The 65,517-nt window shown below is 39.5% G+C and overlaps 2 protein-coding genes across 5 annotated transcripts; one reads left to right on the top strand and one right to left on the bottom strand.

Moving 5' to 3' along the window:
- Positions 1 to 518: 518 nt before the first annotated feature.
- BRD9 (bromodomain containing 9) lies at positions 519 to 24,766 on the bottom strand. 4 transcript variants are annotated; one of them, XM_058832559.1, is made up of 17 exons: positions 24,647 to 24,766; positions 23,525 to 23,745; positions 21,798 to 21,930; positions 20,094 to 20,154; positions 19,023 to 19,167; positions 17,035 to 17,145; positions 16,090 to 16,202; positions 12,983 to 13,115; positions 10,855 to 10,930; positions 9,457 to 9,552; positions 8,570 to 8,702; positions 7,669 to 7,780; positions 6,040 to 6,078; positions 5,522 to 5,593; positions 4,161 to 4,263; positions 2,257 to 2,424; positions 519 to 1,509 (listed from the first exon to the last, which is right to left on the bottom strand). In XM_058832559.1, the coding sequence occupies exons 1-17, from the start codon at positions 24,717 to 24,719 to the stop codon at positions 1,409 to 1,411; spliced, it is 1,890 nt and encodes a 629-aa protein (XP_058688542.1). In that variant the 5' UTR covers positions 24,720 to 24,766; the 3' UTR covers positions 519 to 1,408. The 4 variants fall into 4 exon arrangements, with proteins under 4 accessions (XP_058688542.1, XP_058688541.1, XP_058688540.1 ...); XM_058832558.1 differs by having other exon boundaries at positions 16,090 to 16,205; XM_058832557.1 differs by having other exon boundaries at positions 16,090 to 16,265.
- Positions 24,767 to 24,804: 38 nt separating this feature from the next.
- On the top strand, positions 24,805 to 37,163 carry TRIP13 (thyroid hormone receptor interactor 13). Its single transcript, XM_058833637.1, has 14 exons — positions 24,805 to 24,921; positions 25,185 to 25,287; positions 26,829 to 26,994; positions 27,320 to 27,449; positions 28,653 to 28,708; positions 30,405 to 30,495; positions 31,757 to 31,829; positions 32,806 to 32,869; positions 33,124 to 33,210; positions 33,984 to 34,090; positions 34,738 to 34,891; positions 35,074 to 35,186; positions 36,333 to 36,402; positions 36,968 to 37,163. Exons 2-14 carry the CDS (start codon positions 25,196 to 25,198, stop codon positions 37,061 to 37,063), a joined length of 1,299 nt encoding a protein of 432 aa, XP_058689620.1. The 5' UTR covers positions 24,805 to 24,921; positions 25,185 to 25,195; the 3' UTR covers positions 37,064 to 37,163.
- The last annotated feature ends 28,354 nt before the right edge of the window (positions 37,164 to 65,517 follow it).

A 65,517-nucleotide genomic window follows, 5' to 3' on the forward strand; every position in this document is an offset into this window, starting at 1 on the left:
TTATATTTACTGTATGAGAAATCATACTTTACTAGAGATCAAAAGCACATTAAAGACACTTTTCAAATGAAATTGTTTTGGGAAGCTGCAGGCTGACACAAGGCTGTGGGTCCATGCCAACAACTCTGTCACAGTGCAGCAAATCATCCATGTCACTTCCAAGAAGTCAGAGTCATCATGAGTCAGAATGCAGGAGCAGCAGTGGAGCCCAAACACACTGCTACACACATTTCTAACAACACCCAGACAGAAAAACCTCACCATGTGCTTTCTTCAGCACTCCTGCTTGGAATGAAACAATCTTCCTATTTAGACTTTATCGAGACTTTACTAGCAGTTATCTGACTTCCTTGATGGTTCCTAAAAACGGACAGATGTTTTTGTTTATAGCTTCATGTGGCATGATGAAATTCATCTTTTGAAGCAGCACATGAATTCAACCCAAAAGTATTTCAGACTTAGCATAAGGAAGCAAACTTTTTTCTGGCAAGAACAACAGATTTTCTATACATCAAAACTGCTTTTCTACTTTTATTAATATTTACAAAATAACGTAAATTCATAACAATTGTCTGCTTGCACATAGCAATAGTACAAAACCCCTCAGTTTCGGTACTGATGTATTATAAAAGTTTTATTTTGGAATTATTGAAAAGCACACCTTATCCAGGTTTTCCATCCTATGAGATATACACATCATATTAAAAAATACAAGTATTATCTTTGCTTTGTGTTTCAAGATACAAGGGATCACAAAAACATTCATCTTTTTCAAATCCAGGGTAGAAGTTTTGTAAATGAGCATTTTACTGGAACCACCAAGCACTGTTACTCTCAAATTAGGTGCTCTCTACAGTGATTAAAAAAAGATTTAAGAATATGGGGAAATGTTTAAAAACGATTTCTATAGATTATTAGCATTAGGAGATGGAAAATACAATAATGATTCAAATTCATGCAGTTATTTTTTCCTCTTTGGAGATGTTCTTGTCTTAACCTGAACAGTATATAACAGAACAATTATCTACACAACTAGTTGATAATTGTACTGCAAGCATTTAATGAGTGCTGCCATGATTCTGGGAACATTAACACTTTTCAGTGTCTATAAAACACAGACTTTTCGAACACATTTGCAGTTTTTCAGTCAAGATTCACATACCAGTTGATAACACTCTCCCTTAACAAACAAAACGAAAGCAGCTCTTGATACATTGCTAATGACATTACGCACTAATTAGTTTGGGGTTCGAGTTTTTTTATATGTTTGCTTGTTTAATCCTGTATACATAATATTATACAGCAATCCTCATAGAAAAGAGGACAAAAATGCAGTTTCTGTCATAGACAAAAACTTTATAAAAACATAATACAATTAAAATACAAAATAAATATAGTACATGTCAGATTAGTTACTAGTAGCATTTGACGTTTCTGGAGACTGAAGAAATTCATAGGGATCATGAACCATGTCTTGCTGTTCTCCAACACTCAGATGAGAGGGGCTTCCTGTTGAACATTGGAAAAAAAATCAAAACTTTAGTAGAAGTACGGAATAAAAATTAACAATATTTATACATATAAACAGCACGGTTATTTCACATGTTCCTTTTAGACTTTTAAAGTAAGATATACAAATGATATTTAAACAGGAGATTATGAAAAAGACATCACAAGACTCTTAGTAATTTAGATAATTTTTGGAAAAGTATTATGCTATTACTGTGAGTTGAATAATTATACAAAATGCAACTAAGTATCATCCATCCAACATCTTCTACCTTCTCAGAAATGGCATTAAGTTCTTAAGCAGTATGTTATACCATCATCCCATCTTACCACTGAATTTTACAGTTGACAATGAAAAGGTCTAGTAGAATCCCACTTGTTACTTGCTGCACACAACTATGCTGAAGTAAAATAATCATTATATACTCCTTAATGTAACTAAGGGCATCAAATGCAAGTGCTTATGGGAATTTTACAGTGAGTTATCAATTTACTCCGCCAATACTTCAATCACATCTAATCAAAACACAGGAAATTACAACTAGTGGTCTTAGTTCTGGAGGTCAAAAGTATGTCTTGTTAGTTACCTCTGCCAGGAGGCACATTTAAAAATTAAAACATTATTAGTCAGCACACTGCTTTATCAGAGTAGTTTTCCACAAAGATTTATGTAAATTACAATGTAAGTTTTAACCAATTTCAAATAGAGCACAAGCACTGCAACTTCTGTGACACAGCTAACTTTACCAAGATGATGTTGGTCTCTTTCAGAGGTATTGGAAAGGGAGCTCAAATTGGATGATGGCCGGGATCCCACTCTGTCAGCCTGAGCTTCATGAAGGTCCTGAAGCAGTTTGGTTGTTTCATCCAGATGTAGATGGTTATCATCATGATCAAGCTCCTTCTTCACTTTTCCTAAGAGACAACCAAAACCCATAATTAGCACATGTACATTGACCCATGAATTACCAAGTCACTATAAAAAAAGTTCTAAACTTAGTTAACACAAGCATTGTCTATACACAAATTACCTCAATCTTGCATTCTCCCTTGCACTTCTGAAAAGCAACAGCTGCAGACCTGGGCAGTATTGGAAGATGAAGGAAATCCCACATGGAAATGGCTGAAACTGAACTGATTCCCAGTATTTGAACAGCTGCAAGAGCTTAATTTGTCTCCCCTAGCTGTTAAACGCCAGACATGGACAGACTGGCCTGGGTTGGAAGGGACCTTAAAGGCCATCTCGTTCCAACTCCCCTGCCATGGGCAGAGATACCTTTCACAAGTCCAGGTTGTTCAAAGCCCAATCCAACCTGATCTTGAGCACTTCCAGGGATGGGGAACCCACAACTTCCCTAGGCAACCTGTGCCAGTGCCTCACCACCCTCCCAGTAAATAACACATTTAGTTTGTGGTAAAAGAGAGCCAGCAAGATCACTTAGATATCTAACTCAAAATACAATTAAAACAGAACATTAAATCTATGGAGGCAAAGATATCCTCATCACAGAAAGTTCCAAGAACAGGATCTTCTCCAGCTACACTGATTTTGCAGTAAGCCAAATTAAACTGTGAAACTGGAAAGAACTGGACATATGTGCCGTTGGACACCTATGCCAATATATGGTATTCTTTCATACAAAGAACTAAAAAAAATTCCCTCAACTTTAAACAAGAAGATAAACCCCTTCTCTTTCTGAGATGTTAATTTTGCAAGAATTATGGAAAGAAGTAATGTCATAAGCTCTCTCTGGAAGCCAACTAATCTAGCAGTATGATTATTTACAGAAAGGCCAAAGAAGAAAATGTAAGTAGCTTTCAGTGGTGCATGAAATTCAAAGTAAGACTGATATGTCTAAGCATTATCTATAAAATGGATATTTATTCAGTTTTTATTGAATTGCAATAAAATTAGAGTGAGACAACATAAAATGCACCCATGTGAGAAATTTGTAGAAATCTTTTTTTCCTTTAAGCCTTTGATTAGTTTGGTTGTGTTTTATAATTGATAGCTTGACGTCTTTCACATTCAGAATTAGAAGTACTTTAAAACATAAGCAGGCCGTTTGCTTGGATAACATTTCTGAAGACATTTGTCCAGCTCAGCTGCCTGCAGAAATGGCAGCAGTAATTCTTGTGGTATTAAAAGGATAACTATCAAAGGCATGTATTTGAAACAGCATCCAAATTCTTTTACACAACTGAGGATACCAGCACCAAAAGTTTCTTCCAATTTCTGCTCTGGGATATTTCGAGTGGCACAATCATCAGGATTCACATACTTACCTAATTCCCAAGTTATTTTACAAGACATCATATGAAGCAACATAATTTCTGAGTGAAAGCTTCACACTGATTCTTAAAATCTATGTTACTGTGAACACAATAAATACAAGCAAAGCTATCAAAATAGTGAGGTGCAAATACTGTTTTCTTCAGTTGTACAGGAAAAGTTAGCTTGGATAACACATGCATATCTCGAAGGAAAACCAGCAAGGTTTCATTTATAAGCCCTAGACTTTTACCTCTGTGAGATGTACACTTACTACTAGTTTTCAAACACTTATTTTATTCTTAGAAAATCCAGCTGTTGCTTAGTCTAAATGGTACAACTAAGCCATAACTGATGTCTTGTGTATTTAGTTACTTACCTAACGAACTTAACATAGAAATATCGAGAGATACATCTGAATATGGCTTCATGGAGAGGAAGTCCAAGTCAGAAGTGTTACTGTCTCCAGCAGATTCTCCAACCTATTAAAATACAACAAACAGAAAGATTAGCAAGAGTAACAAGTTGTCATGTTAACTTTACAATGTTTAAGGTACAGATCCATTCTCTCAGATGTCTTAATTTAACACCTGAAACTGGAGCATCCCTGACCATCTTGGCTAACCTAAATTTCAGAGACAGCTCAAAATGGTTCCTGGACAGACAAGTCACATGAATGGCCAAGACTTTTATCTCACAATCCAGGACTGCTGAAACTCAATTACACATTCAACTCATCCGTGTCTCATGGCAGAACCCTAGCAGCTGGAAGTATTACCAGCATTCTCCATATGTGAACACTGGATTTACTGAAATTTTTTGTACAGTTGGCTGCCTTCTTCACAGTATCAGCTAGAACTGGCCTTTCTAGTATTTTTCCTATACATTTGGAAAATGAAATACAGCCTGCAGTCTACAATTCTCTTTCTTTCCACACCCATTGCAATATTGCTAGTGTAATGGCAGAAAGAAAGAAATCAGAGTCACTAAGCTTCAAAACCCATTCTAAGGGAAACCTCTGAGAATGCCTGATCCAGTAGGAGAAATGAGACACTCAGGTAAACACACAACCAGATATTATCTTTTAGAAATATGAAAATGAAACCTAGCACTTGTATGAAATAACTTAACCAGTCACATTCTGTAGAAATCCACACCTTTCCACAAAACATAAGGAATATTTTTAAAACTATGATTTATTTTTTTTCAGTTGCTATAATGTGATCCATATAATTCTTATGTGAATTGCCATGGAATGCAGTGTATATCTTCTGTTGTCACAAATAATTTGCAAGATAAAACCAGTATCACTTAAAAGAAAGATTTAATTTGTAGCTGTAAAAGCATAAGATATGCATTATTTACCCATACTTTGTAATAGACATTTTCAATGGATGTGGTAAAACTGATTCATATTAATGAGGCTTTTCCAATCTTACAGCAGGCCAAACCTCAAATATCAATCTTCAGATCAAGTAGCTTTTTCAGATTCCTATGGGATCTTTCTGCCACTGAGATTTAGCTATGTATGCTGAAATAAGCTGAAGAACAATAAAGCCACAAACAAAAACATACTGAATATCAGAGTATTCATCTTCAGTACTGCAACCTTATTCTAGAAAATGTAATTTTCATATTCTACCTCATATTGTGGACTGAAACAAAGTAATGCCTCAATACTATGTTTTTGTTCATGTTATTTTTCCTGTTGTTTTCCTCCCCTATCCCAAACCATCTTACCATAATCTGTTTGGAAGAATCCAGACAGGTATTACGCAACTTGTGTTCTTCTTTTATAAGAACTGGCAGAACCTAAAGAACAAAGAAATACTTTAGATCTTAGTATTTCATAGATTATACTTAGTAAGAATGTTCCCTGAGAATGTTTGTGCAATTTACTGGTTTTCCACAGTGAGGTCCTGGGCCATCACAGAAACCTGCCACATTCTGTGATGTTTGAGTAGAACCTTCACAAAAAAATGCTCTTCTCAAGGGCAATCATGTACAGTCATGCCAGCAATTTGGAACTAACAAGGACAGCCTCTCTAGGAATAACCTAAAGCCTCTCCTTTCTCATATATTCCACTTTTCAATCTTTTCTGTGTTACCATACAGAACAGAGGCACATTAAATAAAATAAAAAAATATTGAATGTTGCAAGCTCAGAGAACCTAACTTTCTCTACTTTAAATGCCAAAACACTTAAATGTATAGTAAAAAAACCCCAAACAAACAGACTGAATATTAGCATAACTTACTTTAACTTCATCCAGTGGTTTTACTGAGATGTTTCGCCTCTGGAAAGAAAGAATACCAATAACTGCTGACATTCAACACATGAGAAAGATGTCTTTCTTACACCATTTCAAGTATATTCAAACCACACACAAAAGGAGGCAAAAGACAGCTAACTTTTTCACATATCTGTAATGCAAATAAAATGCAACAGTTGTTGTTAAATATTTTAGTATTATGCATTTTAACTAATCTTTATTTCCTCTGCTCACAAACTTTATATTCAAATGCAGTATCTTTGTCATTACTTCAGTAACTTCTGCTCACAAATCATTCAAGGTTGTACTTTCAGAGATACTAAGTCTCACTCAAATGCAGCAGTACAAAATGCTCAAGCATAGAACACCATGTATATAACCACTGAAACACACTTAATTGTGTAAAATCAATGTATATCCATGTATGTCACAACTGAATAGCATTTTCAAGTGTAAATAGCCTTTGACCATTTGAGAGGTCTTCAGAAATTCTCACCTGGAACGACATTCATAGAAAAACGTGGTAAAAGGCAAAGCCACATTTTATTTTAAAGCTGACTATGTTACATACACACATTCATATATGTAGAAGAGTATTCAAAATATTCAGTTTTTCTTGAACTAATCCTTTACATTTCTTCCTGTTATATGCACCATCTTTTCCCATAGGGAAAAAACACCCAGAAAATTCTAAAGGACCATCGGTGTTTTCCATTCTATTGGTCTTATATCCAACCACCACCCACCCTTATTTCACAAACACCACCGTACGCTTCTAAGTCTGCAAAGATGCAGCATAATCTCATTTCCACCACATCAGGAAGCATCTTCCCACCCTGCCTCCCTTTCTTTATTCTTCATTTTTTCAGAGTGTCAGCATTTTAAACAGCAGACAATTATTGCAAACTAAGAGTGGTTTTCAAAGTGAAGATAACATGAAATTTATGTTCAGAGATTTTGCGATTTTTTTAGCTTATTTTGTCTTGGGAATGCAAGCTTTCTCACTAGAATCATACTAATTTCTGAGAAAACTCTCTTCTCCAATCTTAGAATGAATCTCATCAGGAAAGTACTTTTGTAAATAAGTTAAAACCTTTCCCTGTAGATGCACTACATGAATGTAGAAGGTAGCACTGGGGGCTAACAGACATGTGGTACAGTGATAATTAATCTGTTTTTTAACTTTACTTCCATGTTCCAAATAATTAATCCTTCCATGAGAAATACATTTTGTTTTTCAATTAAGAAAAAACTCAAAACCTGAACAAAAGCATTGCAATGAACTCAGAAGTCTGTATGTAAATCATGACATTGAGTGATGAGGCTGCCCAAACCCCATCCAGTTGGTTGGTTCCTGCTATGCTGCATCTCCTGCCTCCTCCTTTCTTGCAGTCACATAGTGAGCCACACTGGAGAACTGACCTAGTCAGAGAAAAGGATTCCTCCTTCATTGATTAATTCAGTCTCTAATTTGGTTTATAGTTGCTTGAACAGCTAAGCTTGCACTGCTTAAACTGACAGTGGAAAACAAAGCATCTCACACAGTATAAAAAAGCCAGTATGTTCATTCTTATTCTGATGAATTTATGGCACTTCAGTGCACCCAGGACACACCTGCTTTAGCTGATAAATGGTTTTGGAATGGTCGCCACTAGTGATCTGGTCCAGAAGATCATCAACTATTTTCTTGCTGTAACTTCCAGCATCCTTCACAAATTCTTGTAAGCTAGCAGGAATGGAGATAAGCATTACAGAACACATTTACTTTTGTAAAAACTACTTCAACTTAAATATGTTTTCCCAAATACACTGCACTACACCTACATTTTCTTTTTTAACTCTTTTATGCTTCTTCAGAAAAGCAATTAAGGCAGTCAGGACATAGAGCTTTTTCTTTTATTTTTAATAGTAAAGTAGATTTGCAACTTGTCTTTCGCAGGCTTGAACTATCATTGATGGCATGTTAGTGGGGCAAAAAAACAAAACGCAAGCAATAAAAAGCTTGAGATTATTTCTTTCCCTCCAAGATCAACAATTTAATGATAAGTGGTATTTTTCTTTTCAAGTAGCTTTAACTCTTTTGAAACCTCTTGAAAACATCGTTTTAAAGCCACTGAAATATATTACTTGCCTTTTAAAATTATTTACTGCTGGGTTTAAAGCGAAACACCAAATCCGTGGCAACCTATAATATTCTGTGGTTGAAGACCCTAATAACAAGATCTATAACAACCTTGCAATAAAATAGAATAGCTTAAAAGGACAAATGGAAAAGCCCCCCCAAAACTTTCACCACTGCCAAAAATCCAAAGCAAACAAACAAAAACTAAACAAACAAAACAGAAACAAAAACTAAGAAGGATGAAAGTTAACTTCAAATTTTATAGTGATGTTTTAAAAAAATAAGTCCTAGAAAAAAAATCAGGATTTGGAGGTTCTTAGTTGAGCTCTAGTTTAAAATGCTTTGCAAAAAATTGTTATGAGAAGTTAGCCTTCCTAATAAGGAAGCCCTTACCTTAAGGCACACTGGATCCCAGTTTCATCACCATATGCTGAGTATAGGAGCTCCATCTCATCTGGTTTCAAATCATGAAATATAGAGTTGTTTTGCAAGGAAGGTGCTGTATTGGCACTGGTAAGAAAGGTTACTGCACAGGTAAAAGACACAACAAATGATTAGCACAAGTGTCAAAGATCACTTTGGGGAAAAAGAGAGTGATTGTATTTTCTGAAACAGACACAGGAAGTGCCATGTATTTTCTCCTCCAGCTGGAAGCAAGACCAGTATCTCAAGGACACTTCCCAATTCTAGAATCAGGACAACTGTTTTAACATATAAACAAACATATTTATACTACTGAAAAATCAAGAACTAAGTTATCCACCCCACGCCAAGAAGAAAAAGGTTCATGGCCACATTCCCTTTTATATTTCTACATTTTGTGTCCATCTATTTTACAGTTGGTTGCCAGTCAGTTTCTGGACAGCAGATTAGAAACTATTAAAAACTGTCAATAATACCAGGAAAAAAAATTCAGTCTGCAAAATCTTGGTCATATGTTGCAAAAATGCAAATGACTGGAAGCTGTTTTTCAACTAAGTGCAATTACTGTGGCAAAACTATTTCCCCCAGAGGAAATGGGCTACCATTATTGGAAATCTTCTAGTGTGGCTATAACACTAAGGTAAAATATTAATCCATAAAGTGCTAATTAAATTATGTTTAATAAGAAAAAAATTCAATTTAATAAAAACTGCATTCTTCTATTAATCATTGTATGTTATAAACATAACCAAGCAAACTTTCATATAGAGACAGGTATAAACTGATATTATTTAATATCAAGTAATTGCCTGAACATTTAATAAACACAAAGTTAAAAGATGGTCTTTTGTATTTACCTTTATTTCTTCGCTCATCTTTGAAGCCCAGTGTAGTAAAGCCAGGTAGTAACTTGCTGGACAGTGAACTCAGATCCACTGGGTGAGTTTCTTCCTCTAATAATTTGATTTAAAAGAAGGATTAGAAAAGCATTTCATGCTTACAATTTGTGACAAATAATTAGAATTTGCTATTTTAGAGCTGCAATTAACATAGAGACTAAATGTCTTTTAAAATACACAATAATGGTAGGTACTGTAATTCAGGTGCTCCATTTAAATTTCAAACACAAGCTATAAATATGTTTCCATGTCATATTCACAAGATCTATGGCTTATTTAAGTTACTTCACTTTTAAAGTATACTGCAGCATATGTAATTATTTTAGCAGCTGATTCACAAACTTTCAAGATCCAGGTATCACTGAAGTGATAAAAGCAGTCTCTTGTGTTGACTAAATGTTTGCTTGTTTATAGAAATCCATTACCATCACTCTCTAAATTTTCAGTGGCATAGTTTTAGAGGCATTAAATCACTTTTTTTTTTTTTTCTCAGAAATAGGTAATAGGCATAGTAGCAGCCAAAATGCTCCATTTCATTCCAGAAAAATTTACTTCCAAATGACAAATAATTTAGCAGGCTTGCATCTCTCAATGTGATTAGTCAAAAGCATTCAAATATTCATCAGTGAAACAAGAGGAAAGCTGTGAAAAAATTCTAATCTCAAAATGTGCTAGAGAAGGAAGTGCTAAATCAACATGACACTCAGCACCAAATCATTATGGCATTACATTCATTAAAAATTTTCAATACATCTGCATCTTGATCTTGAAATTCAAGCAAAGGAAAAACATAAAATAGTATAAATAGCATAACAGTAACAGAAAAAAAAAACCACTAGAAGATTAAGAAACTAAAAAAAATGAGTAAAACCTCATAAATTTAAAACTGAAATTTAGTTAATGATTTAAATTAGGTAAAAAAGAGGTAAAAGATTATTCTCAATTTGCATCCATGCACTGCACATTTACATAGGATTGCAGGATTTTCATTCACCTTTTTTCATTAGGTATTAACACTACAGTGTACATGCAGTAAAAGCTTGTCTTCCAAGCTCATTATAAAGTTGTAGCAATGTTTAAGTGCTTATAAGAACATATTTTATCTTCTCACTGTTAGCATCAGCAAAATAAAGCATCTGAAGAGTGAAAAAAAGGAAGGCAAACAGAAACACCTCTGTGGTGTCTGGGGAAATGGTTTGGGAAATAATTAATGAAAATAATAAAAAATATTTAAAAATTAAAAACAATTTAAAAACTCATCTATACTACACAGGATCTGTATCCACAGTTAAGACTTCAAAATCTGTTAGAACATGCAAGACTAGAAATGTTTGCTTGAAAGAATATGGCTTTTACCTTCTGCTTCTGGATCAGATGAATTTACTACACTAAATAATAAAGTTCCATCTCCATTTTTTTTCAGATAACCAATCTGTGAATAGAACCAGAAAGATACAGGAGGAATCATTCAAAACTGTTCACACTCAAAGAAGGAGTTGCCCATTTACAGGAACCTTTAAAAAGCATTTTTAGCTGTATTGAGATACTGCAGTTTGGTATTCCCTTTTTCATACAGAGAACCCTGGGTCACAACTATTTAACACCACTTAGCAAGTGTTTCAGAACAGAAGACTTAGGAGCAGAAGTTCATAAATCATATATACAACGCCTTATTCATCTTTCTAAATCAGATCTGAAGTTTTCACCCAAGACAAACACAATTCCATTATCATTAGCATGGAGCCAGCCTTTCTGACTGCAAAGTCTAGAACACATGCTCCTTTTAAAAGCAGAACTTTAAGTCCTATTCACAAAGTCACTGTTTATTTTCAAATGTAGATTGAACTGCTTGTTCTCATGTCACACCCACAACTTTCTCTACTTAGCAGTACTTTTATGAACACACTGCTGATTTCTTCAAGAGGAAGTGCTGTGACAGACCTATGGAGGCAGACAAGCACAATGCTAAAGGCAGATGTGAAAGACAACAAAGCACACCAGGGTCTGTAGAGTCAGAGCCAGATCTGATGCAACAAGCAAAGCTAACGTCAGACAGAAACCGATTCTGAGGTGCCCCCCACTCAGGGAGGCAAAGCCCATCTTGTTGGAGTCCCATGTCCCACAGGTAACTATAGCTTCCCTGGACAAGACCCTGTAGCCCCAGAAAGCAACAACTGACTATATATCAACTGAGAAAAAAACCCCATTGTAACCTCTCAGTATAAAGAGAAAATAAAAACTGTTCTCTTCCTACAAAAATATTAGTAAATACTTCCAAGGAAATCAACAACAAATCTGTTATTTTGGCTTTTATCCTTCTCCATCTGAAAAAGTTTAAAACTCTCTCCATACAGGAGGCCAAATCTAATATTGGCATACAGTAAAAACAGAGGTCAGAGATGCTTGAAAGAAATACATTGCAGCTTCACTATTCTTCAAAGTTTTACTTAATAATTCAGTTGAGCCTAAACTGACACCATGATCAGCACCACTGCCCAAGAAATGGACATTTAGCTTGAAAACATAACACCACGTCTGCTTCTAAGTAAAGTCTCTTTTGCAATCGTTTTTAAAGAGCTGGAAAATTCAGGATGTGGACACATCCTGATTCTTTTCTCAACTGCAGTGGCCACTAGAGAGACAGATGAGAAATAGGAGCAAAAACGGGAATAATTCTCCATAAAAGGCAAGGGAAAGAAAGTAAATGTGTCTCAGTACAGGTGTGGAGAGAATGCCTGGTGCATTCACTCCAATCCTAGCATAAGGAAATGAAAGAATTCATCACCATCATCACAGAGCTAAAAAACCCAGTCAAAAAACTGATCTTTAAGAGAAGACTGCACCAACAGCACCACCAAGCTCGTCCTTCTAACCCTTGGAAGAGCACAAAACCCAAATACATGGAACATCAGAATCACATTCAGGACTGTCAAACTTACTATCTAAACCTAATCAATAAAAGATCCTTGTATTTGGTATTCATGCTACAGCTGACAGCTACTACTTGTAAATACAAAACTACAACAGTTTACAGACTCTCCTTATTAAACAGTAATTAACACTACAAATATGTTAATTCCTGGGGGGGGGGGGGGGGGGGGGGGGCAGAGGGGGAAATTCTAATAGCTCTTAAACCTATGCCAACTTTTTCTGAGGTTGCAACATTTGTGTGTAATGTTATTTTAATCACTTTCAATGCTAAGGGCTGAAATTCAAGATTGAGTAACATTTAACTGTTTCCTTCAAGTGAATTTCCAAAGATGTTCAATAGAAGCTGAGATCCACGTAGGATCCCCCTACAGTGGCTTTCAGTAGAAACTAAATGATAGACAACAGCAGTATCTGTTCTGTGGTATTCCACAAACATACATCCCACATGTTCCAGTCTCAGAAAGCCTAACAGTAAAGCCTGTTTCCTCAGGTGAAACAAAGCATTCAGCAGACAGGCACAAACTGGAACTGCAAACTGCCATGTGCAGTAGACCTTGCTGTTGGGTAGATATCGATTGATCCTATCCCGAGCTTCATCTGCTGCATGTTCCACTAGTGCCAGGACATGTTCTTCAGCAGTGCTGTCCGTCAGGCTGCACGCATTCCCCTCAGGCTCAAAAATGCAGCTAAAAAAGAGAAGAAGAGGAGCTGTAGAAATTAAAAGCTAAAACTAAACAAAGGGCTGAATTCTGGCTTTGCTTAATAGAACAACCAGTCCCACTGTTCTCCCAGTGTCAGTCTACTTCAGCATTTAAGTGGAATTATCATCACATTAAGAGGTTTTGCAGCAGAAGCTGCAAACTACCAAACTACTTAACTTTGAAAATTTAATTGTTTCTGTACCTTGATGAAGATAAAGTACAAAACAGAGATTGGGAGTAAAACTGGCATTAATACAAGGTGAATGCTGTATGCATCCTTAGTCTCCCACATGCATGAATATGCTATTTTCAAAAATTCCCAAAAGGAAGATGCAGGAAAAGAATTATGTAATGAGGGATAGAAACTGTTGCTTATCAGAGAAAAAAACCCAACAGGCTGCATTTATGATGATTAAATCATACAGCTGCTTACAGAAGTAGGATACAAGTCCCAGTCTAACACGGAGTCCTTTAATTCCTATGTTTTTTAGTATTGGCAATTAGCATTCCTAATCTGAATCACATAATTGCTTGTAATTGAAATTACAGAATTCAACATTTATCTTTCAGTAGATCCCTTTTCATTAATGTTCCAAACCAATAAAATCATAGAAAATAAGCATACCCAAGGATGGAACAGGAACACAGCTATCACATAAAATCAGAAAAAGGTAGTATCATAACGAGAAGTGTGAAGATATCATAGAATATGGCAGTCTTCATTATATTTTATATATAAAATAAATGTTGTACATCAAAGTATTTCAGGGCATTATATGGACATTAGACACTAGGGCCAAACACCTTAGGTACTGGGTAGAGCATCTCCTCACACCAAATCCATTTCTCTCTCCTGGGTTATCTTCTTCCATTTGCTTAGCTAAGAATTTCTCTCTGTATAGAGTTTCAGATCCGATACACAAGTAAGTCTTGCTATTAAAGACAATAAAAAGATCACAGGATCATACTATTACGAGACAAATGTGTTATACTACTTTGTGTCATTGAAACTTTCAGAAAGGGTGTACACAGCAGGAAACTCCTCAACAACTGGCACTTTTTCTATCACACACGACAGAATAATTAAAGGACAAGAATTTTGAGAGAATGTTCAGAAGATTGCAACATCCTAAACAAAGTTTTCAAAAACTATTTAAACATTAGGATGTTCAAGTGATCAAGTCACTTCTTCCTCCATATAGAGGTCTAAGCTGCTTTAACACTTTGCAAACATTCAACTTCTTCTCTGTCTGCAACCATGAAATATGAAGGCAAAAATATCTGCTACTAGGTTTTATTTTCCCCCTAGAGGTCTTACTGTTCACCAAAAAATACAGTATCAATCCTACAAATGCAAAAATACAAGTATTTAAAATTTCACATTAATTAGGAAAAAAAAATTCATTCCAACTACTAAAGTTATATAAATATTGGGAAGAGCAGAAAAGTAGATTTGTACTACAACTGATTGCTGAGAAACTGGTACTAGGATAAAATTAAAGGTAATTTTTAACTATCTGAACTGTATGATAAGGTAAATATTAAAGACAGAGCCACACTGTATGGTTTGGCAGTCTCAATTTCTTGCTCTGTGACAAAGAATGAAGTTACTCCTGTGGTAGAGTTTATGCAAGAATTAATGCTGGACACCACCTAAACCAAATTATTGTGTCTTCTGAAAAAATACAATCAAAAACCAAAGTACCCTCTCCTGAAGACTTCTTTACAAAGAGGTGCTTTCAGTTGATTTCTATCCACAATCCATCAAACAAAGAACAAATTATACTTTCTTAATTCTCTGATACAGCAACAGGTTAGTTTCTACATGTTATCATTAGAATAGCTTCCACCACAGATAATTACTGTTTAAACATTATTTTTAAATATACATGTTGCAGTCTTCTATTTCAAAAAACCCCTAAGTTAGAACACTACTTCTTCAGTCAGCATTAAGGATTACAAAAATGCTGAAAGTGCAAAAAATGAAAAGTGGCTGATCAGAATTCTAAAGTTCACTTTTTAAAAACATGAAACAAGGTATATTTCACTTTTCTTACTTTGAAGATTTAAAAAAACCAAACAAACTGCAGAAAATATCTACATGATCAGATTATTTACAATATGACTAGTGATGCTCTGTTGCAGTATTTTTCCAGAAAATTCCAGCTGATACAGTGCTCTATAATTTAAATTCACAGTCTATCTTTGGATGCCTATCCAAGAACACTGAACAACCTAAGCTGCTTGTGTGTCATAGTTTCTGCTAAAATCTCATAAAATAAATTGACTAAATTCAGACTAAAAAAAAAAAAAATTACTAGCATTAGATTTTAGCTATAAAAAAATTAATTTCGGACATGGGGGTACCTATTAGCTAGAGGATTACAACTGCACTAGCAGTGTAATACCCATGTATTTTACCAAGGAGCTTAATAAGATTTCACTGGAGAGATGCTGTCATATGCTCCAGAAATAATGTCCTGTACCTTCATAACCTGCCAGACACAGTTTAAGTTAAATAAAATCACTCACTGATCTGGGGCCACTTTGCCCTCTTGGAAAGAACCTCTTACATTTAGATGAGACTACTTTAGGAAAGGAAAAAAAGGGACAAAATGCAAAAGCTATTTGTAGCTATATCCAATATAAAATAACATTCTAAACCATTATGAGAAGAAACCACTCATTATTTAATACAGACATAAAGAAGAATGAAAATATCTCTATAGATATTAATTTTAAGTGTTTGAAAGAATATGCAGTGAACTTTTGAATGGTTTGCTTCAAGTTAGGAATCACTAGGTTATTAAACAAGTTCTGTAAGTAAAATACAATAAAATTGTCCATTTATCCTATGGACCTCAAAGAAAATGCTGAGTTTTTTTCCTCAGCTTTTTGCTGCTATGTAATACTACAAAAGCTGCAACAAGCCAGTAAGCATGCCCGTTAAGACCTTTACCTAATAACTTCTTTATTTTGCTTTTTGGATTTCTTGGTAGTTTCTGCTTGTACAGGAACAACTTCAGGAACAGGTTCTTCAACTGCTGTATCTTCATCACCCAAAAGTGCTGCCTGCTGAGAAAAATCCATGTCCTGCATAAACGACATGCTGCGCTTCAAAGCTAACAGCCGTTCCTAGAATCAGAAAGGACAGAGCGGCAGGGACTTAACCTTTCCCTCATAGCCAAGATGCTATGATAATGGGATGGGATGGGATGGGATGGGATGGGAATGGCCATGGCCTTATTTTGTTCTTAATGTCTCGTTCCAATGGCGATGCAACATGATTTGGTCATGGTAGCATGGCATCAGAATTTCTGCAGCCCAACTATCAAGAGAGAAACAAACAAACAAACAAACTGCATATGCAAAAACAACTTTTTTACACAAAACTTACCATCATGGTAACACACGCACACACACACACACACACACACACATATACACAGAGCAGCTCACAAATAAACCTTCATTTGACAAGCCAACAACTGTATTTGAGTAAAAATATTTGTGACACCTCTGCAAACTCCTCTACATCAAGCACCTTGAAAAAAGTAGTGCTTTCTGGTTTATGCAGAAATAAAAATTAAATGATGTCTTGTTTTCGAAGTGTCAGCCAGAAGCAAGATTTTACAGTAGAGTTTGGTATATGTAGATCTTAACTGCTTCCACTAAAAGAAGCTCTTACAGACTTCAGTGGTACAAATAAGGTTAAGAAATAAGTAAAAATTGCTGGTTTATAACAAGAATGCTATCAAACCCTGAAACATAGCAGCACTAACTGGCACTGCTATAATTCATCACAGATGGATGAAACATTTACCATTGTTACTTTGTTCCTTTTAAGTATGGTAACATAAAAACCCCCAAAGTTTCCACTTTTTGTTTTTAATAGGTCTCTTACTTTGCTCATCATCTTAAAGCCTGTGTGCAGTATCTTCTTGGCTAGCTTGTAGTAAACAGTATCTGGTCTGTTGTAAGTCATTGCATTATCACACATCAGTTTAAAATCTGCCTGTAAAATATAAAACAAAAGAACTGTAAACATTTCAAGTCCTTTGTTAAATAACTGGAAGATACCACTCCATCTTGGCAGCTCTTTGAAGAACACACTAATGTTCCAGCAGCAGCCTCATGAATGCAAGCCGAAAGGAGAATTGCAAAGGTTTGAGCCTTTTCTCCTCACCTTCTACCTTCTGCTCAATTTCTTTTGGAACTGACTTTTGGTTATAAAAAACACACTCTTTCCTAAATGCCAGAAATAACATCATCTCCTTAACCAAATGGACCAAAAAAAAATTGGACCAAGCCACAAAGGTAACTTTTTACAGCATTTAAGCCCTCTGCCTCCAATTATCAAGACCTTCACAAAGACAGAAATTAAGAAGGTGACATGGAGGAGCAAACTGGGCAGACAAAGAAGTGCATGTAAGCTACACTTCTAGTGATAGCCTTTTAAGCACTGCAGAAAAAGCCAGTCTTTTGCTTGCCTACTTTGAAGTAGACCCTTTTCTTCTGAAGTGAAATGAATGAGTTTGCTGCAGCAATTGCCCCTCTCCTAAATGCAGGAGAGAGTTCTTGCGGACTCTACTCTTAGACAGATTATTTATTGTCTTGTGACTAGCCTCAGCTAGTTATATCAGACAGGTACCTTTTGAGCAGACCTTGTTTCAGAGGTTAAAAACCTGCAAACTTCATTTCTGTATTAAGTTTATGGCTTTGTAGTTCTGTGTAACCTCATGTATCTAGAAAGGGAGTCCAATTCCTTTTTCACTCTAACATGGGCACACTTTTGGCAAACTTTTATTACTCCTCCGACTACCAGTAGAAACTAAGTCCTTGGAAACAAAAAAAGTCAGTCTAAAAAATACTGTGATTTTCATTTTTTTTTAGGTTTCTATCCACCAGTTTCAATACTGCAACCTTGCCTGTAACTTAACAGTCACAGAGCTCCCACCCAAAATTCCCTTTTAAGCTGTTGAATAACACAATCCAGCATAACAGAATTTGGAGACCTGAAGGCACTCCTGATGGCAATGCTATCATGAATCCTTTTCCACTATTTCCTATAAATCTCTATAGCATATTTAACAAAACAGAAAAATAATCTTTGTCAAAGCATCTGTAAGAAATGTAAACCATTCTTTGCTCACCTTGTTGGACCTTTCAAAAAGAGAGATTAACCCTGAGAAACAAGCCAATGTTGTCTTGCCATGGCTACCGTCTTATAAACATCAGTCTAGGAAAAAGCAATTCCAAAGGCTGCTAATAATTCATGACCTTCATGAATCATTTAAGGAAAACTCCTCTCCTTCAGGAGCTAGTAATACCATGAAAACTTTTTTTACTGTACTGTCTGTAAAACCATGATGGCGCTAATAAATTATTACAGCAATAACAATACACTTAATATCAAAGTTAAGTTGCAAATAAACTTGCCATTTAAGTTTCTGACAGAAGACAATTTCTAATGAAGTTCTATGAAAAACAGGATAACTAAAGATAAAAAATAAGTAGTTGTTATTGACTCATACACAAAATGCTTCAGTATATCCACAGGTTTCTTGCAGACAGGTCCAAATTACGTTTAAATCAATCTAACAAAGTCTAGAATAAAAAAAGAAAAAGAGCTCAATGGCTTAAGTCTTTGTGATAGTCTTACTCCTGTTGAAGTTTAGCAGCATAAATTCCACAGAACTCTAGATGTTCTTGGTTTCCTTAGTAATTTATAGAAGACTGTAGTAGAATCTGACAGATTCTTTGTAAAACACTTAATATACAAAAGCGTTCAGTTCTGAAAAAAATGAGCATTAATTAAGAAAGGCTTCGACAGTTAAAAACAATCTTCAGTTTCTTACTAGTTGTGAAATATCTAAACCTTTATTAATTCACCTTGAATTCAGTGACTGATTTGTATTCATTGGCTGCAATTTTTTCCTTCATCGTACCAAAATCCATAGGGTGTTTTATTATCATGGAATATCCAGGAGCAATGGCATCCGTGACTGGAAAAGCAAAAAACCCATGAGGATCTTTCCTAAAAATAAAAACAATACATTTAGATATACAGCAGCAAACAAAATGATCCTTGCTTTTGTATCACATTAATGACAACAGTACTACTTAAAAAACAAAAAAACACTAGAAACATTCTCATAAAACAGATGTGTGTTTGAAAAATTCCCTGATAAAGGAGAGCATTTTGATTTCACATATGTACTTCTATTCAAAAAGCAATTCTTGAAATTTTCCATTAAAAATATCTTTCAATTCAATTCAATGAGCAAATGATCAATTCAAGCTAGTCCTTGTATTTCTTAATTAATGCTTGTATGTTTTCTATGTCTCTACAGTCCAACTCAGTCTTTTGGCACCATTGAGGAAAAAAATGCCTCTGTTCATAAGGTCCTCAAAAATAAATACAATGTTTAATTTTTTAAAATTAGTTCCAAATTTAGCTCATTGCTACAAAATAAAAAAGGAATGTTTTTTTATGAACATAAGTTGCAGGTTTAAGAAAACAACAAAATAAAAAGTCTCTCCAAATTCAGAAGATTATCAAGTAACCAGGTCTAAATTTGCTTTGTATCTGATAGTGGACACTGAATAAAACAAAATTTAACTTAAACAGTTATATTTTAAAATATTGTAGAGTTATAACTGGCTTTTAATACCTAAACTAAGTCATTAATATTTAATATATTTAAAATAGCAATGTATCCTCTGCCCAAAACACTTATTTCCCTGCCCAATGCTAGAATTGCAAAGTTGGTAATAATTTTCCTCAACTTATCTTTAAAAACTACCAGGTCTGACATGGTTGCAAAAGTTAACAAATAGATTGCAGTCAGTCTCTAGGCACTACTTTCAAACAGAAAACCAGGGTAGGAAGTTGCCAAGTAACAAATATAAAAATGCATCAGACATGGCCAACACAGCTGAAGACAGAATAACATTTACTACCTTTGAAGCTGGCGAAGGAAGTGTTCCAGTAATTGCTGGATTGGTGTGCTCTCATTTTCAGCTGCATTTTGAGATGAAAACACAGATAAGTGCAATGAAACAGCATATGTGTACATTTATTTATTTAAAAATGTAAGTACCAGAGAGAAAAATCTTACTACAAGTACAGCTTGTACTGATCTGAAGCTGAATGTGACATGGATTTCAAAGCAGAAGCACATCAGATTTCTAACCACACAGTACCTATTTCTTCTTTTTTTATTTCCTGAGCTTTTTTATCATATCAAAACCTTGTACCTATTAAGTCAGATGTAGTGCTAAGTTTAGTAGCTCTAAGAATATATATTAATAAGATTAAAATAATTATGTTATATATTTTTGCAGAAAAAGTGAAATTTGGTTGCTCAAATACTGCAGTTGGGAAATCCACATCCTTACAACAAGCTTGCTGTGCAATTTTAATGGTTTCTTCATCATAAAACCCATGCAATTCTCTAAACCTTTCAATCACAGAGTGACAAACAGATGCAGATTTGCTGGCAAGAAAGGTAATAATTACAATTTCACTTCCTGTACAGATCACACAAGAGACACTACGTGTTTATTACCTGTTGCTTCAGAAAGACTGGCTTTAGTGAAGTTTGAAACATTAAAGAAGCATCAAGAACTGAAAATCCAACTCTCCATCACAATAGAGGAAACACATTTCCTTTCTTAACCAGAATGGGTCAGGTAATTTATACGCTTTCCAATACCATTTTTACAACCAGATGAAAAGAGAATAATACAGGAATAGTTTCTATCTTGTCAGTTTTTAAGGCTCCTGACTACCCAGAGACATAAAACTCTGACCTGAAAATTTCAGTTACTTTGACACCTATGGCCACCATTCCTCAACTAAATGTGTGGTCACAATTATAAAATTCCTTGGGATTACTTGAACAGTCAAAGGACAGTATTCCAAAGACAAGACTCACAAAATTCCTAAAGATACCATCCATTTTCAGGCTTATGTGTAACTGAGATCTTGATGTAATTGAAAATTCTCTAAAGTAAAGGTTTCCACTGAGTAATGCTGAGTTTTAATTAACAAGCAATCGCTACAGGTAGAAAAAGACTGCCAAAATCTGAAAGGATTAAACATGCAGAAGTTGCCACACACAACTGAAAAATATTTTGGCTGCTGATAAGAATTAAAGATTTGTTAATGAAAAACGAGTGATGTGTGATGTTTACAGTTGTGATATACTATCACAACTTCTTTTCCATGGAGATAGTAAAATTCCACATAGATTAGAAAACAAAGCAGAAGATCCAAACAACACCTAAGAAGTCTCCACAAGAGTTTCTGCCCTTGAACTAAGTGTAACTTAATTTCAGACATTGATCTGATCACTGTTGTGTAAGTACAAAGGAGAGGGAATTAGAGGAGCTTTAATAATGAAGTTTATTCTGCCAAGGAACAGAAGCCAGAGACAGATGGCAACATCAGTCACCTGAAAACAAACCTACTAAAACATGGAAGCACCAAGAGGAATATTGACTTTTCAGATACCAGAAAGTTCTGAATGTTGGAAAAAGTAAAGTCCTTGCATTTCAGTAAATCTTCATGAAAATTTTACGTTTTGGAACGTTCAAAAAAAAAGCTTTGTTTTGTGTGCTTTTAAAAAGAACCAAAATCATTTAAACTTTCACAATGCCCACCTGGCTGAGTTCTGCATGCTCTGACAGGACGATCTGGAGGAGGCTCAACCTCCACCTTTTTCCCAGGATCAAAGTCATCAGTTTCTCCTTCAGTGTCACACTGCTCCTTCTCCCTTTTCCTCTTTTTCTCTTCCTAGAACAGCACAGAGAAGTATTTTAGAGGGACGTACTTGGAATGTGCAATCCCACACATCAAAATACAAGAAACAGTGATGCTTTTAATTTGGAATACTCATTCAATATCAAAGTCATAATATGGTTTAAACAATACTGCACATGTTTTCACTTTTACTTTTTCAATTTTCTTCTCCAATTAAAACTGAACTGTTCATCATTTGCTACCTTGTATTTAATACAGTATTGTTCTATCGTTCCTGCATGTTTATTGAAAAGACCAATTCTGAAGCTGTTTATATGTAAAACTTCATGATAATAAGCTACACCAGAGAGCAAAGAAAGTTCATTTACTATTGAGTAATGATCAATCTGTGGCTCCGCTCTCATCAATGTATTTTTGTTGTTAGTCACATTAAACAGAAATGACCAAAACACGTGACAACTCAGCCAATAAAAGAATCATAAGAAACAGTGATGGAAATTAATGATCTCTTTCTGGATTTCAAAGCAAAGGCACACCTAAGCCACTCCTGAAATCCTGCAATTATTAATCCACATTTGCACAGAAAAGCACGCTTTCATTAACCTTCCTTAGACCATGGTTTTGTTACTTAGCTATCCGTTTGCTTATTTTGAATGTATTAATAATGAAGTTCTGGGAAAAAACATCCAAACAACCCCCACCCCACAACTCAGTAAAGGCAACTGATACTGCAAAATCTTGTATGCAGGACAGCTAGTTTTGCTACATTTCGAGTTGCAGACTGAAACACCTGTACTAAGAAAATTGTGCACTATCTGTGCTGTATTCAAGAACTTCTGAATGATCCCATGAGATATGTCACTTCCAGTTAATTTTTTGTTAGGCTTGTATTACTTAGAATTGATAGCTGTTAGCCAAAAACACAGGCAAAGTAGCACCAAAAAAACTGTCAGATAAGAATAGTAAAACTACATGACAGGAAAGAATTAAAAAAGCAGAGAGGTCCAAGAACCATTACTACACAACAGAAATACTATTAAAATTAAATTGTTTAAGTAACTGTGTTGTCAATGTCTTACTGTTGCTTTTGATTAAACTCCCCAGCGTTCAACACAACAAGTAAGGTGACTACCTGCTCCTAACAAAGCCACAAAGCCTAGCACACAGGTTATACCAAGAGCCAACCAAGTAATGTAACACAGTACTCAACAGTAACAACTTCAGTATCCAGTAACTTGGCACACCTCAAAAAGATAAATGCAGCCTGGATTTATTTGAAAAGCTGTAAATGCCCTCCCTAAAATGGTAGCAAAACGTGTTTGTAACCTGGCTAAAATACAAAACATCCTACTGAAAAACAGAAGCATTCATTCAAGACAAATAAATAAGAAAAATAAAGAGTTATAAGAAGGAAGCTTTTACTATGTTCACAGAATCATCAGTTTTAAATGACTTTAAATGGCACTACACCAACTCACACACACGGGTTTTCCATACATCTGAAGTGCTACCTCCAAAACAATAAGCTTCTTGCAACAGTGATTTAAACAAAGTTCTGCACCAGATTTTAGACCTGACAAGCAAGCATGAAGGCTGGTGTGTCTGAATTCTAAAAAACACAGCTTACCTTTCTCTTTCTTCTTTCCTCATCATCTAGATGCTTTTCTTTATCCTTCTCTGACTTTTTCTTCTTTTTTTTCTTCTTTTCTTTATGTCGTTCTCGCTCATGATCTGATCTATCATCATAGTAACTAGAATCATGCCCTGACCCAGAAAGTTCAGTGACTTCACTGCCTCCAACCTTAAGAACCAGCTTTAAGGGTTTTTCCAAAGGCTTGTCCACATAATCTAAATTAAAAGAAAAAATAAAAATAAATCCACAGCACACAGCAATTACAGAATCAGTCTTAATTAGGTCAGAAAAGATCGCTGAGATCGAGTCCGATCTACGACCAAACACTACCATGTCAACTAGACAATGGCACTAAGTGCCACATTCAGTCTTTTCCTAAGCACCTCCAGGGACAGTAACTCCACCACCGCCCTGGGCAGCTCATTCTAATACATAATCATCCTTTTTGTAAATAAATTCTTTCCCAATATCCAACCCGAAGCTCCCCTAGCGCAGCTTGAGGCCATGTCCTCTCGTCCTGTCACTGGTGGCCTGGGAGAAGAGACAGATCCCCACCTGGCTACACCCTCCTTTCAGGCAGCTGCACAGCAGTAAGTTCTCCCCTGAGCCTCCCTTTCTCCAGGCTAAACAACCCCAGCTCCAAGGCTTCTCCTAGAACTAGTGTTTATAAGAATTCGCTGCGAATCAAAAATATACACAATACGTTCCGAAAGAAAAACAATAGCTAAGACTAACAAATCCAAGCTAACATACAGTGGTGCTGCACGTCTTACGTTGTGACGTCCCACAAACCTGCCAAAACATAAGAAACCGGCTCTTCGGCCTCCCCTGAAAACATCGCAAGGTCCTTGCAGAGCAAGGTGAAATTAAGCATCACTCAAGCACCGCAGTGACCGGATCCCCTCAGGAGCAGCCGTGGGAAGCAGGGAGACGCTCGGGCTCACACCCCACGGCCCACCCCGCGTTCCTCGGGCCGCCCCCACCGCCGGCAGCTCCGGCGCTCGGAGCAGGGTCTCTGCCCAGGCCCCCAGCCCGCGCAGGGACGCCGGGACCCGCCGGCAGCCGGGGGAAGGGGCGGGCGCATCCCGGCTACAAAAGGGCCCCCCTTGCTCTTACCGCTGTAGGAGGTGGCGGAGGTCGAGCGCCATTCTGCCTTCTCGGCTTTGTGCTTCTTGTGCTTCTTGCCCATGGCGGAGCCGCAGCCGGCCCCGCCGGAAGCGCTGGGGAGGGCGGACCCTCCCGCCCGCCGCGGAGGAAGATCCGGGTGAGGGGCCGGCCCTGCCTCGCCCAGCGCGCCCTTTACAAACAGCGGCTGCCGAGGTGGGTGCCCGGTGCCTCAGGCTCGCCCGCGCTCGCAATTCCCGTCGCTCCCGAGGCCGTGCCTGCCCGAGGTGATTCCCTGTCCCCAGCGCTGCGGCGGGAGCGGCGCGCCCGCCCGCCCGTACGCGAGACTGCGCTCGCGGCGTGTCCCGAGGCTGCCGTCGCCATCTCCTGAGGGAGGGAAGTGCCGATCCCGATCCTGGTCCCGATCGCGGACCCGGCTTTTGCGGTGGGCGGCGCGCACCTGAATGGGACATCGGGAAAGGGCCGTCCGTGCCGTGGGTGTGCAGCAGCTGCTGGAAGTCGCTTCTCTTTGGTATCGCTTTTCCCCTAGGAGCGAGAGAGATGGATGACGCCGCTGGAGATTTGAAGCAAGCGCTCCCAAACGTGTGTGACAGCGCACAGATCCACGTGGAAGTTGTCCAGAAGTCGAGCAGGTCTCTGATCAGAGCGTTGCTTGCTGCCACTTGCGCCTGTTTTGGCCTCGTTCTTCGCGCCTGCAAGAACCCGCAGGACCCAGCTCTGCCTTCTCGGTGCTCTCCCGGGAGCTTCTTCACCTGTGTCTTCCTAGGATTGAACAAATACACTTCTCTCAGTTTCACCTTGTGGGTCATGTCATCCAGTCTCATAATCAAGTTGTTGGCCGCGTTTTGGGTTTGCCCCGGTTTATCCTTGTCTCTTTTGTGTCGGTGCTCACAACTGCCACAGTACTCCAGATGTGGTCTTAAAAAGTCAGCAGGTGGAAACAGCTGCTTTCCCTAACATCTGCAGCCTTGGTAGCACAGCCTCAAATAAGGTTGTCCTCATTAGTAACAGAGGCACACTGCTGACCTATTGCCAACTTGTCCACCAGTACCTGTGGGCCCTTTTCTGCAAAACTGCGTGTTATCCAGTTGGCCTCTGATCTGTGCTCTTGTCTGGGCAGTGGATGGGGAGCTAAGATTTCATGTTTACCTTTGCTGAACGTCAAAAGCTTCCAGTCAAACCATATTGTCAATCTGCAGAGGTCCCTCTGAACAGCAGTCCTGCCCTCCAGAATACTGACAGTTCTCCCTGCTTTGGTGTTAGCCATAAAGTTGATGCAGTTATGTTCCGTCTCATTGTCAAGGATGCAAAAACAGTGCTTGTCTCAATGCTAACAGCACCACACTGCCTTTCCCCTCCCAAGTTACTGACAACTCTGCTTAATCTTTGTACTAATCACAGCCCTCTGAGCTGGACAGTCCAGCCCTCCTTGTCCATTTATCCAGTTCTTATCACTTTGGATATCTGGAGGATATGGGAGAGCATGTTTGAGGTGTTAGGAAAATTGAGGTGTACAATATTCCCTGTGGTATTTTTGCTAGGCTTAACGGAGAACTGAGAATTTGCACTGGTTAGAGATTATTTAAATTGCAAAATTAAGTTAAATCTTCAAATGCTATTCTTTTTCCCGTAGTTTTTGTCTTTTCTAGAATGTCCCCTTTTCTTATGTCCCCATCCTGACATTTCAGCTGTTCTGAAAGTATAATGAAGCTTCCAAGCTAAGTTTACCAGATTCAGTCTGTAGCTTGGCTCTGAGTCTTTCTGGGTTTCCTACTAAACCACAGATTGCATAACTGCTTTCCATTCTTGAAGTCTTCTAGTTGTCTCATTCAGTATCCCCTGACAGGATCTCAAACAGAGCCAATTATGATGTCTTTTAATGCACAAATTAAAAGCAACTATCAAGCTTGTTGCTTTTGCAGACTGACTGAATCTGACAGGTTCTTTTTTCCTGTAGAATGTTGGAGGAGGGTTGAGTGGGTTTGGGGTTTTTTTGTGTTGATTGTTATTTTAGGATTGGGGGGTTTTTTTGCTGTTTGGGTTTTTTGGTGTGTGTGAGATGGAAGCTGTTTTTCATGAAGGCCTCACGTATGAAATAACGCATTCCAACACTTAATTCAGATTTCCTTATGAATGTCAATGCCATAAAGTAATGGTGTTTCTTTCTTGTTAGTGTGGCCAAGAAAGAAGATATTAGGATGAGTGTCTTAAAGCTGTTGAACAGACACAACATCGTGTTTGGTGATTACAAGTGGACAGAGTTTGACGACGCTTTCCTTAACAACAATGTGCAGTCTGTGTCGATTGTGGATACGGAGCTGAAACTGAAGGACAGACAGGTATTCCTGAGGACAGACAGGTATTCCTGGTCAAGAATGTGCAGCTCTGTTTATGTTCAGCCCCTGAACTAGCTGTAGGTAGACTGCTGGTACCCTAAGGACATAAGCAAGACAAGGTCTACAGGATGATGTAGTATCTCTTCTTAGGCTGACTAGTATAACTAGGAGAAAGTGGCTAAATTTTTTTTTTACTGCTTAGTAAGGTCTGAAACAGAGGTATTAGGCTTCAGAGATACATGCCCGCTGAGAACTGTAACTTTCTTTTGTTCAACTTGCTTTGAATGAGAAATATGACACATAAGAAATCTTTTTATGTTCATTCTAGCCTATTGACCTGAGCATGAGCAGTCTTTGTCTTCATATTTTTCATCTGAATGAAGAAGGACCAACCTCTGAAAACCTGGAGGAAGAGAATGAGGATATCAATGCAGCTCACCACTGGGTGCTACCAGCAGGTACCTGCATGACATTTCTGGAAGCTCTAGAGCAATAAAGAAAATACTGCAAAGGCTAAAAGTGTTTATAGTTACCTGTTAAAGGTATTATTTGTATTTATTCTTTGTCTATAGAAAAAAACATGTTTGGGCTTTTTCCTTTGTAGTTTTGACTGAACTACTGCAAGTGATTCCAAAATACATCATATATTCACTTGTGGATGTGTGGTCTTGTGGTCTAAAATATATAGTCATAATCAGAAGCATGCAATTTTTTAACACTGGTGGTTGCATTCCAAGTTTTATTTAACTTGAAGACCCACAAGAGCCTCAGCACTTTAAATATTCATTTTCTGAAGCCCACTGCTGGCTTCCAGCCCCCAAGACACTACTGCTCTTATACATGAAACAGACAAAGTAAAGAGATGTAGTCCTTGTCTTCTGGAGAGGAAAAATAAGGCTTGATATAGCCAGACCTGCCTGTTACTGTCTTGTGCTCAGGGAAGTGGGATTCTCTGCCTAGAAGGAGACCACAGGTGTGAGCTTTAGCTCAGAGAGACAATAATTTTGAAACATTTCCTACTCTTTCCATGTTGTGAAGTGCCTAATTATCCATTACATTAGTTTTCGGGAAGTTAAATCTGATACATTGACATTATTGCCACAATTTTGTGGTCTATAGTTCGGTCTTTTTTACTTTTCTTTGCTGAAAGTTAGAAGCCAACAGCTAGGAATGACTGATACTCAGATGGCAGCTTTAGTTTTTTACACGTTTTTCAGCTACGTGTTTTTTTTGATCCTCTACATCTTGATGTTAAAAAAAAAAAAGCTAACTTGAATGATAAAATTTGCCTTAGAGCCCTCCTCCTACCATAAGTTTTCATTGCTCCCTTGGTGAAATGTAAGTTCATCCTCTACTAAGGATGGAAGAAATGATATTTTTTATTTCATGTTAAGAAATTAACATTAATTTCTCATCACAATTATTGGGGGAAGTAGAAGCTGGGAAACTGCTCTACTTGTCTGTTAGAAAGTGGTGTTTGAATTTTGAGAAAAATAACTTTTTTTTTTTCCTCACAGATGCTTTGCTTGCTTTCATATATCTATTCTTAATTCTCCATTTTAGTTGAGCATAATTTGAAAACTGTTTTATGCTGCAATGATGAGTTACAAGTTTCCAGATTGATTTATCCTAAACAGGTATATAATATATTGTTTTTGCAGCTGAATTCCATGGCCTTTGGGAAAGTCTTATCTATGACACTGAAGTAAAATCAAATGTAAGTTGGAAATGGGTAGCAATTACGATTGCTTGAGGAGAAGTAAGATCTGAAATTAAGCCTGTTTGAAGTTTGCTACGTCAGACTTCAAGAGATATGGGTGTAGGCTGGGCAGAAGGGAAAGTGAGTCTAACTTTGTTTCTGGCAGCAGCTAAACAGTTAATGGGCTTGGCAGTAATGTCAGCCAGCACTGTTACTGTTCATCCAAATACATATTCAATTATTTGACCAGGGCTGGGTGCCCTGCCACTTGAATGCTGGTAAGACATTGGAAAGAAGCAGAACACTTCCATGGGGTCATTTTCTAGCTTGAAGATCCTTTGCTTTCATCAGAGGTTGTTTATAACTGCCAGAGCTTGTGGAACAGTAATACTGTAATCTGAAATTTAGTAATTGTGATGCAAATAAAACTCACAAATAGTTCTATTCAGCTTCTAAATGAAGTTCTTGGACACAAATAATTAATTCATTAGGTTATTTGTAATACTATAGATACAGTATTCTCACTTAAGTCTTTATAACCAAATACAGAAAAGCAAAACATTCCAGTGATTGTACTTCTTAATTTATAAGGTAAATATCAATTAATATATCCACATTTGTCTAATTTATGGAACAGCTTTCAAAGTCATCTGTGAAATGACAAAACTATTTAATTAGATTTGCTGGTGTACTAAATAACAGCAAGCTGATCACTGTTGAGTATAAGTGTATATGGGCAGAAAGACATGGTTGCGTTTAATGGCTAAAACTAGAACTACTGCTGTAAAATTGTGATAAATCTTCATTCTTTAAACCATGGAAATGCCTGAGCTTGGTTGGGTTCTACGGGCTCTGAAATGGTTGCTGTGAATTTTCAAAGTAGCACAGTGTTGATAGAATTTTGAAAAATATGTGGATTAAGTTCAGTTGTTTTTGCTGTTGTGTGATTACTCCATCTCCAGCATGAGATATGCAGGAGCACCATTGTATTGTCCCATCAATACATAGGGATCAAAAGCTCTTTACCGGTAAGAGCCACAGAAGATAATTTGTTATCAGGTGTTATAGGTAAAAGTCATTATAGATTCACACCTTAAGTTCATATTAATTTTACTTAAAGAGTTCTCTACTTCTAATTCTAGATAATTCTAAAATGAAACTGCAGCATTTTTCAAAGCAAGCATTCCAGAAAATACAACTTTCCCTTATTTGGAAGACTAAATTAATCTACAAATCCCTTGCAGCAGCTGATACAAATGCTTAAGTAAAAGGGAAGTAAATGTGACAGGAAATGCTTTGTTTAGTGGGCTGACTACAACAAACTAAACAAATGTGTAGCTGTACAACATCTAAACAAGACCCAGAGTTTAAATCTTTGACTCTGTGCTCAGGCAGCTTGTGTTTTATAGATACACAGTACGTGGGACAGTGAAAAATGAAATCAATTTCCCTTCCTTAAAGTATTTAATTTATTCATTTAAGAGTTCTGGAACTCCATTTGTGCCAACTACATGCTATTCTTATTCTTGAAGGCAGGACAGAAAGTAATTCCCATCCTTTACAGAAATAACATTGCCCAGACTAGAAGACATGAGCTCTTTTTTGTTGTTATTGTTATGAGTACACAATAGAGGCGTCATTAGAGATTGATTCTATTTGTAGTTGTATTTGTTGTTATGTTTCTAATTTCTGTCTATTTGTCCTCTTCATTTAGTTACTCGATTATGTGACGACAACATTATTATTTTCTGACAAAAATGTTGACAGCAACCTGATATCATGGAACAGAGTTGTTTTGCTGCATGGTAAAAATGATCTGTTTTAAACCAAGTAGATCCATTGGCCGTCTGTTTATACTTTCCTTCTGGAAAGATTTGTACTGCAGTCCTGTGTAGTGAGATGAGGTGATACAAAAGCAGCACCTCAGCAGTACAAATTTGGATGAATTGTAATGTCAGAGTCAAATCAATGTTCACATGTACTGTGTTTTGCATGAATTTAAATTCTAAAATTTACAGTGCAGAGACAACTATGGATTTCTTAATTTTAAGTGATATTGTTGCATTTTTACATAATGAACAAAGATAATGTAGATATTGAAGATGTTAGGAAGCATATATTAAACTTCTACTGCAATACTAAATATTTTATTAGTTATAGCTTTATAAAATCTTCTGGGAAACTGGGAAAACAATCTGTGTTGTGCTGTTGACACTGTGTTCTGTTGCCAACTCTTGCTAGTTTAGTTACTATTATTTCAGTGAAGCTGAATCTTCAGTCAGTCTTATCTTACTGTGGAGGTTATACCACAAATATTATTTTATATTGAGATTAGCATCAACTGAATCTGTTACCTTATAAAACACGTATTGATTTTGTTGTCAAGGCTGGTGTTCAAAAATAAATGGTCATAGTGGAAATATTTGTTGATTGTACTTAAGTTACAACAGTCAATTTAGAAGCTTCAGGATGTTTTTGTTTGAAAGACTATTTCAGACTCATACTCTGGTAACTGTGCTTGTACTTGCCTCTTTGGAGTCTTTGTGGCTCTTCCATGGGGTATTAAGCCAGATCCAAGAAGTTTGTCCCAGAGTATAGTTCCCAAGAGGATCTGGGTTGCCCCAAGGAAGAAATTTCTGGGAAAGTGGACAGCTGACCAAACTGATCATGATATGTTTCCGTTTTCTCTGTTCGAAGAGTGTAATTCAGGAAGATGCAAAGTGGAGCATAGCATTGATTATAGAGAATGCTGATGAGCATTAGCCCTACAGGGGTGATACCCTTTGCTTCTGTGGCTGTTGAGTGTTTCAACTTTACAGTGTCTACATACAAAATGTTACACTAATTATACTAATAATTGAACAGCATATAAAATCAAACATTAGCTCCAGGATTGTAGTCAAGTAAGCAATTTCCTCAAAATACTCTGGTGTGCACAATCATTATCTGCTGTGTTTTTACTCTACAATTAGTGCTGTAATGAAATAGAGTAGTTAAAAATTCATTAGACGTCATTAACAATCTAATGCAGACTATGTGTAATGTGTGCATCTGATTTCAAACCAGGCCCTCCTGGAACTGGGAAAACTTCTCTCTGTAAAGCATTGGCTCAGAAGCTGACAATTCGGCTGTCATACAGGTGATATTTTTTTTTTTTAATTTTTCATTTTAGCTTATTATAATTAGTTGTTCTTTTTCACTAGCCCACATATATTTCATATTTGATTTTAAGTAACTTGTACCTAGTGCTAATGTATCTTCTTTTTTTGTAGTGCACCAAGCTAGCAATAAAATTGATCTGCTAGACTGATTAGGATATTTTAAGGCCTTGTAAAATGTGTAATTATTTGTGCCCAGGTGTGTAAAAGACATTCCAGTGGCAGTACAGTGATTTTTGCTCACTTTGTATGTCAATGAATATTAAAGGACAAAGGATCGAGGAATATTTTGGGTTTTGTATCTTCATGTTTGATAGAGCCTGGTTTTAATAGGTAGTGATTTTTTAAACTGATTTCTTTTGTACTTGGATTGTCTGAATGCCACAATCTGCAGAGATGAGTTTGTATATCAGACAGATATACATTATACTTTATAATAAGATTAAGCCCTAAAAGTTCATATAACTTAACAAATTTATACAACTTAACAAATTTATATTAGAAAATGGATGTTACATAAAACACAAGGTTTAGCATAAGTAATGTGTAATTATTGGCATGATCTGATTCTAACCCAAACTGAATGTATGAAAATCACAGGCTGTGTAATGTGTGGTTGAGATACTTTGTCAGTTCTTGCTATACTGAAGAAAATCTTACACGGAGAGAGGAATGAGGCAATTATCATGGTAAGAGTTCCTTACCCTGGTCTAATGAAGAAATTCTAATAGCAGTTTAATATACAGAATTCTAGTGACATTTTCAGCAACATGAGAACTTCCAGCAACAAAAGTAACCGATCAAATATATATTCTATTTTGAAAGGTAAGTAATTTAAAGTACTAATTCACAGAATTCCAGGGTCAAAGTGTCAGGAATGAAACTTATAGAAGTTAATGATATCACTGATTTTTATTTAGAATGGAGCTGATACTTCTTTTTATTTTCATATTTTAGGTATAGATATGGACAGTTAATTGAGATAAACAGCCATAGCCTTTTCTCTAAATGGTTTTCTGAGGTATGTATTGATGATATACCTAATAAAATAAAGTTTGTATTTTAGAAATTACACTAATTGTTCTGTTGAGCTTGTTTCTTAAGTATGCTCACCAGAGACTGCTCAGAATAATTAATGTGTTTGAGAATGCTTAAAGAAAAGGTTTTATTAGAAAGTTGTTCTAAAACCCAGGCATTTACATCTTTAATTATGATAAGCCTTAGAAAATTTTGTGGTAAGGAAATAGTTAACATATGCATATGTTGTCTTTCTAGAGTGGCAAGCTTGTAACCAAGATGTTCCAGAAGATCCAAGAGTTAGTTGATGACAGAGATGCTCTTGTATTTGTACTGATTGATGAGGTATGAGTCCAATAGCATTGTTGTACATAAAATACAGCAGAATGGAAATTGATGGGAAGGAGCTGCAATAGTGCTCATTCATAAAGAAGAATAAAAGCACATTTATGCTATTTTGTAAGCTAGATGAGTGAACTTTAGTCTTGGCTGATGCAGATTTGAGAAGTTTGGAAGGAACTCACTATGACTTAGCAGTCAAAATCCAGCTGAAAATTATTAGAAACCTTTCTTGGTGGAATTTCCCTTGCTGCTATATGTTTACAAGTGGAATATTGTTTTGAGCTTCAAAGTTGCCCAGATCTGTATTATTTGCGTTAAAGCTCTAAAAACTTTAAAAATGGTTCAGTTCATTGTCGTAAGATTTTCTTCAAACTTGCATACAAAAGCAACTTAGTAAGTATGTACCTTATTAGCTTGTTATATTGGAGTTCTTCTAGGGAAGCTCAATATAAATTCATCCTATTCATTATTCTGGTGGTGTGTCCCATTCCTCCATCTCCAAAATTTAAAATGAAAATCAGCCTCTCTTCTGCTGTCTAAACAGGAGTTTCCCTCACTTCACTTTGCTTCCTTGACATGCCTTTCTTTGTCCCTGGAAATTCCTACCTAAAAAAATATTTTGAAGAAGTTTTAGGTAGTAGGCACAGGAATCTGAAGGTGCATTTCATGGGTTACCTGTTTGCTGCCAGGACTCCAAAAGTGCTATCTTTTTGGGTTTTTTGGTGTTTGGTGATTTTGTTGTTGCTGTTTTGGTTGATTGGTTTGGGTTTTTGTAGGTGGAAAGCCTCACAGCAGCCCGCAGTGCTTTCAAGGCAGGCACAGAGCCTTCAGATGCTATTCGTGTGGTCAATGCTGTGCTGACACAAATAGATCAGATTAAAAGGTATTGTTTGCATATTATTGCAACAGCAAAAGGTAATTGACAGTTTCAGTATATCTATTCCTGCTAAATTTCAATTCCTACTTGGAATACTAAACCAGATTAGTTAGTGAACTATTCTTTGTTAATGATGCTAATTTTGAAAAGAAATAAGAGTAATCCAGCAGAATATTTTACATGTACCTTCGTGGACAATCAAATCTATGGACAGTATGCTTCCCCTAAAGACCAGGAGAGAAAAAGGACAGATCATCATGATGTCTGCTTGGAGAACAGACATCAAAATTGAAATGGAAAACCTGTTGATTAAAGGTTAAAATTTACAATTCTTTTCATAGTCTTTTTTGGTGTATGTCAGAAGCTATGCCAGTAGGTTCTAGCTGATTAATATTTATCACTTCTGAAATAGAATTAGAGGAACTACAGACACTTGAGAAACAGCTGAAGGAAAGAGTCTATGCATTGAAATAGCCTGGTGATACCTGGCCAAGAGCTTCAGATCATTTAGTGTAATTCCTGATTGACAAGAACGATGTGACAGCTTATTGCATAAAACTTTTTGAATCATAGGAAGCAAGGTCTCAACTTGCCAGTCACAAAAGGAGATACATTTTTTACATGTGACCTAAAAATCTGTTTCTGTCTTGAAGGTATCCCAATGTAGTTATCCTGACTACTTCAAATATTACGGAGAAAATTGACATGGCTTTTGTAGACAGGGCTGACATAAAACAATACATTGGACCTCCATCTATAGCAGCAATATTTAGAATATATCTTTCTTGCCTGGAAGAACTGATGAAGGTAATATTTGAAAGCAAAACTGTAAAATGTCATATTTTAGTAGATTTTTACATTTTAATCATACTTCCTAAGTAACAAAAGTACATAAATTTCATTCCTTTTCTGTATTTCCACTCTTACTGTAGAATTTAATTTTCAATGCATTTATTCTTCATACAACAGTGTGTAACTCTCGTTTCTAGTGTCAAATAATATATCCTCGACAGCAGCTTCTGACACTCAGAGAGCTCGAGATGATTGGCTTTGTAGAAAATAATGTGTCAAGGTTAAGCCTTGTACTAAAAGAAATCTCAAGGTAAGATTCTGAAATTCTACTTTTTTCATACATATATACTGAGTAATGGAATGGTGTGTAAAAGTAACCAATTTTTTTCTGGGTCGGGTGGTGCAAAAACCTTCAGGGGACAAAAAGTGGAATCAATTGCAATTTGCTAACATTTCTTAGTCTCAGATCTGGCTTGGCCTAGTACTGCTTCTGGTTTGTGCTTCAAATATTTGAAGTCCTCTTGATAAGTTGCTGGCTAGACTAGCCTTAGGTTCCAGTGGATATTGGGAATTGTAATGCGCTTTAGCAGAAATAGCATGAGCCTTAGGTCCTGCTAAGAAAGTGTCTTGAAATGCCTTGTCATCTGCTAGATAAGTATTTAGCATGGAGATATAAGTGGACAGAAACAAGGGGGAGAGGAGTAAAGTGTAAATGGACAGTGTTGAGGTTTGCTGAGTATCCTGGTAGAGCAAATGGTCTTTCACTGCAGCATAACAGTTCTTGAAACAATAAAAATGATATTCACAATATCAAGCAATGTTTTTTTCCAAAGTACTGATCCCTATGGAACAAAACAATATTCATAAAAAAAGTGTGGAAAGTGTGTTTTCTTTCTGTTTCTGAAGTATGCAGTCTTAACCAGTGAGGAGTGAAGTAAAAGCAGTAAGTTTTTCCAGACACAGAGGTTTGTATTTTATATACACAAAGTAGCTCTTGGAGAAGATGCAAGCATACACCAAGTGGGTGAGGTGAAGGAAACTCTGTGTAAATGGTGGTTAGAAGGAGACAGGCAGTACCCATAAGGTCCAGAATTCAAACCAGTTTTTTTCCTAGTCTTTCCAAAAGTGGTTGTGTCTGTACCACGCTGTACAGTGGTGGTAGAAATCCCCCAAAATTCATGAGATCAGCAAAACAATGTGAAGGGCCTGATGTAAGCATTGGCAGGCAGCTGTACCGGTGCTATTGGTGTGTGCTGTGCTGTGCTGTGTAGCCTCCCATAAGCAGGATTTGGCTGTTCACTCCCTGCTCCAGCTAAAAGAGCTGCAAGTGGCCTGTTGAATTGTCATCTGAGGTTCTTTTAGAGCAATTTAATGGAGAAACATGGAAAAAGGAAAGGCCTTCTTTTAAGAGTAGATATTTAGCATCTAAGCAGCACTTGCCTCTGTTTTACCATAGAAAAAGTGAAGGTCTTGGTGGCCGGGTCCTGAGAAAGCTTCCTTTCCTAGCACATGCACTTTATATTCAAGTAAGTTTATTATATTCAAGTGACTTTATTCTGGTCATTATATTTTGGGTTGGTTTTGGGACAGGCAGGAAGATAATCTGAATGTTTCCTAAAATGAAAGATTGGTCCAAACCTTCCTTTTAATCTAAATTACACTTGTTTCTGTAGCTTAGTTTACTGAAACAGTTATGTGCTGCTCATAATTTAGAATGGGATTGAAGAAGACAGATGGGATTGACCTGCCCAAGAGCACTGTACTTTTATTTAAATTAATGAACATTAATATTGGTGCTCTTATAATTTCTTGCTGAAAAAACCCCAAATCTCTACCACTTTATAATAATAATGTGTTAAAAACCTTTTTCTAAGCGAATATGCGGTATTGTGACTGAAGACTTTGCACAGGTTTACTTTGACTTGCTGTGCTAGCTGATTTTAAATAAACTTGCAGTTTGGTTTATAACATTTTGCAATTTTTGTAACATAAAATTCAAATATTTATCTTTCAAATACTGTGATTTGTATGTAAAATACTATGTCTGCCTGTTGCTGTGGTGTGTCTAACAAAATGTTCTCTTATTTTCAGTCCCCCAGTGTTACAATGTCAACTTTTCTTCAGGCCCTTTCCCTTGCAGTAGACAAACAATTTGAAGAAAAAAAGAATCTTGCAGACTTCGTGTGATATTCTACTGTTTTGTACTTGACTGTATTGTTACATTTTTTTATACAAGTTGTGCTACTTTTATGCATTTGTAAAATAAAATGCCAGCATCTTAAAAAACCTGGAATGCCTCATCTGGATTTTCAAAATATTCATTAATAAACAACTACGGAAGTTCACAGTATATTTTTTGAAACCTTTATTTCAAATGTAAATAAAAGGATTGTAAGATGTTTTTGTTTTAAGTCAATTTCCATCTTTTGCCATTACTAAAATTGGGCAGGCTTCTGTTCCCTATTTTTTAATCACTAATTTTCAGGTGCACTATCCATACATCTGAAATAATAGGCATGAAACTGGGAAGAATTCAAACTGCTCAGTGACAGACCAGATCTTTCATGCTGACATCTCTTTATCTTGAAATTTAATATCAATTGTTATGGGTTTCAATTACAACAGATTCAAAAATTTAGAGACAGGAGCTCACGTAATTGTATTTTGTGAAATTGGGGAGGGTTTATATTTTTGAAAGGATGTGAAACTGTGGATCATGTTTTCTCCATGAAGTATAACTACACTTTTATCTTTAAGTGCAAAGTAGGTTTTGTTTTGTAAAAAAGAGGGACAGGGGCTTTTTACAGGAGTGTGTAGTGATAGGACAAGGGGGAGCAATTTTAAACTGAAAGAGGGTTTAGATTAGGTATTTGAAAGGAATTTTTTACTGTGAGGGTGGTGAGGCACTGGTACAGCTGCCCAGAGAAACGGTGGGTTCTCAATCCCTGGAAGTGTTTAAGGCCAGGATGGATGGGGCTCTAAAGAAGCTGTAGTACTGGGAAGGACCCTGCCCATGGGAGTGGTGGAAGCTGGAACTAGATGAGCTTTAAGGTCGCAACCCAACCCATTCTATGTTTCTGAATGTTAAGGGAGTTTCCATCATAATATTTTTAAGAGAAAATGGAGAGATTCTAGTCAATGATATCCAGTTCAGAGATGCCTCCTAGCTGCTGGTGTTGAAATACTTCAGTGCATTTTGTTGCTTCTTCATTTGTATCTTTTAAATCAATGTTATATTATACGTTCATAAAATGAAATATTTTTACCCTGAGTTACTGTTATTAATGAGCACTATGTACTGTGGGTTAAAAAATTGAATGGAACTTGTGAAGTTCTATTAATTTTTTATTATGGCATCTATTTGTATGTAAAAAGAGCCTCTCCTTTAAGCCTGTCTGTTCATTATACTACTTTTGGGAAATAACTTGTTAAATATTATTCCTTATTCACCCCCCAAAGTAGAAGGGAGGTGGGCAGCAGAAGAGAGTTCTGCTTGGGTTGTCTTATGAATTTCCAGGACTGCTATAAGACACATTGGATATGAGGTGTCCTCTGAGTAACCTCCTCCCTCAGTCAGTGCAACCCCATCCCACACTCCAATGCAGTAACCTCAGGTGTTCTTTTCACAGAGTCTCAGTGGCCACACGTTAATCCTGTTTTCTTTCAGTGTTCATTAAATGGTTAGGTGGAGGGAAGAGTCCTCTTTTCCAGGTATAAACATTTTTTTTCAAATATAACCATAAATTAAAGCTGCCATCTTTTGTCACAAAATATAATTTTAAAATTTGTCATTAGCAAATTTCTTTTAATTCTGCTCAAAGCCACTAGATGGCAAAAATGAATCCTTGAGATTAGCAAGTCATGTGAGAATGGGAGTGCTGACTGAAAGTTTTAGAAGCCCTAATGACCAAGGCTTTGCTGCAGTGAAAATCCCTCTTCAAGATGTAATGTCAACTGTAATGTAATGTAACACCATAAAATTTCTCTGCTTGGGCTTACAGAAAAATTCTGCAATCTAAAATGTTTTGCCTAATGAAAGGAAACCTGTAGAATTTGATCCAAAGAAAAAAGCAGTGAGTTCTCTGTGCTGCAGCAAAACTTATTTTGTAGGGTACTTTTACCATCTCATCCACTGGCTGGTGCGTTTAGAAAAATATCTGGGATCTAGATCACTATGAGCATAGATGATGAAATATTGAGCCCGTTGAATGCAAAGACTTTCAGCATAAGTACATTTAAGTACGGAGTTTTAGAACAGTTAAGTAATCCTGAAATAGAAAAGTAAATTCTTTTTTCATTTTCTTGGAAAAAGCAAATATAGACTGAGCAAATAAGCTGAACACAGCTTATTTTTATGAGATGTTTCCATGACTAATGTTTTTCCAAGCAGTTAAAATTGTTCATTTCTGCTCCAGATCCAATGACATGATTTTAAAAATTGGGGTAGAGGAGGTTGAAGGCGAAAGGATTTTATTACCCAATTTATTCACTGGAAATGATGCAAAGACAGTGATTTTCTACAATTTATTTTAAAGGTTAAATAACTCTCTGAAACTTTGGACCTGCAAAATACTCATTTCTAATGATCCTAGTTTCATGGCTCTCTATCATTGCAGTGTTGCACCTTTTAATTCTCAGTTCAGAAAAGGTTGAGAGCCCAGGGTAGGAGAGGCAAGGCCAGACACTGAGAACAATATAATCATTTTAAAGCAAACTTTTGGAAATCAACAGAGGCTTGGTGTTGCACTCAGCAATATGCAGCAAGCTAGACTGGGGAGATGCTGGTTTCCAAGAAACTTCTCTTTCTCTCAGATTTCTTGTTTTATGGCACAGAAATAAGTTGTAATCATTAGAACCATATAAATATTTGTAATTTGCTCTGGTGTTCCAGCCCTGGGGAAGAAGTGAAGAGCTGTCATGGAAACATCTCGAAGGACTTCTGCTGCCAGAGAGAACAATCCTCAAATTAATCCATCTGAAGTAGTCATTAAACATTAAATAGGGCAGTTTCCTTACTCCAATTGATAATTTTCTAGGAATAATTCTAGGCTGGTGCTCAGCCTCTTAAGAAATCCAAATATGAAGCAAAAATCACTTTGCTCCCAGGGAAGCCCCTCATCCTAAAACTACACACCTGTATTTCCATTGAAAAGGGAGAATCATGCTCCTGGATGTCGCCCTGGCTTAGGATCATCACAGCAAATGCTGGTTGAGAGACTGTGGGCTGGCACTTTCTCATTCTAACAGAGCTCAGCATCATCTTAAACACCCCTGCAAATATGTGGTCCTGGTGTCAAGCCAGGATTTGGGCCCCACAGCCTGGAGAGGACCAAGAGCCATGCAAAGCAAACCACCAGTCGAAGCCACTCTGTTGCAAGGACTGGTTTTGACCTTCTGCTATCAACAAAACTGCAGAACCCCATTTTTTTAAACATCTTGACATCACAGAGAAAGGAATTTTCTATATTTCCATGTAAAACTGGGCTTATCATTACAGATAGATGCAAATAAACTAATTGCAGTAGCTCTGATTTTTATGTGTCTTTCAGATTATTAAAGGCTTACTGATTACAAAAACTATTAATCAATTTCCCTGCATACTTCAAAGATTAGGATACTCTTTTAAAATAGAGCATTGGTGGTGATAAGTGCCAATCAATGTTGTCACTGCTCATGTTGAGGGAGTTGGACTGGATGACCTTTGCAGGCTCCTTCCAACCCAAACTTGTCTGTGATTCTCCAGTCTGATTGGCAGACTCTGAATATCACTGTGAGACTTTGGTCCTTCTTTTGATTTCATAAAGCTTTGTGGTAGGGGTGGTCCAGGGAAAGTATTTATGAGCCAGAGGTTGTTTGAAGCTTCCCTGCACCTGCCCACTTTAATTCCTCAGTCACAGTAACTTGGAAAGGAGAATCCCAGGAAGGAAAGAATATCCATTCAGAGCTCCTTTATGCTGAACAGCACTTGGCCTCTCTCAACAGGGCTTCCAAAAGTGGAGGTGCTTAGGTGTTACACAGTTTTGCTGGAAGAGCACCTGAGTAGGTTGTTAATTGCAGCCTCTTGTGCTGGCAGTTTCTAGAGCTGTCCAGTAAGAGATTTTGCTTCCAAAACATTTGAGTTTTTTGCTGATTTTTATTTTTTTTATTTGCTTGGGGTTTTATTCTTTTTTTTTCCTCCAGAATAAAGACTAACCCTGCAAAAATAGCCTTTCTTTAGAGGACTGGGAAGTCATCTAAATATTATTTTAAACATTTTGATTAAACTTATTCTAATACATACCAACTGCACAAACACAATTGCTGGGACCTGTCATAAATAGAAGTGGACCCAAAAGGGAACAATGTCCCAGCTGATATTTCTCACTAGAAAAAAAGTGTCTGGGGGACCAAGTTTGTCTTTGCTGTAAGATTGTCCTGAATGAAATGTAGAACAGACTTTGAAACTAACTCAAATACTTAGCTGTTTAGTAAGATGTGTTACTGCTTAACTTTTTTGCAGCTGTTTCCAGTTCTAGAAACTATTTTCATAAATATATTTTATTGGTATAAAGCTGAGGGGTTGGTTGGGTTTTTGGGGGGTAGTGGTGTTAAAGTAGTATCACCTTTAAACTCTGTCTAGTCTGTAACTAACCTGCACTAGTAAAGATAATAGACACATACTTAGTGTACTGGTTTATCTTTCAGCTGAATGACTTAGAATCTGAATTCTATTCAGATAGAGCCTGTGGACTCATTTTCCTCAGATTTCAAGCTGTCTATAGGGTGCTGTTAGAGGCAACCAAGTCTGGTGAAAAATTATCTATGGATTAGAGATTTTGGTAAATAGCTTCAAAGTAATAAAGGGTTGGTGATGGAAACACCCCAAAAATTTTGACAGGTTCCAGTTCTGAAAAGCATTTGTTTGAAGTACTTCAGTATTTTGCCTAAGCCCCTCAGGGATGCAGGAGACTATTTCTCTGCTCAATATTAGGTGCCAAAGTTAGGGTTTTTAAAGGACATTGATCCAAAGACTGTAGCTGTCTAAAAGAGTTTTCTTGCAGCAAATTTTGTTTAAGCAGCTATTTCATCTATTTAACACATCTGCAAAACATCTCATCTGAGCTGCTCTGCATGCTTCTCTTGCACTTTAGTTTGAAAGCTGAGTTTCTAGATTTGAGTTTCTAATGGAACCTAACTAAATGACAAGAAAATTGTCATGCATGCACAGAGAAGCTAAGGTTCCTTTCCAGCTATTAACTTATTTGTTTCTTTTGTTGCTTTGTGTTTCTTCAATCACTTCAGTGTATATCCTGACAATGACATACAACAAATAAGTTGTATGGCCTTATTTCAGTATTTAAAGGTCTGTGGTACCACCACTTGGGTGCCAAATTAAAAATTAATTTCTGTGAATATCAAGGACTGCAGTATTGGAAACATATTTACAAATAAAATATTATAACATTTCCTCTTTCCAAAGGCATAAACATGGCTGAATTGAAATCTCAAAAAAAAAAAAAAAAAAATTCAAAAAAAAAATTCTTGAGCATTCTAGGAAGGTTCTTGTTGAGCCCAAGGAATTATGGAAAGCACAGTCAGCTAAGTGGATAAGAAAAATGATATGGCAGTACATCAGAAGTTGTACAACATCATTGGAAAGTGCAGAGGAAAATATCTGCACAAGTGAATAATTTTTTGAAGCAATAAATACTGAGATCATTTTTATGAATAATTACTGAGATTGCTGATACAAAGCAGTAATTTTCCCATGAAGGTGATAATTAGGCAAAAAATGCATTTACACAAGTATATATCTATATATATGACTTTCTCATTGTAGTAATCATACCATACAAATTAAATTAATGACTCTACAAGGTTTTCCAAAGAGAATTTGCAGCTTAACTATTTTAGTAAAAACTCACCAACTTCAACTTTGCATAATTATAATTATTATCCTTTCTCAATAAAAGAATTTGGAAACTTGACAGAAAAAGCAATTTGACAGCAAGGCTGGAGCCTTAGGGGGAATTATAATATTACTTTGAGAATTTTGTGTGGGAGGTTTAACATTTGTTCTGCTTTCCTCTTTCTCTCAGGAGTATAAAACAAATATTGGGAATGGTGCCATGGGAACTAAAACAGCATTTACTTTTCTGAAAGGCCTCTTTTTTGTATTAAACTGCTGCCAATTATTATTCTAATTTTCAATTATTTGTAGATTGAATATTCAATACAATAAGGAATGACACTTCTAAAATGTAAGTTATGTCAAGTTTTCATATAGCTAAATCACTGAACCTTTGAGGAGTGTAAACTAGCTCTCAATGGAACAGACGATTCATGTTGACTAATGATCCTTTGACGAGGAAACCAAGAGTCAGATGCAGTTATTCTAAAGTTTTTATACCCTAAATCTGAATTTCATTATCTACATCAGGGCTTAGTCCTTTCTTAAGACACTAACTATGAACAGGTTTCTCATAGGGAAAAAAAAAAGTGAATAATTAGAAACAGAATTGGTGAATTTTTCTTGAAGCATTAACTTTTTGCTAATGCTTTGATCAAATAAATGAGAAGACAAGATCAACGATCTTTGGCTTGGGAGAGAAAAAAACAACATGCAGAAAACAAAACAAAACCAGAAAAAAAACCAACAAACAAAAAACCCACCATGAACACAGACACCAATTTTCCTTTTATTTTTCTGGGGAGCACGCTAGAAGGTAGACAAATCTTTGCTCTCCTTTTGGGGGAAATCCTGCTGTCGCAACCTGTCAGATGCAAACCTCCCACAGCTGCACATCCCCACATCCAGCCAGTAGTAAGACTGAACCCCCACCCTGGACAGTGGGTGAGGCCCCACATCTGGGGGCTCTGCGCCATTAAGACCCTAGAGCACTCAGAGCCCTGACTCCTGCCTGGTGGCATCAGCCCCTTACAGCTAAATGGGGTAAATGCCACCTCAGATGTCCTTGATAATGTGGTGTCTGCATTTTGAAAAAATTAGATCTCCAATGAACAAAGGTTTGCCTGCAAACCTGCTCTATAACTGTTGCAACAGTTTAAATAATTGGACCCTTGCCTAATGCAGAATCTTCTCCACATCCTTGGCTGGGTTTGGAACCTTCTGAAGGCAATTAGTCAGATTTATAAATGGGATGTGATCCAGGTTTCATCTCTGAAGGTGCCTGTGGGGTTTAGCCTGTCAAATAAATACAACTTTTTCTTCCCTTTGTTGGCTTTGTTCTTCTTCTACCACTTCAGTGACTGTTCTTTAGTTTGCATTCAGTACTTGTAATAGCATAGTATGATGTGTATAAATTGTCTGTTACTGTTCCTTTTTTTAATAATCCACATCTTTTAACTGGGAAGCTGGAGTGCTCAGCAAGTGTTTATTGAAGAGATTAACTAAGTTGCATTTTATAGTATTTGAAATACTTTTTATTGATTTAGTAAAATAAAACTCTATGTTTACTGTGAATATTTGCACATGGCTTATTTTACAATATTACATTATTGTTCTTCCAGCTTTATTGAACAGAATACTAAGTATTTTTATAAAAAGAAAATCAGAAAATGTGATCGATATGCTTGAGCCGGATCATTCCAAGTTTTATAATTGCCTATGCATGCCCTTGTTACTGGCTGTTAAACAGTTTTGAGCAATTTATTTAATCTTTATCTAAAGAGTGCTGCAGCAGCATTCATGTGAGTGCCCCTTCTCACATCTGCTGATGCCTGTTACAGTCCAGCCTCGGTTTCTGTGTATAATCTCATTCCAAACATGCGAAGTATACTTCCCAGAAAAGACCCATTTCTCTATGGCTGTGGGATGGGCTTTGCAAGGACAGTTTCTTGGTCCAAATGTCATCTTCTGAAGGACATGTAAAAGGCAGACTTGGTATTGGTCTCCTGTTGAGACGTGTTCTCTGCTCATGGACCTTAGGACTGCATGTTGGCAATGTGGTGGACAGGTCCTTACACTCTTCTGCGCCTCCAAAAACCCCGGTGGAATCACAGACCCTTCCAAGAACTCATACTGTAAAAGATTTCTGGATGTTAACTGGTCCAATCCCTTGCCCAAGGTAGGACCAATTTAGGTCAGATTGCCTGTGGAGCATCTCCAAAGAAAGAATTTTTTAAGCAATTAGCTCCAGTACCTGCTGCATTTGCTCACTCACACATACAGAAGAGCAATCCTGGACAAGGTTCTTGTTTTATTCTGAAATACACAGATCCTTGCCAAGCTGAGACTGCTGAGATTTCACACAGTCAACACAGAGGAATGGAATCTGAGGCCTCACCACCTTCAGATTTTGTACCCATGAAGGAGGTAAGATGTACACTGTCCTCACCTCCCTGAAGGAAAAACAAGGAGCTTTATTTTCACTCTTCCTTACCATGTTGTATCTGTTCTACCTGAGCTGCAAACTGCTCGGCACAATCTGACTACTGTGTCCTTTTCTGACTGCACTTCCTCATGAAAAGTCCTTATCTCATATATAGGTTCTGAATGTACATTCTCATTGATTTTATAGAACTTCGTTTTCTTATTCAAGGAAAGAAAACACTTTTTCTTCTGGGTAAGCCTGGACAGAAGAAGAAGGAACATGTAATGCCTTCTAATGCTCTTTAAAATACCCTCTCTGTCCATGTGCAAAGAATACCCATAGTGAACTACTACTTATTTCAAGATAAAATCCAACTCTTACCATTTAGTTTGGTTTTTGTTTTTTTCTTATATTAAATCTTTGTCTTTGTCTTAAATAATTAAAAATAAATTTATATTAAATTATATTACATCTGACTGGAGTATGACAACAGAAAGGTACAGGGACATTGTTAACAGTTTAGTCAACATATTTATTGATAATAATGAGTATATTCAACAACATCAATCTCTTTGAAAGATTTTTTCAATTATTACAAAAAATTACAAGATTTGTATTCATATATAAGAATACAAAGATTGCTACTGAACTAAGAAACTTTTTTTTTTTTTTTTTTCCTATTGAGGTTTGTTCTGGAAATTTAGAAAGTCTAGATCCTGAAAGTATATCAAGCCACTGAGAAGGGACAGAATAAATGGATGTTGTGATAACTACAGCTATAGGACATTGCTTCTGTAGATGCCCAGGAGGACCTAGTCTATAAGAATCACCTTTGTTTTATCTCAAACACATAGAATATACGACTATTGTAATAAATTATGCATGGAGTTGTACATAAGGGTAGTGACTGTGTGTATTTTATACATGGCTAACACATTGTATTGAGCAAACATATAAAACTGCTCTACTCTGTGCACTGCTGACATATTTAGTACAGCTGCACATGTGGTGTTTATTCAGATGAGCCAGTAAATTCTTGTATCCTTATATTCATATCAAGAAAATGTGAGGCATTAGCTGTAGTGAAAGAAACCCTCTGTTTATCTGCAGGCAAGCAACTCTCACGCACTGCTTTGCTCCTGTGCCTCAAAGTGATCCTGGGGAGAACAGATTGTAATAGGAGTGTGTCCATCTGCTGTAACCTGTTTGATTTTTCAGAGATCTTTCCTTTTTCTATCATAGACTGCACATTGCCACAGAGACCTGGCAAGGTGGGACCATCACACTTTTCAAAAAAATTTTTCCAATTCTTTACAGATTTACTGGAAATTAAGAAAATATCTGCAGTTCTTTACACATTTTACTGCGCTTATTCAATTTGTAAATATGCAGTGCAAGATGAACTACTAGCTTGGAAGAATCTCCTTAAATTGGAAAAATTTTTGTGTTGTTTTCTTCATTTTGTCTTGCATGTGGGCAGAGTTTTGGGCATGATGGGCTTCTTGTGATGTTCAAAACTGGTCAGAATAAAGAAAGCAAACAGCCTTTCCCTCCTCCTCCTGCTGCCCCTGTCTGTACATCCATGCAAATTCTTCTTCCTTACCCTGGTTCTTAACTTTCATGCTGTAAGTCAAATGTTCTTGCCCAGCAGAAATGAACAGAGTAACTCTGCCAGTTTAGTAAGCTCACAGAAGAGTCATGGGCATGAGAATTGATGAAAGACCATGGACTGATTTGTACTGATGGAAAACTTCATTTCTAGACTTTGTCTTTCATGTAGGCTTTGGCTCCAGAGCAATTGAAAACCAAACTTATCATAGACTTGTCATTGTCTTGCCTATCTGCTGCCCCTGGCTGTGAATTACTGTCCTTACCTTCCACCTGACTCTTCAGCTGAAGACTCTGAGTCTTCAGTTGCCTAAGTCTTTGAGAAACTACACACGTTGGAATTTTCCTGCTGGCCTGTTCCTAAATCTCAGTGGGGCAACTAATAAATGGAGTGGTAGTGGAAGTTTTCGGAGACAATAGGCAGAAACTGTGTGCCAGCTTGGTCTTTCCCAGGATTCTGGCCCTGTGTGTGCTCATTAAACTCTATGAACATTTTTGCTATTACTTTCCTTAATCAAAAATAAAAAAGTTAGCTAAAAGCCCACAACTACTTTTTTTTCCAGTGGAAAGCACATGAATCCCCTGCAAGTGATTCTTCTGCCAGCACAGAATTTATTTAGAAGGTTTTGTAAAGTTAATTTAACTTCTCCCCTTATTTTAATGAAATAAGCAGCTACCAGGGTTCTGAATTCCTCCTTTTGAGGCATGAACCAGATGTCTTGTACATGTCTGTGTACTATTTCTGTGAACAGGTGAAAAAACGGGGTGTCACTGAGCCATGGTCTCTTCCACAGCTACCCTGTGTGCAAGAGAAGTCACCGGGGCTGCCTGTACCTCTCACTGATGAGGGTCAGCAGGGGCCCTAGTCCTGACCCCAGCATCATCCTTTTGCTTTCATGGTGCTCTCACGTGGAGAGATCATAACAAGGCAACTCTGTGTCAAGATCTTACTTTATCTAGAAAATTTTTGCTCACAGTTTATTTTTGGTACAGTTAGAGCTGCCACAAAATCCTGTATTGTAAATATATTTTGGGGAATACTCTTCTGCTGACAAGAAATTAGACTGAAGACTACTCCTACTTTTATTGATTCTTTAGGCATCAGATACAAGTGTAAAAAAAAAAACCCAAACTGACCTGGATTTATCACTTTGGAACTCCCCCCGGTAAGAAAGGATATAGATTTTCATTCCAGCAATTAATTACTGGTATATTTTCTATGTTATGATTAAAGTGACTAATTTGTTTGCAGGTTTAGTTTTTGGAATGTGCCAGGGGATTTTGGGTAGAGCAGATTCTCTAAGTTTTTTGTATCACCCTTTGCTTTTCAGATCCAAAACGGTAAATTTTCAAGATTAGACAAGAATGGGTTTCTAGCTGTTGCAGCACAGCAGTTTCATGAGAGGTAAGGAATTGTTTAGAAATCTGAATTCTTCTTAAAAACAACAACAAAACTAAAAAACAACCCAACCCTCCCCCACCAAAAAAGCCCAAACCAAAAACAAAAGAAAAAACCAACAACCCAACCAACCAACCAACCAAAACCACACCCACCCACCCACCCACCCACCCACCCACACACGCACACACACCCAAAGAAAAGTACTGAAGTACTGATTTCTATATCATGGAGAGCACATTCCCTCCCTCTCAGGAAGTCCCCTTAGTCGTGAGGGCCAAAGAATGTAGGAACATATAAATATTGGAGTGACAAATGAGTCTTACTCTAGACAAGCATTCTCATTAGTTCCACACAAGAAGTTTGTTAAAATTATTTTTCCTAAAATGCTAAACATCTTTATGTAGGCGCTCCTAGACCAGTTTAAGTCTGGTTTATATTCGACAGTGTAATGAACTTGCCACTGAGACAGCCACAGCCACACTTTTAAAACATTTTAGTTTGAGTGACTGCAGGCACTGCTTATGCTACACTCAAACTACGCGTCAGTGCAGGAATCCTGGACCAGACATCGTCTACAAAGGAAGCTGCATTTCTGGCACCACCATGTAATGCCACCACCAGCCTCCATCTCATACTTCTAGCCTTTGACTCCTGTCAACCATTCCTTATGAAATGTGCTTTAAGCTGGAGTGGAGGAAGTCACTGCCCAGCAGCTGTGTGGGACTCATTATTGGGATTGATAAAGGGAAGAACTAAAAGTGGAGGTAGGTGGGGCAGTCACAACAGTTTGGGGAGGAGCAATCATGGAAAAATAGCTGCATAAAGGATTAAAAAATGGGACTGGTCATGTGTTAATAGGTGTCTGGTCCATCTGTTTTCCTGGCCATGTTAGTGGAGTCCATCTGTGTGGATGAGAGTGTCTGGAGGTTTAGGTGGCAGGAAATGGACTGGAGACTGTTAAGTCTGAGCTGGATGCTGGAGAGACCAGAGGGTGTGTGAGTTGTCTCCTGGAGTGAGCAGAAGGTGGGGCTGGGGATTGGCTGTTGGCAGGGCCACAGGGCTGGACCAGCTGTTGGAGAGAATTGTTTGCATGTGTGTGTCCCTATGTGAGAGGCAGCTGAAAGACCAGAGGATGAAGGGGACAGCAGCTGGACTGGCTGCATGTTAGGGTGGGCTCCCATCCTAGTCAGTCACAGGAAGGAACAGGATGGTGCTCTTTGGGAGTGCTTTGTGTTCTGTCTGTGTTGGTCTGTGTGGCCAGCCAGGTGTCCTCTGACACCGTGTATGTTTGTCTGCCTCTGACGAGCACTTGCTCAGCCTCACCACAGGCAGGACCTGGGGAAAAGGCTCTTCTGCCTCTCTTGGACTACTTGATTTGGCAACCCCTGATAGACATTCATTATATTAAACCCCCAGAAAGGTCACACTGTGAAGGGATATTTTTCTCAGTCACTTTTAAAGGAATAGATAGGAGTGTGGGATGCAGGACTCCAGTTAGTATTTTCAGGGAAAAAAATGGTAATATAAGGATTTCTTTATGTAAAATGCTTTCCTTTTAGAGTTTCATAAAATCAGGGCTTGGTTAAACTATTTTTAGCATAAGGAGAATTTGTGGTTCCTGACTGTGTTTTTCTCCAACTGAATTTCCCCAAAGTAGGCATTTCCCTAAAATATCCTAACTTACACATTTTTTAAATTCTTTGACACTTTTTCACATTAGCTAGTGCTAATGGAGAAAGAATTGTGATAAAATAGCACAGGTTTTTTGGAGTCAAGGTAGAAACAGGGACAGGAGCACAGACAGCTACATCTGCAAGACAGCCCAGAGACTGAAACCCCCTGATCTTTGATAGAGCTCCTGGTACAGTGAGAACAAAGGCCCCTAATGAGGCTCTTAGAACAATTAATTCCTATTGGTTCACTCAAGGCTTTGACCATCTGTAAAGTTTTTGCATCATAGCAAAGGGAAAGTTTTCAATTAAAAGGACAACTTGAATGCTAAAGAACTTGGCCATACTGTCTTCTCCTCCATAATCATATTATCATTAGCTGCATATTCATGTTGTGAGTAAAAATAATATATTTGAGAACCTAGTGCTTTAGACAATTGAAAAAAAATCTGAGAAAGCACATTTATTTATATACATTTGTTGTTAAGTGAAAACCTTGTCCATGTCATTTGGTTTATTTCTACTGCCCCATCTCTCTAATTTTCTTATGTAATTATTTGGTTTATTTTTATTTAATAAATGACTCATTACCGCTACCATGTCCACTATCAGAAATGATAAAACAAAACCAGATTATTGTTTGTACGTAAATCACTTAAATATTGCATTTACTTTTACATAATGTTACTATTTTCTTGTAGTTCCTTCATGTGTTTAGCTTGATTTGTCACCATTTTGGGTTTTCACTGTCACATGAAAGGAATGAGCAATTTAAGGGCAGACTAACAAAGGGACAATAAATCCCTGAGAAAATGTTACTGAGGAGAGGAAGTTCATCTAACACAGCTGCCAAGAATGAGGCAAATGAACATCTGCATTGGATTATACTGCTTCAGGAAAGCTAAAACGAGTCTGTGCTAAAAGAACCTTCTGTTAATCTTACTTGTTTTTTCCATTTCTCCTTTGTTTATGCTTTCTTGGAGCCAAGGAAACACAAGTTTCTATATCATCGCAAACAAGTGCTTGTAAAATCCCTTTTTATTATATGGTAACCAGTTACAAAAATGAAACAATGTAAATCTTCAGGTGTTTTTTGACAAGGCACACCTGTAAACACAAACTTCGCTTGAAAGACCCCTGTGCTCTCCAGCAGCCGCGGGTCTAGCCAGGAATCAGCTGACTCAGTGTTCCTTCTCCTGCTGTTCGTAGCACTTCAAAAGGAAAGAAAGAAAATTCCTCAGCAACAGAGCAGAAGCTCTGTAACCAAAACAAAGCCTTGATCAGAGTAAAGACTTCATAAACCTGCATAGACTATCAATTTCATATTGGTCACACCTTACTAAATGCACTCAGTCTTAAATTAAAAATTTAGCTTTTCCTGCTACTTGCAGGTTCACCTATGTGCCAAAAATCCAATCAAGATTTTTTTCTTTACTGGTTTATTACCAGCCATCAAAATTGTCTCAAAGTAAATTCTTAACTACTCTTGTCAGTTCCCACTTCTAGTCTGGCCATTTCCCACACTGCTATCATTGCCTTTGCAGGTGTAGCTGGTTGGTACATACTGCTCCATTTTTTTGGGCCATACTCAAGAAAACAGGGAAGTTGGGCATGGAGGACAGAAGAATGCAAGTCTGGAAAACTAGCAGTTTGTGGTTGTTAAGTAAGTCTTCTGCTTTTGTTGTTTGTCTTGTTTTGTTCTCTTCCAAGAAGCAGAATTACAAATAACTGCCATGCTTCATTTTTGGAAAATACAAAATCTAAGAGCCTCTTCTCCCTGTTTCTCTTACAACTATTATTCAGAAAATTATCTTCAGTTCTTTTTTAAAAAAAAAATATATCTTCTTGGTTTTGTTTGATCAATTGTTACGTATGTCACTTTAAACTGCTCTTTATTTTTAAAAAGGTTGAAATTACCTTCAGTCTCGGAAGAGAAAAAAGAAATTTCTCTCTCTATTGCTGCACAGTACAGCATCTCATGCATGATCCTGAGTGATGTAAAAGTAATGTGTGCAAAAATATTTTTTTTCCTTCTTTGACTTCCTCTTTGCAAATCAAAAGGCTTTTCCTTTCCCTACTTGGTGTTTTTGTGCAACCAGCACACCAAAGAAGTGGGTTTTACATAGTCATTGAGGAAGATGAGGGATTTGTGGCTGCTCCAGCTGGGCAAAGCAGTTAAAAGAAAACCCTGAAACCCACGTAGAAGGTCTGTACATACCCTTCAGGGATGGTAAAGATAGAAGTGTTACCAGCTGTTTTGACTAGGCAACAATATGAACAGGTTAGATTGTCCTTGTAGGCAAAGAACCAATGCTTGACTTCTTGAGGAGTGGCTGACACCACTAATACATAAACACCCAATTTACACCGGAGAAGGAGGTATCACAGCGTGGCAGCAGGACCACATTGCCAGGTGTACCTCAGCTGTACCTCAGGTGTACCTCAGGTGTACTTCAGGCCAGTTTCAGGTGTGCTGTTAATTTTGTCCACATAAACACAAGCAAAAGCTTGAAGCATGTTAACTTAAAAGTGATGAAAAGAAAACAGTGAAAGGGAATAATAATGATAATGATTTTTCCCCCCGTTTGAGAGCTGACTAGACTTCTAGACAGGCTTGAGGGATGTGCTATGTGTGTGCTGTAGAGAAGTGCATGTTGGTGCATTCAGCATTCACAATACTGGCTCATGTCCTTAAATTACTTATATTTGTTCAGCTTTGTTTAATTAGCTACTACTATTTCCCACCCAGGTTGTCTTCCCTATGTTCTGTTATACAGAAAGCTAAAATAATTCCACAAGGTCTGATAAGAAAAGGGGTTGTAAGGAATGAATTGGGATAGAAACTGGGCTTACAGCTTATGAGAACATGGAAAGACAGGCAGGGACTGGGAGCTGAAAGAAAAACATGCTTATAATTAGGTGATACAGTGATGGAGTGGGAAAGGCAGGTGAGACTCAGGACCGTAGAGATTAGCACATGCCTGTCTTCACTGCTCAGCTGCTTTCTGAAGCAACGAGGTGTGAACACAGGCGATTCAGAATGGAGTTACTGTTCATGTAATTCGTGTTCAGGTATTACAAGACTCTCTGTTAGCTAGGGATAAAATACAGGGTGAGTGAGTTAGCACATCCTAATTTGTGTGTTAATCAAGGAAAAAAATAATGATAAAGTATTTTGTAGATAAAAGCCATCATAAATAGAACCAAACAACCAGAGAATATTGGCACGGCACTAATTAATTTACTATTGCTAAGCAATTTTTTAGAGTTTATTATTTAGGAAGCAAACAATGCATCTGGCAAAAAGAATTTGTATCATCAAAATGCAAACTAAGCTTTTACAGTTGTTTGTTTTTAACCCATGAATGAAGTGAAGCTCGTTGCATCTCAGCAGCAAAGGGAGAAAAAAGAAAATAAATTTCTAAACTGATTCACTAACAGCAACCACAGCAATTAGCAGAAGTAGGAATCTTGATGGACAGGCAAAGCAATTTAGATCTCCTTGCCTAATGTCAGCCAAAATTAATAGAGTAGAGCTGTCGAAGATAGACATTTCCTATCCCTGTAGTTGTTCTCATGTCTTTTGTGGGAATGAGAGCCTCCATCCCACTAGGCTAGTGCTCCTGCTGTTATGAATGCAGAACTGCACTTCTCTTGTGCCTCTTCTGAACATAGGTAGGCCCAGCAGTGCACCACCACTGCTCAGAGAGCTGCTGCAGCACAGCCGGCCAGGCAGAAGGTGTGCTAGGAAGCAGCATGTGCAGGATGTGAGTTGGTCAGTTAGAGGATATATGATGCAAATCTCCAGGAAATCAGGAGGTTTCATACTCTGCATCTCTCTGAGGACAGTAAGGTAGGAAGCTGTACCCTTATTTATCCAAATATGTATTTGGGACTACATCGTTTACCTGGCTAATGCACAGAACTACTTTGTCACTGGTAATTTCTTCTTCTTAATCTGTGATTAAACCTTTGGACAATGAAATTTTTTTCAAGAGGTAGTAGGTGAAAATAACCTTTTAATTTTAAGTTTGGTGGTGATAGCTTAGAGTCTCTGTTGACAAAGACCCTTAGGAATGATGAACACATCATTATATGAAGCACTGCACACAGATATAGCCAGGCTTCTCTGCTCCCTGGTCTCTTCCTGCTACCTTTCCTAACCCTGTTGTTATCAGTGCATTGCTGATAGCTGTTAATAAGGACCACCTCTAGTCGTAAACCTTGTCTGTGTGAATACTTCTGGCAGTGTCAGACAATCCTTGCTGTTGTGTCAGAAGTCATCTGTTTGTTTAACTTGTGGAAGAGGGTCTCTTTTTACTTTTGAGTAGTTTTGTGTAAAGCATCATTGGGTGTGCTTGTGTGCCAATCACCTTTTCCTAAAACAGAAACAATGCAAAAAACCACTCAGACTTACAACATGATGCGAGACATGTTGTTGCTCTTATTTTGCCCACATCATATTTTTTAAGATATATAAATAACTGCATTTTAAATTTTGGTAAAAGAGTCAAGCACATGTGTGTTTATTTCTGTCTCTTAAGTGTGGGTGGTAGCTATCCTGTAACAGTCATACACTGCATAAACACACTTTCTGTCCTGCTGGCATTGTTTGTTTCCTTTCTGTGACTTAAATGCCCAGCTTTTCTCTCCCCTGCTCCCTTAATGAGCAATCTCACTACCTGTGGGCAAGTTTCAGTTTTAACCTCTGCTGCCTTCTCTTGAGAAGGCATTCCAGAGGTCTCAAATAGAAAGTGATCAGAAGGAAAATCTTGATTGGTAACAGCAGGATTGGTAATACGGAAGGCAGAATTAACTTTATTTTGAGAAGAGAGGGAGAACAGTTCACAAAACGACATTAAAATCATCTGCCACTTGGAAAGCATTTTCCAAAAACACATGGATGAAGCAGAAACAGACATACTTGGATAAAAGAATGAATTTATCTTTAAGAACATTTATACTGTCCTTAAAGTTCTTTGGCAGATGGATATCTCAAATAACACTGTTCTTGTAGAAAAACAATTCCATTCTCTAAACTGAAAAGTGAAACTTAAAACATAAAAATTGGTATTTTTATTTAAATTGTGCTTTGCTTTGAACGTTTTTTTAATGGACCTTTAGTCTTAAGAATTAATAGTATGGACTTTCTAAACATTTTTTGAAAGTCATTTATCAACAGAATGATTTAAAGACTCTTTGAAAATGTTTTGGTATTTTCTGCTTTTGATAATTAGTTCTCTTAATCCTTAAATTTTTTTTCCAATTTTAAGATAATTGGATACCTTCATTTTCTCTATGTAATATAATGGTATCTGAGCTCTTGGATAAAGGATATTTGAAGAGGGAAGAGAAATGTCTTTCAAAGATCTTAGTGACATTGCTATGTTGTGTTGGAAAATAAAGCTACCTCCCTGTTACAAGGAGCCTTGTCACTTTCAAAGTGAAATTTTGTGTTCATCAGAAATATGTTTTCTAGACACAAATATGAATAGATCATCCTGCCAGCAAATGTAGCCATCATATTGAGAGCACCATACACAGCAGCCTTGAATGGCATTTTTATGCTGACAGCTGCTGAGAGCTGCACCTGTTAAACTTCATGAGATCAGGAATTTCTGTTCTGCCACCTCTATTATTTGGACATTTCATCTCAATATGTGGTGGGATTTTTTCTGAATAGATCTTACTTTTGATTTATAACTTAGTTACATGTAATACCTTATTTTCACCTTTTATGTCCTGGATTTTGCTTATAATTTCCAAAATGTCCTGAATTCAAAGCAAATGTATATTAGGTTAGAGGAAGAAGAAGCAATCAGCACAAATATAATATTCCCTCCAGTAAAGCACTCTGGATATTGAGAACTTGCTCTAAGACCTTGTCCTCATGGCAAACACCAGAATGAAACCACTAAGACTAGGTCCCAGAAGGACAATGAAAGGATAATCATAACATCAGAAAAGGGTTAGAAATTGAGAAAATTGTGTGTGTTCAATTTTTAATGGTATTGTTGCAATCACTGCATCTTTTCTTGTCTATTAGTACTCTAGCTACTTTATTTTGCATTCTTTTTCTGCAATAATTAGATAAAGACTAATGGTGATCCTTCAATTAGACTGTTAAAGATTCCATGGTATTTACAACCCCAAAAGCACACATGGTTGAGGGGGGGAAGGAATTGGTTCCTTCAGTCCCTTCACCCTCTTTATGGCTCTTCATTAGACTTTCTCTGTTGCCGCCTGTTCATTTTATTCTGGATATTAAGTTAAATGGTTTGTTCCTAATGTTATTCCCCCATGAGTTGTAATGGTTTTACCCTCTTGTCAGTTCTGTAAACCCCTCCCCTCTTTCCTGAACCTTCCTTGTCCATCACCCTGTTCCTGCCCCTGAACCCCATCAATCTATGTAAACCCCACCTTTTGTTCTAGCTCCTTCCCTGCCATTCATCCCTCACTCGAGGCCCCATTGGCCTTGTGGCTGCCGCCCCTCCCACATGTTATTCCCATTGGTCCGCAACATTGTAAACCCTCCCCCCAACTCCTCCCCTGAGATGCCCTGATTGGTTCCTGTGTTTGTACCCTCCCCACCTTAAATTGGGGCGCACAGAGGTGCTCCTTGCTCAGAGTCCTTGGGTCCCCGTGTGCCTTTCCAGCCCTCGTCCTGTCATCGCTCCCTCTCCCTTAATAAATCCTGTTTCTGGAAAGCTGCTTGGACTCTGGGTCTCCTCCATCTCCTTGCCGAAGCCCACGACGCCGAGATCCGCAGAGCCCTGTGTGGCAGAAAGGCTCTGAAGGTTCGGTCTGGGGAAAACAGCTCCCAGACCGTTCCCCACTCCTGGCACTGCCAGCGGCCAGTGGACAGAGCTAGCCCAGGCGTGACGGGCCGCGGGGGGCAGCGTCAGTTGGCGCCCAACGTGGGGGCTCTACAGCCCGTGGAGACCCCCGGAGGAGTCGTTCTTGGATTATAAAGACTTTTGGGCGGCAGCTACCCCGGTTGCAGCAGGCTGGTTTTTGTCCAGCAGCGCTCCCGGGGGAAGGAGCGACAACCTCTCTGCGCACGAGGGACCGCTCCTGGGGCTTTGGACATCTCCTGCAGCTCCTGTCAGGACTGGGTGAGTATTCCCCAGTGGGGGAAAGGGGGGAGTGTGTGGTGGACCCCCTGTGTGGTTGTGGCTCCCTCGGGGAGGGAGAGTGTGTTGTAACCCAGTCCTGACCCTTATTTTTAGTTCTTTAAGTTTGCATTTGCTGCTAGGGGGTGGTGAGACTGCGGAGCCGGGGGTGTGAGAGATGGGTGCGCGTTTGTCGGCTCCGCAGAGGGGGATTTACTTCCAAGTTGTGGGTCTCCTTGAGGGTGGGAAACATAACTATTCAAGGGGGTTGGTTAAGAGGCTTGTTCGTTGGCTTTTTCTGCATTTTCCCCATGTGTCCTCCGAAGATGTTCTTTCTGTGTCATTCTGGAACTCGGTCGGGTCCAAATTAACAGCTTTGGTAGTTCAGGGGGACAAAACAGCTGCCAAATTAATCCCGCTTTTTGTTCTGATTCGGACATCCTTAGTTGAAAAGAGGGAGATGCAGAAACAGCCAACGCAGCCTTCCCCAGTTTCTACAGTTTCCCCAGTTTCCCCAAACCCCTGCTCCTCGTCCCTTGTCCCTAAGTTGGGGGAGACTTGCGGAGCAACCCGTAAAACGCAGGGCTCCGAAGTCGGCAGTAGTCTCCCTGGCTCCCCAAGCCTCCCTCAGAACCCTTGCCCCGGTAGCCCTGGCCAAGCTGCCGGCGCCCTTACCCATTCCCCTACTTCCCCAGTTAATAACTCCAAGTTTTCCCCTTTCCAAGTTCAAAATCCCCAGTTTGATAAAGCTCTTGACCCCCAGTTTCTCTCCCAGAACCCTGGTTCCCCTATGTCCCCTGATTACCGGTGTTCCCCTAAATCTACCCCTAAATCTCCCCATGCCTTGCCTGATGCCCAAAATGGCCCCCGAGGGACACAAAATGGTGGGGACCGCATGGTCGGACCCCTCCCTTGTGCTCCTTCTTCCCACAATCCCTTCCTCCCCTCAAAGTCCAACCCCTTTCTCCCTAGCCCCTCCTTCCCTTCCTGCCCTGACCCCTCCCATTTTCCCTCAGGTGATTCCTCCTCCTTGGGGGTGTGTCCCCAAAGTGTTGCACCCCAAAACCCCACCCCTTCTGGCCGCTGCTCCTCCCTCCAACCCTCCCCCTCAGTCGGTCCTCCAGCCCCGCCTCTTCCGGCTTCTGGTTCCCACGCCTCCCCTTCCGGTTCCCAAGCCCCTCCTCCCGGTTCCCACGCCCCTCCTCCCAGTTCCCACGCCTTTCCATCCAATTCCCACACTTCGGAAACCGGAAGTAACAAGCCTGAGGGCCAGAACCCGGAACAGATCGCAATTCCCTTTGCCGCACCGGTCAGTTTTAGAGGAAAGGGGGGAAGGTTCCGAGAATGGGAACCCTTCTCTTTCCAGACAAAGAGGGAGCTGTGCAAGGCTCAGAAGGAGTTCGGCAGGAGAAGTGAATATTTTAAGGGCTTATTAAAAGCCACTTTCTCCGCGTACGAGATGGTCCCCCACGATTTAAAAGAGTTGTTTGCCTGCCTCCTTTCCCCAGCTGACTATAGGCTGTGGAAACAGAGGTGGAAGAAGTCGTTGGAGGCCATCCTTCCTGAGCTGCTGCGCAGCGAGGATTCCGCGGTTGACGCGGATGAAATCCCCCTCACAATAGATCACCTGTGCGGTGAAGGGAAATGGGGAAAGCCAGAGGAACAGGCCAGGGTCTTGTCCCGGTCTATCTTAATCAAAATAACGGAGGCCGCTGAGAAAGCTTTTAACATCTTGCCGGGGGGTGAACCCCTCACAAACTTTTCAAACATCAAACAGTCCCCCAATGAACCCTTTAACGTTTTTATCAACCGCCTGCAGGAACAAATAGAGAGGCAGGTGGACAGACCGGAGCTGCAGGAGCAGCTTATTCTAGAAATGGCCAAGGCCAATTGTAATGATTTGTGTAAACAAGTCATCTTTAGCCTGCCTCTGTATCCGCCGCCAACCTTGGATGACCTCATTGACGCCTGCGAGAAGAAGGTTCCGTTAATGGGGGCGTCCAGGGTACCACCACCACCACAGGCGGCCAGGAGACCACCAACAGCTGCAGTGACCCAGCACCCACCAGGCCAACTACCACCACCAACTGGAAGGCCTCTCCAGTGCTACCGCTGTGGGCAGCTGGGGCACATGGCCCGGGATTGCCCTGCTGCACTTCCCTGCCCTGGACCTGCGAGGGGCAACATGGGGGGAAAAGGGGGAGAGGGAGCTTTTAATAAAAAAAACTAGGAGCGCGGCGCGAACCTGCCCCGCGCGAAGCAACAAATGGGGCAGGTCTCGCAGAGGGGGGGGGGAACGAAAACCGGACATGGCCTATTCACCGGACGAGACAATTGACAACAACACAGGACATCCTCTTCCGGTCCCAGCACTGGATGGTAGTAGCTGTGGACCCACTGGAGGGAAAGACTATGGACACCAGACGCGACAGTAAGTGCATCGCCATCGGGGACACTAAGCACACACCCCCGGAGATTGAGATTTCGCCGATCACCTTTTCGGGTGGTCCAGAGAACCTCATTCTCCTGGCGCGCTGCACTCATCCACCCTTCTTTTTGCCAAAGGGGCAAATCATTGCCCAATTTATACCAATATCTGAGCAGGTCCCAGTAGACGACCACGCACCAGGCGTCTACTGGGCAGAAGTGGTGGGTGAGGAAAAGCCCATTCTAGACTGCAGAGTCAAGCAAGGTGCAGAATCCTTTCAGATGAAAGGACTGCTTGACACGGGAGCGGATGTGACGATCATCCCTGAAAGGAGATGGCCGTCACATTGGGAGTTGCAACCCGTGGCAGGCAAGATACAGGGCATAGGGGGTACCCAATTGGCAAGAATTTCAAAGAGCGTGGTGCAAATTGCGGGGCCGGATGGGCAATTAGCAAATTTACGCCCATTTGTTGCTGACTATCAGGTTCCCCTGTGGGGAAGAGATCTCATGTCCCAGTGGGGGGTTAAAATCGAGATCCCGAAAACCCCTCGGGATTTTTAGAGGCGGCCACTGTAGAGCGCCCTTTCCAGAAATTAGATTGGACAACTGATACAGCAGTCTGGATTGACCAGTGGCCGCTAAGAAAAGATAAATTAAAGGCGCTCAACGAACTCGTGGAGGAGCAACTTGCTAAGGGAAATATAGTAGAAACCACAAGCCCTTGGAATTCCCCGGTCTTTGTTATCCGTAAGCCGGGGAAAGATAAGTGGCGGCTCCTTCACGACCTTCGTGAAATCAACAAAGTCATTGTGGACATGGGACCCCTTCAACCAGGGATGCCTACCCCTACCATGCTCCCCCGAAATTGGAAATTGGCAGTGATTGATATCAAAGATTGCTTTTTCCAAATTCCCCTACACCCTGACGATGCCCCACGGTTTGCCTTCTCGGTACCCACCCTTAACCGAGAAGCCCCAATGAAGAGATACCACTGGCGAGTGCTACCACAGGGGATGAAAAATTCGCCGACCATCTGCCAGTGGTATGTCTCTTCGTTGCTGTCTCCCGTTCGCGCCAAAATGGGGGAGGTCATCATCTATCATTATATGGATGATGTCCTAGTGTGCGCCCCCCATGACGATATGCTTACTCAATCACTTGACCTAGTGGTTAGAGTTCTAACATCTGCAGGTTTCCAGCTCCAGGAAGACAAAGTTCAAAGGATGCCACCCTGGAAGTATCTGGGATTGAGGATTACTGAGAGGACCATTGTTCCTCAACAATTGGCTATCAACAGTAATCCAAAGACTCTGGCAGACCTTCACTCCCTGTGCGGGACCTTGAACTGGGTCAGGCCTTGGCTGGGCCTCACCACCGAAGACCTAGCCCCCCTCTTCATGCTTTTGAAGGGGGAGAAGGAGCTTAGTTCTCCTAGGACCCTGACCCCAGAGGCGAGGGAAGCACTGAGGAAGGCACAAACTGCCTTAATGGAAAGGCAGGCACATCGATATGAGCCGACCCTGCCGTTTGAGTACATCGTTCTGGGAAGGTTGCCGCACCTGTGTGGGCTTATCTTTCAGTGGGATCGAGGCTCAAGGGACCCACTCTTGATCATAGAGTGGGTATTCCTGAGCCATCAACGATCCAAGAGTATCACCCGGCCACAAGAGCTGGTGGCTCAGCTTGTCAGGAAGGCTCGAGCCAGGCTCAGGGAAATGGCAGGGTGCGACTTTGCGTGTGTACGGGTGCCTGTCAGCTTGTCTCGAGACAAGGCGTCCCCGGATAAGCTGACAAAGGAGATGTTTGAACAGCTGTTACAGGAGAACGAGGCTCTCCAAATCGCATTTGACAGCTACAGTGGACAAGTTTCAGTCCACGCCCCAGCACACAAATTCTTCAATGCTAAATTTAACATAATCCCAAGTTCAATTCGGAGCCGAAAACCCCTCAAAGCGCTGACAGTTTTCACTGACGCATCTGGAGCATCCCACAAGTCAGTTGTGACTTGGGTGGATCCTCAAACTCAGCGGTGGGAAGCGGATGTTAAGTATGTGGAGGGATCTCCACAGGTCGCTGAGCTGGATGCTGTCGTCAGAGCCTTTGACAAATTTCCCGAACCATTTAATTTGGTTACAGATTCGGCTTACGTTGCTGGGGTGGTAGCTAGGGCAGAGAATGCCGCCTTAAAGGAGGTCTCCAATCCGCAGCTGTTTGAGCTGCTTTCTAAGCTAATCTTTACCGTTTCCCACCGAAAGCAGCCATTTTTCGTGATGCACGTGAGGTCGCACACAGAACTCCCTGGCCCGGTAGCCAAGGGAAATGAAAGAGCTGATTCCCTCGCTACTCCTGTCACCATGGCTCAGCTCCCTGACGTATTCCAGCAAGCCAAGCTGAGTCATCAAATGTTCCACCAGAACGTGCCTGGGCTGGTCCGCCAATTCCACCTGAGGCGAGATCAAGCCAGAGCCATCGTGGCCACATGCCCACACTGTCAGTCCACTGCAATGCCCTCTCTGGGAGCTGGGGTCAACCCCAGAGGCCTGGGGAGCTGTGAGGTGTGGCAAATGGATGTCACACATGTCCAGGAATTCGGCAGGTTCCGCTATGTGCACCTTTCCATTGATACCTTCTCAGGTGCTATCTATGCCTCTGCCCACACAGGAGAGAAAGCAGAGCATGTATGTAAACACCTCATGCAGGCTTTCTCTGTGCTGGGGGTCCCCAGAGAAATCAAAACGGACAACGGCCCAGCTTATACCTCCAGGAAACTGGAGGAATTCCTGCAAGAGTGGGGAGTAACACACAAGAGAGGCATCCCACACTCCCCCACAGGCCAAGCGATTGTTGAGCGAGCCCATCAATCGCTCAAGCGCGTCCTCGTCCATCAAAAGGAGACAGTGAAGGGCTGCACCCCACAAGAACGGTTGTGCAAGGCCCTTTACACGCTAAACTTCCTAAACTGCTCAGACAGTGATCCTAACCCTCCAGTGGCCCGGCATTTTCCATCCGCCAACAGCTACAAGTTGCAGCAGCGCCCTCCGGTGCTGGTCCGGGACCCCGAGACCCAACGAGTTATGGGTCCTTTCGATCTGGTGACCTGGGGACGAGGATACGCTTGCGTCTCCTCGCCCCAAGGACTGCGGTGGATCCCACAAAGGTGGGTGAAACCGTATGTCCCAAAACATCCAGGCAGGCCGCCAGATCAAAATGAGGGTGCTGTCCCGTCCGAATAGGTCATCTCTGGGCCCCCCAAGGAGGAGGAGGAGAAAAACCCCAAATCCTTTGCTTTGGAGATTCCTCTTTTCAGTTGAAGTTATGTTTAGTGTTTGTTCCCTTCGTTGTAGGAGGAGCCATCCAGAAGATGACAGCCCCAAAGACCGTGATCACCATCCTTAGTGTGATGTTGGCCGTGGCCCAGACCAAGGGGTGGATCGTGCCTCAACCCAAACAAAATGTTTGGATGATGCTGGCGAAGTCCCTGCAAAGAGAAGAACTGTGCCTTTCCACCGGAGCAGCGGGGAACCCGATGACAACATGCCTGGTGGGGATCCCTCTAAAACCGGAAGAGTTTCCCGACTCCCTTACTACCCTGCTCCATGACGCCAACCAAGGGAGGCCAGCTCAACGTGTCGTCCGCTCTGCGCCGGCGTACAAGATCAGAAGGCCAGCAAAGAACCCCCTCCTCCTCTGGAGAGACTGGCAAGCCACGCTTGAGAAGGCGACTGTTGAGCCCCAGGAGTTCGACCTTTTGGATTCCTCCCCGGCGTCATTTTGTGTTCATTTTCGATACTACCCTTCTGACCCTGCCCCCTATCCCAAAGTGGTGCAAGTGAACAAGCAGTTCCAGGCAGCCAAATGGTGCCAGAACATTGCCCACGTGAAGATGCCCTCAACCCTTCACCCTACCCCTCTTCGGTTGCCCAAAGGTTTATTTCTCATCTGCGGAGATCGGGCATGGGCAGGCATCCCCTCTCGCCTTCTCGGAGGGCCGTGCACACTGAGCCGGCTGTCTTTGTTTTCACCCAACACGACCCAAATCGAAAATTGGAGCCAAAAGAATAATTCGGTTATCAAGAAGCGCAGCCTGGACGACCTGGATCCAGATTGTGACTCAGAAATTTTCCATTGGAGCAAGCTAAAACGGGTAGCAGTGTCTGTTTTTCTGCCCTGGTTGGCCGCTGCTCAAGCCCTTGGAGAATTAGGCCAATTCGAGTGTTGGGTAGTAAAACAAGCAAATTTAACGTCAGCTGCGCTAAGCGACCTCCTCGAAGACGAGGAAATCACCAGGCAGGCCACCCTCCAAAATCGGGCGGCCATAGACTACCTGCTGCTCCTGCACAACCACAACTGCAGGGAATTTGAGGGGCTTTGTTGCATGAACTTAACATCAAAGAGTCCCTCCATTCGCCAGACCATTGAGCAAATGAGAGGCATGGTCCACCAGATAAAACAAGAACATGAACACTGGGCCACCAACATCTTCTCTAATTGGGGACTGTCCGGATGGCTCTCATCCATCCTGAAAACTGTTTTATGGATTATTTTCATCATTTTTATAATTTTAGTTGCGTTCGCCATTTTAAGAGGATGTTTAATTCAGTCTGTTCTGCACCTTGTATCTCCTCCTCCCCAAGTTAATTTTGTTGATGCTCCTTCTCCTCCTTCCTCCTCACCTCCACCCTCTCCCTCCCTTAAAGACTGGTTCCCCGAGCCCTCTGCACCTCCTGCGGATGCAACCTCCTCTTTCTAAAAAAGAAAGGGGGAGATGTTGCCGCCTGTTCATTTTATTCTGGATATTAAGTTAAATGGTTTGTTCCTAATGTTATTCCCCCATGAGTTGTAATGGTTTTACCCTCTTGTCAGTTCTGTAAACCCCTCCCCTCTTTCCTGAACCTTCCTTGTCCATCACCCTGTTCCTGCCCCTGAACCCCATCAATCTATGTAAACCCCACCTTTTGTTCTAGCTCCTTCCCTGCCATTCATCCCTCACTCGAGGCCCCATTGGCCTTGTGGCTGCCGCCCCTCCCACATGTTATTCCCATTGGTCCGCAACATTGTAAACCCTCCCCCCAACTCCTCCCCTGAGATGCCCTGATTGGTTCCTGTGTTTGTACCCTCCCCACCTTAAATTGGGGCGCACAGAGGTGCTCCTTGCTCAGAGTCCTTGGGTCCCCGTGTGCCTTTCCAGCCCTCGTCCTGTCATCGCTCCCTCTCCCTTAATAAATCCTGTTTCTGGAAAGCTGCTTGGACTCTGGGTCTCCTCCATCTCCTTGCCGAAGCCCACGACGCCGAGATCCGCAGAGCCCTGTGTGGCAGAAAGGCTCTGAAGGTTCGGTCTGGGGAAAACAGCTCCCAGACCGTTCCCCACACCTGGCACTGCCAGCGGCCAGTGGACAGAGCTAGCCCAGGCGTGACGGGCCGCGGGGGGCAGCGTCATTTCTCAGTGATGGTCACTTTTGCATTGGGGAGCCCAGAACTGGACATGGTACTCCATGTGTGACCTCACCAGAGCTGAACAGAGGGGAAAGAAAACCTCTGTCAACTTGCTGGCAGCAGGAATGGCCTGTAGACCATCCCACAATGTCTCCATGGTTGCAACAAGATTGTAGCTCTGCAGGTGCACACAGGTCTCTAATTAATCCTGTTTATTTCCTGTGCCGTGTGCATGCACTTCAGAGAGACATCCTAGAACCCTCAGAAACCCAGCAGCCTGGATTTTTCCAGCAATGTTGCTTTGGTTACAGGGAAATTCTGGAGGTGCCCCTATTTAAGTCTTGTATTCTGCTTTTGTGATATCACCCCATGCCTTTTGCTAATCAGCCCTATCCACCCCACTCTCACATCAGGACTGCTGGAGATGGCCCTGCCATTGTCGTTCCTAGTTTGAATCCTTGAGAGTGCACTCAATCTCGCTGTCCATGTCGCTGACCTAGATGTTGAACAGCTCCAGTCCCAGCACTGACCCCTGAGGAATGCTCCTGGTCTCCACCTGGAGACTGAACCACTGACCACAGCTCTTCAAGTGTGACCACCCAGGCAATTCCTCATCCACTGATCTGTCAAATCCATGTCTCTCCAGTTTAGAGACATGGACATCATGCGGGAC

Source organism: Poecile atricapillus, chromosome 2 (assembly GCF_030490865.1).
Source record: "Poecile atricapillus isolate bPoeAtr1 chromosome 2, bPoeAtr1.hap1, whole genome shotgun sequence".
NCBI lineage: Eukaryota > Metazoa > Chordata > Aves > Passeriformes > Paridae > Poecile > Poecile atricapillus.

Coding starts and splice junctions, on each gene's coding strand:
- BRD9 (XM_058832557.1), bottom strand. CDS start 24,719: ATGGGCAAGAAGCACAAGAAGCACAAAGCCGAGAAGGCAGAATGGCGC. Junction 19,168..20,093: donor TTCCTTCGCCAGCTTCAAAG/GTAGTAAATGTT, acceptor TTTTATTTTTAG/GAAAGATCCTCATGGGTTTT. Junction 17,146..19,022: donor AATCAGTCACTGAATTCAAG/GTGAATTAATAA, acceptor TATATTTTACAG/GCAGATTTTAAACTGATGTG.
- TRIP13 (XM_058833637.1), top strand. CDS start 25,196: ATGGATGACGCCGCTGGAGATTTGAAGCAAGCGCTCCCAAACGTGTGT. Junction 33,211..33,983: donor TATTTGTACTGATTGATGAG/GTATGAGTCCAA, acceptor GGGTTTTTGTAG/GTGGAAAGCCTCACAGCAGC. Junction 34,091..34,737: donor CAAATAGATCAGATTAAAAG/GTATTGTTTGCA, acceptor TCTGTCTTGAAG/GTATCCCAATGTAGTTATCC.